This window comes from Triplophysa rosa, linkage group LG11 (assembly GCF_024868665.1).
Source record: "Triplophysa rosa linkage group LG11, Trosa_1v2, whole genome shotgun sequence".
Taxonomy (NCBI): domain Eukaryota; kingdom Metazoa; phylum Chordata; class Actinopteri; order Cypriniformes; family Nemacheilidae; genus Triplophysa; species Triplophysa rosa.
The window spans coordinates 8,889,680-8,949,032 of NC_079900.1; the positions used below are offsets into that span (position 1 = coordinate 8,889,680).

General features: G+C 38.8%; 4 protein-coding genes across 4 annotated transcripts in view; 1 reads left to right on the forward strand and 3 right to left on the reverse strand.

The window, feature by feature from the left end:
- gjc1 (gap junction protein gamma 1) overlaps window positions 1-12,967 on the reverse strand; it is a 44,258-nt gene extending 31,291 nt beyond the window's left edge. Inside the window, exon 1 of the mRNA XM_057347110.1 lies at window positions 12,023-12,967. The gene's annotated coding sequence lies outside the window, so the exon portion shown is untranslated. The remainder of the gene's footprint in view (window positions 1-12,022) is intronic.
- Window positions 12,968-15,702: 2,735 nt separating this feature from the next.
- On the reverse strand, window positions 15,703-26,890 carry eftud2 (elongation factor Tu GTP binding domain containing 2). The gene is made up of 28 exons (XM_057345669.1): window positions 26,765-26,890; window positions 26,160-26,262; window positions 25,853-26,018; window positions 25,680-25,758; window positions 25,441-25,516; window positions 24,634-24,699; window positions 24,475-24,510; window positions 24,296-24,386; window positions 24,029-24,111; window positions 23,440-23,606; window positions 23,217-23,341; window positions 23,061-23,124; window positions 22,874-22,964; window positions 22,660-22,795; window positions 22,382-22,509; window positions 22,105-22,298; window positions 21,888-21,999; window positions 21,395-21,535; window positions 19,078-19,179; window positions 18,923-19,005; window positions 18,701-18,787; window positions 18,340-18,466; window positions 17,821-17,908; window positions 17,383-17,501; window positions 17,067-17,161; window positions 16,751-16,904; window positions 16,235-16,342; window positions 15,703-16,140 (listed from the first exon to the last, which is right to left on the reverse strand). Exons 2-28 carry the CDS (start codon window positions 26,259-26,261, stop codon window positions 16,045-16,047), a joined length of 2,916 nt encoding a protein of 971 aa, XP_057201652.1. The 5' UTR covers window position 26,262; window positions 26,765-26,890; the 3' UTR covers window positions 15,703-16,044.
- A 6,586-nt stretch (window positions 26,891-33,476) lies between these two features.
- Window positions 33,477-44,515, forward strand: kcnj12b (potassium inwardly rectifying channel subfamily J member 12b). The gene is made up of 2 exons (XM_057346673.1): window positions 33,477-34,111; window positions 37,419-44,515. Exon 2 carries the CDS (start codon window positions 37,495-37,497, stop codon window positions 38,761-38,763), a length of 1,269 nt encoding a protein of 422 aa, XP_057202656.1. The 5' UTR covers window positions 33,477-34,111; window positions 37,419-37,494; the 3' UTR covers window positions 38,764-44,515.
- A 97-nt stretch (window positions 44,516-44,612) lies between these two features.
- Window positions 44,613-58,240, reverse strand: LOC130562107 (myosin phosphatase Rho-interacting protein). The gene is given in 24 exon segments (XM_057346944.1): window positions 44,613-45,016; window positions 46,887-46,948; window positions 47,045-47,150; window positions 47,270-47,356; window positions 47,443-47,550; window positions 47,804-47,963; window positions 48,163-48,268; window positions 48,389-48,536; window positions 48,621-51,011; window positions 51,094-51,589; window positions 51,710-51,733; window positions 51,910-52,019; window positions 52,112-52,201; window positions 52,307-52,375; window positions 52,465-52,521; window positions 52,689-52,790; window positions 52,960-53,065; window positions 53,451-53,826; window positions 54,611-55,028; window positions 56,828-56,909; window positions 57,360-57,511; window positions 57,580-57,645; window positions 57,747-57,824; window positions 57,910-58,240. Coding segments are annotated over 24 exon segments (5,589 nt in total). The 5' UTR covers window positions 58,033-58,240; the 3' UTR covers window positions 44,613-44,944.
- Between the last annotated feature and the right edge of the window lie 1,113 nt (window positions 58,241-59,353).

Consider the following 59,353-nt stretch of genomic DNA (forward strand, 5'->3'; position numbering starts at 1 on the left):
TCAATAAACACATCATGTCATACCTAAAACTGTATATATTCTATTGTTGGGTGGAAACGATCGATCGCATCACGCTGTCAATCACTCTCTCTTGAACTGTGTGAACCTTCTCTTCTCACAGCAACATACACTGAATCTGTCTATGACTCGCGCTACAGAAAGAGAACAGAAAAATGCAGATAAAAGAAATCTAATTAAATAATCCATGCTTTTATACGCTCATAAACGTATTTAAAATAACGTAATACAAACTCGCATTTGTACTGTATGTAAACAGGCAGCAGTGCTGTGCAGCGCTGTGTCGCTATGAAAGCACATGTGGGCGCGAGCTGCGCACGGGACGCTCCGTTCATCCTGTATATAACAGGCAAGAAATCATACTAAACAATTTGGCAGCGCGCATAACATCTAACAAATGTTTAAATAAATTCTTTTAGCCAAACTAAATGTTGTGGTGTAACGCATTATGACTATCAACGAATACTTAACAAACGAATTAAATAAAACGAAAGTGAAACTAAACATTAACTCGGACGCATCTACAGTGCCAACCTAAACGAGATTTAGAGCTTTAGTGCAAACTCTTTCTCAGCTTCACGTCCGCCCTCCGCTATACCCGTTTTCACTTCACATGTGAGCTGTGAATGGGTCTCACAAAGATATCTACAAAGAGAGGGGATGACGTCATCAACTAGAATTTATCGTTTATATCGCGGGAAGACTAATTCCTATCGTGTGGGGAATTTCTACCGGTATATCGCAAACGATATAATATCGCCCATCCCTAATGGCGGCTGACAAAGAACTAAGAAAAAAACTGAAACAGGAAGTGCCTCTGGTCCAGTGTTGTTTACGTCTTGGTTTATATGGTCTAAAATTAATTTTTAGTAAAACATGCAAATAGAAGAAGTTGAATAAAAAAGCAGCCATAAATATGAATAAGCAGGCATGCCACATATGCAACATTTTCAGCACTAAAGAGTATTTTTAATACATTTTATTGACAAATAAAACATTTCTACACTATAGCTGATTTCTTGTAATACTATTTTTAAAAGATGCAGAATAACTCCACTTGATCTACAAGCCCAGTAAAATGTTAACATTTGGCAAGTGTTAATATTGGACCCAGCTCACGTACGGGACTTACTCTTCATCATCCCTATCTCACGCAAGTTGTCCATGTTACTCTCATCCTCCTGTTACTGCTACAAACTGACCTCCATCCTGCCCGTGATTATTATTCAGTCACCATACTGAATACATACACTGTAGTCTTATCGACCAGAAGGAATCGTGCATTAATCAAAGTCCCTTTAGGCGAAGTCAGTTCACTTGGCGGCCATCTTCCTAACAGCCCTGGGCAGCTATTTTCTTTGTAGGAAATAGTCAGCTTCTACGTGAATGGATCTAGATGATTGAACAAACACTATAATCTCCAATACCGTTTGTGAATAATACATTTTATTAATGTTTAAGCAGTAAAGCAATCAGATAATCCTTATGTTTTTTTTCCCGTCTTTAGGTCAAATCATAAACGTAAAACAGGCTGGTCCATGTAACGCTTACGCACACTGATGTACTTCTGTTAATTTTTTCAAGTGAAAATTATCCTCCCCCAACTATAAAGAATGTATAAAGCACCCCACACACACTTACAGAGATCGTTGTATTGATTGGTGTCATTGTGGAGCTTGTGTATTTATTCGACTGCTGTTAAATTGATGGGAATCCGGGTAAAATCCAAATGTACAATTTTGAATATATTGGTATTTTTTTAATCCATCTCTAAATTAATGACTATTTGCTACAATAGTGTCCATGTATCTGTGTATATAGACTAAAACGGCCAGAATTGTCTACGTCATTAAGTTTAGTCTGCATATAACATAATGCCTCTAAATCACACATACAGACTGACACAAACAAACATTGTTTAAGTGATCCATAAAAAACACTTAAACTTTTGATTTGCAAGTAGCAGGAGGTTAGGAGGTTTATGAACTGCACTGTACAATAGCCACTGAACTAAAAAGCCCTTTCTCTGACCCTATGTATTTTAATAGCCACAATAATGCTTTTATATCATTACTTAGATCCCAAAATCCCAAAAAAGTTTTTTGTTGCTATTAAATAATGATGCAGGAAACACTTTTATGTCTACATACACACATACAAACTGAATCAACATACACAAAAACAATGAGGTTCACAATGCGTGAACTGTATTACCTCATTATCTCTCTCATTGTCCTCAGTCTTATGGTCTATCTGCCTTCTTGTTTTATTCAGCTGTCCTCCATATCACTTTTCTTTGTCTCTCAAACTCCATTTTTCCTAATTTCCCCATTCTGATCTACTAATCTGATTTATTTTTATCTGTTTCCATCTGGTATTGATATCCATTTGTGTGCAGAGAAGCTGGCCTTTCATTGTTGTCCTGGATGCATCAGGAGGACACATTAGCATGCACACAACAATGCAATGAGGTGGTCACAATCTGGTATATTTTTAAACCTTCAAGTCAAATGTGTGTGGAGCAATTAAAGCAGTTTACCTGTATTTGGTCCAACTGTGACCAGATCACCCAGAATAAATGTTAATACCATATTTAAACATACAACTGACAGAGAAACAAGGTCATTTACTATGTAATGCTGGCTGTGACACTACACCGTTAAACGGAGTTGGGTCGCAGAAGCCTTCACGCCAAGACAGAGCAAAAGTTTAGTGAACATCCACAATCAAGACTTTCTACCCAGCAGTCTTGTTGGAGGCAAAATCAACAAGATTTCACTGTCTAAAATGACAAATGAAAAAAAAATCAGAAAAACAATTCTCTGCAGGACCTTGACCATAAATGTAGCCAAAAATGTGATATTTCAAACATAATACTGGAAATATTTGGGCTTATATGTCAACATTAATATACACACACAACTTGGACCCAAAACATCTTTCACGTTGATTTAAACAGAAGAGCTACTCATGGCTGTTGCCTTCACCTCCAGCTGAAGTCATTGTTTAAAAACCCACAGCACTATTACTGATGACATCATCATCTAGTAGGTAACAGAGGAAAGCCCCGGATCAAACATATGAAACAATTCAGAGAGCTGTGAGAGCAGCACAATAATACTGCTAGTTTCCACCAACATTATGATTGCAAAAATCTGTATCAACAAGTCCTAAATCCCTCCAGTTCTAGGAAACTATTTGCTACACAGGCGTTTCTTACATTCTATTTTACACAATAAACAACAACAAAAAAGTCCTGTGAGAAATATGTGAACTCTGGTTGAATATTATTTTTAGTCACATCAAATACCAAATAAAAAAAAATCACAGATTCAGCACTTAGAGGGACAGTCCATCTAAAAATAAAATCTGCCATCATTAATTCACCCTCATGTCGTTCAAAACCTGAATATGACTTTCTTCTGTGGAACACACAAGAGGATATTTTGAGAAATGTCTCAGTGGTTTTGTGTCTATACAATGAATGTCACTCAGGGCCAAGTGTTGTTTGGTTACAAATGTTCTTCAAAATATATTTTGTGTTCTTGCAGAATAAGTCATAAGTCATACAGGTTTGCAATGACATGAGGTTACCGAAATAAAAAAGAAAGATTTTTCATTTTTGGATCTAACTTGGATCAATGTACAGTATATGGACTGTCACATCTATCCATAGCTGCTTCTGTCTTTATCTGCTGTTGTCTTAAAGATGATTTTCCTTCAATAATATTGGTTAATTATGATGCTAAAATATTTGCCACCCATGTTTACTGTTGTGTAATTTTAAGTTGTTATGCTATGCAAAAAAAAAGATTTTTAAAACCTGTTCTGATCTGGGTCTCCTCTTTAAAGGAGACATAGGGGACATACAAAAGAGCCATGAAGTAAGAAACAGCTTAGAGTGAGTATGGCGGAAATATTTTAGTCTCCATGGAAACGATGACTTACCATAGAGGGGATTTCTCCAAAATCTGAGCTTTAAGCCTTTGATCAAGGTATTTGCAATAATGAGTCTATGTTACATAAATAGAGCCATGCTTTCCACTGAAAACTCCATCCCATATCTCAACAGACAAGTTTGCATTATAAATGAAAACCATGTCCGCATGAAAATTGAGTTTATACTCGAACAATGGAACTCTATTTGCTTGGACACAATCGCTACCACAGGGAAACAATACAATCCCCTCACAGTTTAATGAGCATTCAATCATTGACCTGCAGAAAAGTATTTACAGAGATTTACATTTACAAAGTGATAGATACGTTCTCTTTCGCTCCTCTCTACCTCATTCTTACATGCTGTCAATGTATAAACATTTCCTCAGGCATAAATCATCAAAGTTTGTAAGTGGGAATAACATATCCCATCAAATGCCTCTCACCTCCTTTTCTATTTTTACAGGTTGAGTTAAGGCTTGTTTGTCAGGGGCACTGCTGCCTCTTCTTTCATACTACTTCTGTCCATCTGCCCTTTCCCCTCATTATTCATGTCTCCCTTGGGAAACAAAAAAACAAAAAAAACAAATGGGAAACCATTAGAGCTGTAGCTATCGATTATTTTAGTAATCGAGTATTCTACCAATTATTCCATCGATTAATCTAGTATTCGGATAATAAGTACTTTTTCTTTATTAAAAAGCAATACTAAATATACAAGAGACAATAGGACAGGTCTCATAAAATGAACAACTAATTTGTTTCCTTTTTAGAAAAATTTACATTTTTATTGCCGAAATTGCATAGATTAATATCTGTGAAAACTAAACCCATTTAGTACATTCCATTGCCATATTACATTCAAAATGCAATATAATACAAATATATAAATAAGAAACATAAATAAAAATAGAAAGAATCATTTCAAAGGTAAACAACTAACTTCAGCTTATGCATGATGCATTTAGTTTACCTAAATTAGTTCACATTTTTCAAAGATGCACCTGCCAAACTGTATCGCATGCGTGCTACACTTGTAAATACATTAAGGCCCAATCCCAATTCTACCCCTTACCCCTACACTTTCCCCTACCCCTCCGTTTGGCGCGTTCACGTGAAGGGGTAGGGGTGTCTCAATTCTCTTTTGGTTGGAGGGGTAGGCATAAGGGGAAGGGCCAGATAGCCCTTCAAATGAAGATTTTTCAGGAACTCACTTCAAACGAAGGGCTAAGAGAAATTTCCAACATGGCTGCTCACTCGAGCAAGCAGAACCAAATAAGTAATTTTTGCCATTAATAAGGATTTTTATGACAATTTTTCATTTTATGTATGTAACATTCAATCTTGTGTTTGTATTTACGGTGATGTTCTTTTAACGTTTGCAAAAAAATCGCTAAAGTTTGCTTGCGGACAGCACTGATTGCACGATATTAGAAAATATATTTTTATGTCATATACCCGGTGCATCGGCGCATATCATCTGACGTAACGTTAGGAGCTAGCAACGATGTATGATGACGTATACCAGTGTAGTAGTGGTGTCCCATTTCTTAGCGGAAAATTTGTAACGAGGCGAGGGGTAGGCGAAGGGGTAGAAAATGGAATTGGGATTGGGCCACTGCCGCACTGTACTAGGCGCGCATGTGTTTAAACAGCCACAAACACCGCTTTCAGCCTTTGGACATGATACGTACTGTAAATATTTTGGGATGCGCGCTAGTCAGACAGGATAAACTTTGCCGGCTGAAGTCCTAAAAGTTCGGTTTAAAGATTAGGAACGTACCAAGCACAATGTTCTCTCACCATTCTCACGCACACACACAGTGTTTGTCGCAGTCTCACGGTTGTCAGAGCAGAAATTAAAACCTCTGCCCTCTGTATATTTTTCTGTAATTTATTCTGCTGCCTCTTCTGTGTTTACATAACATGTCCAGAGTTTAGCGGGCTGTGCGTCAGTAATAATGGTCCGTGGCGAAACGCAGTGCTCTGTGTGTACTGTAGTTATATGCATTAAACGAAGCTTCGAGGCAAAAAATTTGCATCGATGATTTTTTGTATTCGAGTTACTCGAGGAATCCTTTCAGCCCTTGAAAACATTATAAATACATCAATCTATTTAAGACTAAGGAGAAATTTATGGCACAGATGGGACAAGGAAGAGATGTTGAATCGCCGTGCAAACGCAAAGATGCTGGGTTAGTGTTAGTGCGCTAGCATATGTGTCGCCGGCGGGCTTTTTCCTCGTCTGGAGCACATGGTGGCCCTGTGCTCTGATTGGCTCTGTCCTTGTGGCCATGGAAACCCAGCCATGGGTGAATGATACTCCCTCTCAACATGTCTTGGGGAAAAGACAGGAAACAAGGACAGCTCACAAACACACACTCAAATGTACACAGGCACACACATACGGTCTAATACTTTTTGACCTGTGTTGGAGGACTCATGTTTTGCGTTGGTGATGTAACCAAGAGGTCTGTCACTGTGCTCATGGCAGGATCACTGTGGGAGAGTTAGAGGTGAAAGGGAAGGAGAAACAAATCATAGGGAAAAGAAACAAAATGTGCAATAACAAACTATCTTCAAAGTCCTTTCTAACTAAACTTTGTTACTCCAGTAAATTAAAAGCACATCCCCCTCTAACGGCACAAAAAGTGTTTAGCTAAAAAGACATAAGAGAAAAGTTTTAAGATTACATCACTCTCTCTGTATCTTTATTTTGGAGGCAGTCCCGGTCCAAAGACGCTCAGACTGACACCACATGTGTACAAGCACACACAAAACTCTGCAGGGGAGAATTTTCTGTAAAAGGGAAGACTCCCTTGCAACAAGTACGTCCTAACTACATGCTACACAATACAATACTTAAAGGGACAGTTTACCCAAAAATTACTTGAATTCTTTCTTTAATTGACTCATTTCATACCAAACCTGACTTTCTTTTTTCTTCAGAACACAAAAGAAGATATTTGGAAGAACGTTGGTGACCAAACAGCATTGGATCCCCATTGACTTCCACTGAATGGGCATTTTACAAAATACCTTTTGTGTTCCACAGAAAAGTGTCAGATTTTTTGGGGTGAACTATCCCTTTGAATACTTTTTGTAATTTTCTTTAATATTAGTAACAGTAAAATGATGACAGAATTTGTAGTTTTGGGTGAACTATCCCTTTCATTTTTTTTGTAACTTTATTATAAGTAACAGAAGAGTGTGTTAAACAGTGTAGATTCTAGAGAAACAGGGGACACAAATTGTCAACACAACAAACAAAATTACAAAGAAAATGTATTTTCTGTTGTCCGCTCTAAGTAGAAATAAGATTTACTCTTCTGCGCTCACAACACTCGCTTTATAAAATCAGAGACTCTGACCTAATAGATTCTTCAAGTATATTATGCGCCTCTTTTTCTGTTTTTCTCTCTCTTTTCTCTATGACAGGACCCAGACTCGGCTGGGTGGATGGAGCCTATGCAGTTGTCTTTGACACAGGTTGAGTCACTATTGAGATTCGTGTGTGTGTGTGTGTGTGTGTGTGAGAAAGTTTTGAGAAAGATGATGCTGGACAGACCATGGGAAATAAAGCTTTAAATCAGGATGGCTTGTGTTTGTGAGAGTGTGTGTCTGGCCTCTGTTATCTCAGTGTGTCCTGTCTTTGCAGTCATCTCTGGCTGTCACATACCATTAATACTGATTGCAGATTTACTCACTCAGCCACAGAAGCTGAAAATGCACACTCGCATTGTGTGTGTGTGGGGGGGATGACAAAGGTTCACTTTGGTACTGAGCTGAGTGGAGAAAAGAATCACATTAGACTCCTTCCCACTGGGAATGTCAGTGAGGATCTGTAAGCACACACACAAACATTTCGCATGTGCGCTGTATGTGTGTGTTGCACAGAATGATGGAGTCATTGTGAGTCACAGTGATAAGAACAGCACTTCTTTTTACAAAACTCATATGTGAATACACAAACAAAAGCTCACATAAACACTGTAGGCTCTTTTCACAGAGTTTGTGTGTGTGTGTGAATAGAGTAAATGCACAGTAAGATCATATCAAGGAGAACTACAAACTCACTTTATGAACTAAAAAAGGCTTTTTAGATGGCACTTAATGTTTGTTGAGTACAACCATGGCTCTAAATGAGAAATAAAAAACAAAACTCCTTGCGGGGGTTATTGGGACATAACTGAACTAAGCACACAGCCTAATAACGGCCTATTATTAGTGCAATGTAACAAAGTATAAGCAAGCTAAAATGTCACATTTGTGAGTATATTTGTATACGATTCCATATAGCAGGTCATTTTTAAACATTTAGTTGCAGCTTCATTGCATCTTTAAGGGTAAAGGACTTAAGTGAAGTGATGAAATCAATATGTTGCCACAAGTCGATAGAAATGCATTTATCTTAGACTTAGACTGCCGAGGGTTGAGATACCACAGTATTAGTCACACAATTGTGCACAATGTGTCATTTTGAGTAGACTACCATCAAGTGTTCCAAATTGAAACGATGCACATTATTATGTTAAACAACAATGTGAGTGAGCATACAGAAATGTACACCGTTGGTACATATATCAGCTTCATCTGGTGAATACCTACATTAAAGATGAGTTTACATGCTATTTCATGCATTCTGACTTCTTTAGAAGAAGTTGCTGGCTTCTCATGCTTGACATGGTCAACTTGTTAAAAAACGAGTTGGACGTATGACGTAGTATTTCTGTGCTTGATACACTACCCCAGCACTCCAACTTGTTTCGGAAAGTTTTTTATAAGTCTGGATCCCTTTTTCGTAACAGGGATCCTATTTCTTTTATTGGGCAATTTTCCCGGAAAAGCACGCCCACGGCAAGGCGAAAGAAATAGCCCGCCCGCTCGTCTACCGACGAGCTATAGGAAGACCCGCTTACCATCAAGATAGGCTGCGCTGCGTCAAGATTGGCTGCGCTGTGGGCCTGCATCTGCAGCTCGTTACTCTTTTGATAGTGAGATAAATTGAACTGTTTGTGTTTGTTCACGGCATTTCAGTGATGGATGTTATATAAACGGTGGATATAACGCTGGATTTGGAGATCGTTTGACACTGATAGATGGAGCGTCCCCAGTGCTAAAAGATGCCGGACACGAACTGCACGCGGTTAGTCAAAATAAGTCATATGTTTGTGTTTTGTTGGCATTCGGCGTGTACGTGCATAATGTAAAAAACACGAAGGGATTAATGCAATCGATGATGTATTGTGTGCTCGTGCAATTGTAACGTCCCCCCTGCCTGCCTCCAGCACCTAACTTCCTGACGTATACTGCGTTACTTATCTATTATTTATATACCATGTTACTATAGTATGGTTCAAACTTCAAGGTGTTATTTTTATACTTAATTAAGTTCACCTAAACACTATTTTACATTGACACATTATATGAAAAGATGCCATGAAACTTTTCACTATTCTAAATATTAACAATCAGCATACAGCTTCTCCCCCATGCACCAGTTATTTGTATTAGAAAAATGCAATATTTGCCAAACGGTAATCTTCACCATTCATTGTGATCTCCATATGGTTTGATCTACTGACAGACTTTGTAACAGACTAAACGAGAGGCTTCAGAGCTTCTCCAATTATCTGATGTCTCCTCGAAATGGGTGGTCAAAACTGGCTTTGACCAACCAGAACAGAGCGGTCTGTGCCTTTTTGTGTGTGTATGCTTATGCTAGAAAGCTGTTCACAAGCCAGGTTTCTCAGTTTAGACCCCTGGACTGAGAGTGCAGGAGCGTGAGTGTAATTGCATGCCAGACAGAATGTGCTCCTCATTTTTCTTATACCCTGGCAACGCGCAATTTCAATCCCTATCTTTATAGTTTTTCTTTCTGCTGTTTATCTACATGTCCACTGTGTGTAATGAGTCACAGGGGAACAATTTTGTATCACACACAGATTCTCCATGTAGACCTTAGATGAAAATGTTCTAATAAAACAAACGATTTGTGTGGGGGAGAGGGTGTAAGGGCAAAACTGCCTTTTTCTGTAAACAGTTGCGGAGCAATGATAATTTAAATTGTCATAATGTACTTAATGTACCTCTAAACAAAAATATTGTAAAACTGTTAAAAGCAAATCCATTTTTTCACCATCTTTCAGGGCTGCACAATTAATTGAAAAACTAAACGGGATTACAATTACGGGTGAAGCAATTATGTAATCGCCGAAAGCCTCAATTACAGCTGTCCATTTGCGCTCATTTATTTGCATTTCGGCAGTGTGTTTGGGCACAGAATACGGTGGTGAATCAGAGAATTAATATGTTAACGTGTCGTTTAGTCAATTGTTTTGGATTTTTTTACTAAGAACATAACTCCCACAATTATTTGTTATTTACATTTTATTATTTAGTTTTGGATGTTTATATAAAGAATATGGCATGCAGCTGTTTCACAGAAAGTTCTAAAGCATTTCAAAGCTTCAAAGTAAAATCTATTAATCTATAATAATAATCGCAATTACAATTATGATTTTTTTCATAATCGTGCAGCCCTACCATCTTCTATAACACAGTGTATAATCAAATAATCGGCTGTATTCAGCAAGTGTGAACACATTTGTTGTGGTTTCCACAAGAAGTACTTTTGTGTATTGACAGGACAAGAAATTGAAAAATTTAATACATTTACATTTGCACATTCGGCAGATGCTTTTATCCAAAGGGACTTACATTGCATTATTCTTTAGATTTGTATCAGAGTATGTGCAATCCGGGTGATAGAACCCATGACCTTGGTGTTGCTAACGCCATGCTCTAACCATTTAACTACAAGAAAGAATCATAAAAAAATAAGAATTTATATATATATATAGAGAGAGAGAGAGAGAGCAGAATCACTGAAGCTGCAATCAATCTTGGAGTGAAATAATAGAAGAAACTGAAACGTGGCTGTTATAAAACAATAAACAACACTAAGAATATTTTGTTCTGTTATGCTCCATCACTCCACCCCTGCTAATGAAATAACTGCTCATGCTCTAATATGAGCTAATTACTTTAATCAGATGTTTTCGTGCATAACTGTGACAAAAACCCAAAAGGCTTGTTGCTGTAGAGCAATGAGCATAAAGATGGTATGGTATTGCAGTGTGTCCACTTAAGAAAAAAAATATGAACTCATATGAGCAGATAATAACCAGACCTAGACCAAGCACTTAATAACACTAGCTGGTCACAAACAGTATGACAGGGGAAAATACAATTAGATTTAAATGCCTTATGCATGGGGAAAAATACACTTTCTATGACGATGGTAACCACAATCCTCTCCAAAACAAAAATGTTTTTAACAGACATTAGTGAATAATCTGACAAAGCAACCGTGTTTATAGTGACCTCTAAACTTTAAAAAGCACCTTTGCTTCTTAAATCATAACTGTTATTCTGCCTTTTTTCTTCTTAATAATACTAAGGATAAGAATAAAATTACAATGAGAAGGAAAATAACAACATGATGTCTTAAGATATTTTTATGTAACTATTTAGAAATGGTAGCTATTATGCAAAATTACTTATTAAAACATAAAGGTAACATAAGATAAAGAGCAAAAAAGTTTCAAATGTATCATGTGCGTTTTACAGTTAACAGTTAATTCCTTTCTCAGAAACTTTCAAACTTTTTGTCAAACACCTTAGATCACTACAATAACCTTAACCATACGCGAACTAAGTCAAAAATCCTCATTTTCAGATTTGCAATGCTAAGGCCAGGCAAATGCATCCTAAGCAGAAAATGTCAAGTCTGTGTTGCGGCTATATTTCTGTCAGCACAAACCTACGTCTATGGACATGAAACGTGTAGTTTCTAGGTTTATATGATAACAACGTGTCGTGATTTACACAAAAGTTTATGTAATTTTCCTCCATAACAGATTTAAAGAAAAACTGATTGACACCCATCATCTTACCATGCTGTGGTAACGTAACGTGCCCAAGTCATTCACGCGCACATGCTGCTTCTGCACAGGAATATCTCATTACTTACGAATATAATATGACTAAAAATGACCCTTACCGCTTTGCGAGTCTGTGATGATTATTTTAAGGAGAAGGATGCTCTGGTCAAACGACGAAAGATCCCCGTATTTTAATCGCCGTTGGAGTCGCCAGCTGTCGGACTCGCCGCTGCCTCCGTCTTGTAAGCGCTTAAGACTTCACGAGACCTCGGAGCGTGCCTAATGTCCGATTTTAACATACTGTTCCGTAGCAAACGTTATTTCGAGCGTCGTTAATAGTCATTTGCGACGTTTTGTCGTTTTATTCATGAATCCCAGAAGATACATCAGTCATCGTGAAGAAATCAGCGCTGATCCTCGCTAACCGTGGAATTCATTTTCGCGCGTCTGGCGCGAGCTCGTCTCGTGTGCTATTGGCAAAACCTTCACGCGCACTTAAGGAAAGCCGCACGGGTCATACGCTTAGCTCGCTGTCGTTTTTTTTTTGTCGCGCGCCTGATATCACCCACTACAATGAACACGTGCTAACTATCCATTCAAACTGTGAACAAAAGATCTGAAGTTGTGTCCACGTCTGATCTCCGTCGACACTAGGAGCTTGGGAAGAATAGCTGTTTCCACGTTTCATCCACCCTTCAGTTTGATTGTTTTCATGATGACAGGCAAAAGTGCACGACCTTGTCTGAAGGATGCTAAAGCGTATTAACACTGACGGATGGTCGCACATTGACGAAAGGAATTTCACAAAAGGTGAAGGATGATGGAACTTGCGCGTGTGCGCGCACCCGTTCTTTCTTTCGCAATAATAAGCCTTTGTGTTCTACTCTGCCTCTTACTCAATTAAGCTATATATTAACAACACGGCATACTTTTAAGTCATATCAGGTATATGCTTTAAAAAAACTAATGCTGTTTTTCAATAATTATATGTACATTATGTCTGCGTCTTATCATCCATTTGATTCCAAGCTGGTAGCTATATTTGACATTTTTAACAGTTTAAATAATAGCCACTTTTGTTTAAACAAGGCTTTTCACATTTTTTTTCGTTTCAAAGCAGCTTTACACAAAATCTTGTACTTTTGTAACGTCTAAATGTGTATTTACAAATCCTGATCAATTACAATGACATAAATGCTAATGTTTCAAATATAAAATGAGCGATGATTTAAAACATGAAGCTAAATTATAAAGTTTATGGCATTATTGTATTCGTAAAAACAATGCATTTTAAAGGGGGTTAACAGACAACATCATTAAACCTGATGGCTTGATCCTCTCATTAAACTTAATTAACAAAGACATCTAATACCTGTCCCATACCCTGAATCAGTATTTGAGTTGATGGTTCTTACCCTGAAACCGTGTTCCATCAGTGTAAAGTCTGACCGAACCATTGCCACCTCTCCATCTGCTTTCAACTCTGACATTCAGACACTCTGGCAGGATGTTGACTGGTTCAGGTGCATTGGCTGACATCTCATACAGACAGTGACATTGGAAATGGGGTTTTATCCTCACCAGAGGCACATCTCTCGCTCTCGATCCTTTGTTTCCGTCTCTGTGTCTGTCTCTCGCTTTTCTTCTCATAATCTTGTCAGATTATGGCAAAGGGGCATGAAATAATAATTGTGTCTAGAAGGGCACAGATTGATCAAACTGTTCCCACAGTTCTGACAGATAGGGTGAAATCAGGCTAACGAAGTTTGGACATCCTTGGTTTTGATGTAGGCCTACGGCAGAGTTTTCGGCATATGATATGGAGCTCAAAAACAGCCTGAGATGACACGGAGTGATCCAACGCTTGTCTTCATCACATTATCCCTCGCTCAATGTGTCTGCTGGTGCCCTGCTTAACGTGAATGTCTCACTCCAAGTTTTGGGAGACGAGCGGAGGACTGCCACACTGAAACGTCGGTCAAGATGGTGATATTGTCACATCAAATCAGTCCATTAATTAGTCAGTCAATGGGATTGTACAGATGGCAACAGAGCCAAAACTCATTAGAAGAAACTTTCTGAAGTGCTTAAAATCAACATGCATGGGTTCTGATAATGGGATGGGGGAATTAAAAGGTCTAAACAATCTTTGGACATCTTTGGAGATTATTCAAACAAAAATATTTTTTGCTTCCTTGGAATGAATGGGACAGTTATGTTTGGGTGTCTGTGTGTATCATGAATGGCTTTTTGCTTAATGCATACAGTATGTTGACTGCAGGCCTATACTTCTGTGAAATTGCTCAAACGCTGCCCTCATGTGGTTTGGTGTTACAGTTCAAAATCATCAGCGCTGTAAGACTAACAAAAGCTACACATTAAAGCTACATACACATACAAATGTCAGTTTTTTTTACTCATTATGGGATTGTATGACATTTTTGTGACTGTGTGGCAGAATGTGTTTGTGCGCATGTGACCGGGTTAAGCCAAAGGCATCTGGTTTGATGACAGTGAATGTGAAGCATGCACTAACATACACACTGACACAACACAACCTCTGGAAATCACTGCTAAATATAGAAAGTAACACCAGTAAGCCAGGACTTTTACTCACAATATCATTTCATCATTCATTCTGTAAAAAAGTCAAGCTGGTATTCAATCCTTCCTCACTGTACTCATATTATCGTCCCTTTAGGGGCGAGTTAGATGAGGTAAAACCTCTTTATTGATCATTTCAATTATGTCTGACTGCCACGGAGATGTAATATTTAGGTTTTTTTGTGACAATATCTACCAATCTCTCTACCAGTCCCAGCCACAGACTCATGTACACAAACAGTCCATCCCTAAATTTAAATTATAATTCCCGTGACACACAGACACTTAACCTCGGCCAGACTTTGATGTGATTAGATGAATGTTGACCAAATATTGCTATTAAAGTGACAGTTCACCCTAAAACAAAAATGTCTTCACCCTCTTGTCATTGCAAACTTTCTTTCTTCAAAATATCATATTTTGTGTTCCGTGGAAGAAAGTCATACGGATTTGAAATGACAAGAGGGTGAGTAAATAATGACAGAATCTTCATTTTTGGATGTACTATCACTTCACAATATTGATAGAATCGTGTTTACTTATTTTACATTATTTCTTACATTTGGTTAAAGTTAGATGTAAAATATACTGTTAGGAGACCTGTTATATGGAAAACTAAAACTCAAAACGTTTTATGCTTTGATCTAAATTTTTGGTCAATTAAATCCATTTTGATTGAATATTTAATTTATCTGCCCCAAATTGACAGTATCAATTATTTGTATCATTTGTGTCACGCTATATATATATTCTCCTGTTCCTTATATTGGTAAAAAGTCATCAATTATCTGCCACGATTAAAATAGTCAACATGACTTCACCTAACATACATCTTTATTGAAAATAGCACCAAACCAGACAAGAAAAATCAATAAAATCACATAAATGTCAGACTTCCGTCTGTTCAATAGCTTCCACTCCTGTCAACCGTTACTACTACATACACTTTTACAGTATGAATTAATATGCATTACAATTATTTCTCTTGCCCTTGGTGTCTGTAGTCTATTCAACTAATGATCTCCAAGTTTCCCGGTGTTTAACATTCCCTTCCAAAGTTTGAACTTTTCATCATACTGAATATCAAAATCACCTTTCCCTTCACATCAAAGTGTCCTCAAGCCTTGCACCTTTAAACCACAATGGATATCACCATCTCAGAGAGAACACATACATAATGACTCAAACACACATCCACAGGTCAAATCCTTTTAATCCCACTTACACAAGTGTTGTAAGATTTCACAAAGATTTTTTTCAAGACATTCAAAAAGACTTGCCTTGACATCATATTCTACAAAAACATTTTATGAAATATAAAAAATAAACACGGACCAAAACTGCAAGGGAGACTCGGATGTATTCTGAAGTCAGACGTCAATTTACGGAGATCAGTATGGATGTTAAAAGATCCTTGGGTTTGTTTCTGCTCCATCACATAGGGTTGGATTTTAACCCTCCCATTCGAAGTAAGTGAAGGTCAAGTGAAGTTGGGGGGCGATGATTGGAATGATGGGGATTAAGTTCATTTGTCTCATCACATTGGGTAGTTGAGCACCACGTCCTGTTTGGCCAACTCCAACAACATAGGATCATCGAAGAACTTGCTGATACTGACATCCTCACTTAATCCCTGCAAGGAGAGGAGAGCGAGAGATATGATGATGATGTACAAAGATATTCAAATTAAAGCTGACTGACACTTCAAAACTGCAAACGTGTCTCACCTTGCGCCTGCGTGTTTTGATCATGAACTCTCGGGCTAGATGAGGAGCGGGCTGAGGTTCTAGAGGACGAATCACAATGCTCTTATCCAGAGGATCACCAGGAACGATCTAGAGGGATGGACAGAGACGGTAACATCTCAGGACAGTGCAAAAGCTTTAATACCATGTGACATAAGCATGCACAGAAACAGTCTTCTGCTGCTGACTCAAGCTTCTGCTACTCAACATCTAACACATCACAACGAATTAACTTACACAGTGCGACTCAGAGACACACACACACACACACACACACACACACACACGCACACGCACACGCACACGCACACGCACACGCACACACACAGTCTAACACATACAAATACACAACACAATACACAGAATATTTGCTTATATCTTAAATATGTCCTTTGTTTTCATATTTTCCAAACTATCAAGTGGTTCCAGACATTCAGACTGTATTGTGTGTATAGGTAACAAAATCCTGTTTGTTCAAGCGTGTGAATGTATTTGTACCTGCCAGTGGTGGAACACGCTGAGCGCGAACGCCTGACCCTGTGTGTGTGTGCGAAGATCAGTCTCAAAGCCAAACGAATCAATAGCAGGAATAAAAGCCTTGATGGTGTAGAGCGGAGAGCCAGGGATTGGGGCGTCCTGTGTCACATGACCTCTACAGGGCACAAAGACATGTTCCAAAAAGAGATTGCCTTTATTAAGAGAGCCGCTGCCTTTTGCTGCCTTAAGCAACAATCAGATTAATGTGTGTTTGTGTCTACGTATACACAGACAAGAGTCAGCAATTTTCTCATTCTGTGTTTGTGTTGAGTGTTACCTCCTGCGTGCCAACACCGTGTACACGGCAGAAACACAGTCAGCGGGGGCCTGAACCTCTACAAAGTAATAGGGCTCCATCAGCCTAGGCGTGGCCTGCAGAAAACATCCAATCGCAAATGAGACAGGAAAGAGCTAGTAAGAGACCGTTTACGAGAATCACATCAATCTATTGAATAGAATTAATGAATCAAGTAATTGAATGAAACAGACCAATAAGACTAATGGAAACAATGATTAGGCAGAGAAGGAAACGGAGGAGGGGAAAGAGAAAGAGAGAGGGGGCGGCTGTATAGATCTGTAGGAAGATAAATTACCATAAGGAAGGCAGAGTAGACGACTCTGCGAGATGTTGGGATCACCTGCCCTCCTCCTCTGTGCAACGGTTCTTGTGCGATCACAGCGTCCAGAATCTTAAACTTCACGTTACGGATCGCTGAACGAAGGGAATGACGACAGAGTTTTCAATAGAAAGCAAACTGCAGTGTTGAATGGCATGAAAGCTATACACCATGTGAGAGATGATACATCATATATAAACCTAGACATACTCATGAATACTAACGTGGTTACATATGCGGAACAGAATGTAGAGACGATCCATTTACATTAGATTAGGTTATACGTCTGAAAGTCATCGTTTTACTATGAGACTGTATAATGATTTCTCTTGTTCTCTCAGTGCGTGATAAATCATACAATGTCAGATGTGCAGAATGCTAATGCAGATATAGAGATGTTCTGTAATGTCTTACGTTCATCACATAAAGGACCCTCCCGTGTCCCCCACTGGAAACCCTGCACGATGCTGTCCTTCACTGAGCCGAGGAGAGCTTTATCTACCTACAGTCCAAGAGAACAAAAATATTTAGTCCAGAACACATCTACATTGACGAGCTTTTCTCAGTTTAGTCAATTGTAGAGAGGTGACTAGCAAAATCAATTACAACTGGAACTGGAATCTAAGTGCATTTGACGTCAAAACACAAAAGATGATATTTTGGAGAACGTTGGAAACCTAACAGCGGCAGCACCCATTCACTTCTATTGTATGGACACAAAACCAATGCAGGTGAATGGGTGCCAGTTAACAACGTTCTTCAAAATATCTTCTTTTCTGTTCTATGGAAGAAAGAAAGGTTTGAAATGACAAGAGGGTGAGTAAATGATGACAGAATTTCCATGTTAGGGTGAACGATCCCTTTAATTCTGTAAAAATAATGGAGGAAGTTAGCATGTCAAATAAGCATAAGCAGTAACAAAACCTGAATTACCTCAGAGGGCAAAGTGTCATCGACTAAGATGTTGGGCCCAGTTGTATCGGGTCCAAAAGCCCAAATGGAACGAGCAGCTAGCAAATCCCAGTCATATTTAGTCTGGAAGAATTCTCCCAACTTTTTTCTACAGACAGACAGAATGAGAAAGAGATTACTTGACAGAGAGAAATGGCACGTAAAGCGTATTTGCTACCCTCATGGCAGAACACATGCACATACACACAGTGATGAAAATAAAGCTGTAAAACATTGAAATGTTGTTTTGTTTATTGTGTCTTAATAAATAAAGCACTTCAAATACGCCTACGTGTAATACTTAACAATAAAAAAAACGTGAAATTCGGAGATGCTGCTCTACCTGTTCCACGTGATTTGCACCACCTCGTTCTCGATGTCTTCTGCAAGCCCCTTCTCCAGCGGTTCTGCAATCATGGTGATCTTATTCCTGCCGATCACACACAGACACAATTACAGCTCATTTTTCAGCCCAACCAACCATCATTTAGACGCTGATGGCAACATGCTGTGAAGCTGTCAGGACACACCACTGCAGTTCAGAGATTAAGTTTGTTTTTCATACTTTTTATTGGGCGTTTCAGCGAAACACTTCAGGGAGGACGTCTCCACCACAGTCTCACAGAAGGTCACCACAGGATCGGCTACCTATGGAAAAAACCTAAAGTTCAGACAATCTCTTCAGAGAAAAGAGTAAATATCTGAGAGCAAAAAAAGTACCTTGATGTCAATCTCAGAGTACATCTTCCGCAGGTCGTGCATGACACAGTCCAGGTACAGCTCACCTGTGCCAAGAATCACATGTTCTCCTGACTCCTCTACCTAAACAGACAAAACACCATACAAATGTCCGTGTTAAAGAGAAATTCCACTTAGATCTGTGATGATAGGCATTGTTGTATTGTGTTAGTGATGCACCAAATGTTCAGCACCTGAAAATATTCAGCCGAAAATAGCAAAAAAATGACATATATGATCAAGCAGCAACCAGCGCAGAGAGAGAGAAAGAGAGACTTTTTTGACTTTTAAGAGTCCATTTATTACAAAAAATACATTAACCAAAAAATAAATAAATAAATAAATACTTTTTTATAAATAATATAAAAAACGCACTTAACAACTACACCCGTTTCATACTGCACGCTCACGGAGCAAGCAGCAGCGCAGCGATCTTTTCGGCACAGAGTCTGTTTTTGCTGCGCTGCTAATGCTCAATTAAAGCGACAGTGCATTCTTTACGGACGAAATCCACACGGATTGACAGGAAAAAAGTAACACTTTTACCTTTAAAGCATGCAAGTGGTGTCTAATGTGTTTTTAACAGTCGCCATGAGTTTCAAAAAGACATTTGCCAGGAGTTTTTTAGCCATAACCACAACAGCACATTTAAAGGATTTATAATACAAGTATATCTTAAATGTTATGCTTATATTGCATATGAAGGAGTGGAACACGATCACATTACGCTGTCAGTTTACTGTCTGAAACCCACTGTCATCATAACCTTCTGAAAAAACAGATTAAACTACATAGACATCATGTTATATGCTTACTGTATGTTGCATATGTGTGAGAGAAAAGCGATCGCATCACAAGCCAGTCACTCTCTCCTATGGTGAGTTAACCCTTAAGTAACTTCATCTCCTTCAAAGCACGATGGCTTTTATTTATAACTTGTACTACGTAGATCTAAAAGAGCATGAAACAGGCGGACACAACAAATCATAGTTATGCAATCTACTTAAAAGTGCTTTGATGAAGTTCTGGAAGATATTTTGCTCATGGATGTATGTAAATAACGCAATGAGAAATTGCATTGTTGTACTGTGGTACCCAGGCAGCGGTGCACACACTGCAGGTGTGAAAGGACAATGGGCACGTGCTGCTAACGCTCTCCCTACGCGCTGCCCACACGCGCAGTATGAAACGGGTGCTGGACATAAATTTCCAAAATGCCATTATAATTCACATCACCAAAACACCGGTTTACAGCCCATTTATATTTAAACATTTCCATGGCATTGACCAGTAAACTCTATTTTAATACGAGATTTTAGTAAGCCCTTTAAAATAGACACAATATTAGTTGACCCAGCATCATTCAAATGATTTTTCCTTGACAGCCATATAGCCAACTTTGCCTGCCCAAAAAGAAAATTAACTAACAGATGCGCTTCCCTCCTACTTCTGCAATACTTTGGCCCATAAATAAAAATAGCTGGCGTAAAAACTTCTCATGTATGACACCACTCTTCTTATGTGCAAAACAATGGAGAGAGAGAGAGTTGCGCGTACTTTATTAATGCAGCAAACGTGTCGGTAGTGCGTGGAGCAGACACAGCATGGAACTTGCTCCGCAGAAGTAAATATCTGAATGAAAGCGTCTTCACGGGTCGGTAACTTGTGTACTTCAGACGGGTGCGGGCGGTCTGACTGTAGCCCCGCCGCTCGCGACATCCTTTGACATCATACAGTGGTCGCGATGTCGCGTGCACACAGTTCCCTGTACTAAACAACTTGTCAAAGTATATTCTGTGCATCCCGGCCACGAGTGCACCTTTTGAGAGAACAGTTCGGAGGAGAGACTTGAACTGAAATGGTTGTCAGTCAGAATTGCTAGCATGGAAAATGATTTCTTTAAATCATTTTGCAGTGTAGACTATAATAATCCAACAGTTTTCGTTTAAAAACTACAAACTAATGACACAACTGCATTTGATATCAGCAGTGTGTGCTCACCCCTTCAGCTGCATCTATAAAAAGCATGATGCCGTCAAAGAGAGTCTGACCGCCGATGTCACTCAATTTTATTTTAAGTTATATTGTATTATTTTGAAAAGCAAGAAAAATATAGAAAGCACATTTTGACCATTCGATTTATGCAATAGTGAAAAAATTGGCTAAATAAATACAAGAAATACTAAAACCCATGTTCGGTGTTCGATATTCAGCCTTCGGCCAAGAGTTTCACTTTTATTCAGCTTTGGCCAAGAATTTTCATTTCAGTGCATCCCTAGTTAGTTAGTTAGGGTGTTACCTTAGTAGTAAGCGAAGGATAACTCTTGTTGACTTTTCTGAGTCCGTCCAACATCTTGGGCAGTTCAGAGGGATTGACTGGCTCCACGGCTATCTTTATCACAGACGCTGTGTTGAACTTCAATGGCCTGAAGATCTGAGCCTGCACACAAACACAATACCCGCTTTACTTTCAATGCCTCAAATTGACAATGATTTTTGATTTATCACAGAATACAGAAAATTCTGTCATTGTTTACTCATTCTCTTGTCATTTCAAACCTGAATGACTTTCTTCTGCAGAACACAAAATATTTTGAACAATGTTGTTAACCGAACAATGGCGGTACCCGTTCATAAACCAAGTCAATGGGTACCGCCATTGTTCGATTACCAGAATTCTTCAAAATATCTTCTTTGGTGTTCAGCAGGAAGTCAAACACGTTTGAAATGACAAGAGGGTGAGTATATAATGAGCTATCCCTTTAATAACTTGGTTTCTCTAGCGCTCTCACCTCTTCATTTCCACGAGGCTCGGTGATCGTGGCTGTTTTAACAATAGGTTGGTCGCATCCCTCTATCAGCACCCAGTTACCAGCCGGGACACGGTTCACTTCAATCTGATATCTAGCATGAACACATTAAACTGAAATGTTTGTCTACAAGCTGAATTCATTTAATGTCAGTTGATTGACCAATCAGAATGATCGCCCTGCCGAATGTGATTGTTACCTGGCGACAGAGATCCACAGGCGTCCGATGGTGCAGATCTGCGAGTCCTCCTCATCCTCCAGGGTGTAGTTCTCACCCAGCACCTTCACCGGCTGACCAGCCAGCAGTGTTCCGCTCAAGACTCGACCGAACGCGTGGAACTGAACGCCATCATCCGTGCTGAACATCTTAGTGGTGTGACACATCAGTGGACCCTAAGCGAGAAAACATTTTCATTCATTTTCATTTACTTGAAAACATTGCAGATTAAAATGTAGTGTGTGTAACACACACTTACATCAGGGTCACATTCAGTCATTGTCTCTGCGAGGTCCGAGTCCAGACCACCAGTGTAGGTATGCTCGATCTTTGCTTTGGCGCCCCCTTCAGGAGACGGTATGTGTTGCACACACATATCCACAAAGCCTGTTGATTCAACACATTTACATTGTGCATTACCCCAATGCGCACATGTTGCAATGTTTACACAACAACACGATACAACAGTAAATGTTTATTACTAAAATATTGACATTTAGTAGAACTTTTATGCATAATGCAACTATAAACACCAACCTGTAAACTCCCCAAAGAATCGGTTACAGACGAGGCGCAGCAGGGGTTTGATGTTGAGCTTTAACTCCTCTTTGGTCAGATGAATGCCGAGCTCATCCAAGACACGAGGCAAAGATGTATCCACATCTCCAACCACCTAAAGATACACATTAAGAGAGTGTTAACTATTTATACTCGTGCCACTGGCCTAAATGAAACTGTGCGTGAGGCTCACCTGCGAAAGAATCTTGTACAGAGGCTCCAACACGAACTCCACAAAGCTGCGCTGAGAATTGCTGTTGGGGGCTTTCTTTGTGAATTTCCTCCTGATGGACACAAAACCATTTACATTAGAAGAAGAGCTCCATGAACAAAACATGCAAGTCACTTTATAAACAAAACAAATAATCACCAAGACTCACGTTTTGGGGTTGAAGTAAATGTCTCCCCAGAGTCTCTTAGAAAACTCTGTGTACATAATATCACCTGCAATAAAACAAGAACGATAAAACAAGCCTTTCAGCCAAGAGTTTTGAGAATTTTTGTGAATTATGCTTGTGCGTGTATGTGCGTCTCACCATAAGTGTCGGCATAGATTTTAGCAAAGGAGCCAAGAGTGAAGCAGATGCTGTACTGTGAAGAGGCGAAACACACGTTCCCCAGTAAAGGAGAAACAACAAGCGATTCATCTGTGGAGTACGTGCTGCCAGATGATAAACACACAGAGACAAACACATCATCAGTCTCTGGAAGCTTAAAAGGAAACTCAATCAGGTCTAAGATGCCATTTTCCACGAGTACCTTAGCAATCCATTGACCTCGTCCACAATGTGGCGCAGTTTGTAGTAGGCATCAGTGGGGGGCAGCTTTAGCTCGACGATTAGACGATCCACTTTATTAATACAGATAGTGACGGCCAATTTCTCCTGTACTGCGTGTTTGATCAGTCGCTCGGTGTTCAGCATCACCTACACACAAAGCATGACATTGTATGAAACGGACAGCACACCAAAAAAAACAGTTTTTGGTAAAAATAGTAGGAAAAATTACAGTGGTAGTCAAAAGTGCCCCAGAACTGTTTGCTTTCCTACATTCTACAAAATATTTTTGTGTTCAACAGAATAAAGAAATTTAAAAAGCTATTTTTCCTTCTATGGTAGTCAATGGTGGCCAATAACTGTTTGGTTACAAGCTTTCTTCTAAATATCTTTCTCTGTGTTCATCCGAACAAAGAAATTTATACAGATTTTGAACAACTTGAGGTTGAGTAAATAAAGACAGAATTTTCATTTTTGGGTGAACTGTTCCTTTAAGTAAAAGGAAGAGGTGCATTTTAGCAACAAACTAATGACACGAGTGCATTTGATATCAGCAGTATGTGTGTGCTCACCCCTTCAGCTGCATCTATAAAAAGCACGATGCCGTCAGAGAGTCTGACCGCCGATGTCACTTCATCAGAGAAATTTACATGTCCTGAAACAAGCATGCATGAAATAGGAAATTCACATCAGCAAATTGCACTGGGTCTTGGTATTTCATGATGATGATACATTCTTCAGTCAAACAAATATGTTTTTGTTATTCTATTCATTTTTTGGAAATTTTATGTCCACTGTGTCATATATTCAGGGCATGTGCATAAGAAAGAGATAGGCACCTGGTGTGTCCATGATGTTAAAAAGGTAGGATTTTCCCCTCGAGTCAGGGAGTACCATGGTAACAGGAGCACTCTTGATGCCAACTCCCCTCTGTTAAAGACACACATACATGAACATGTTTGGAACCATCACTGAACATACCTGCCTGTGTGTGATCTTAACGGCGGTCACTTCTTACCTCTTGCTCTGTGAAAAGGATATCGGTGTAGCGTAACTGCAAAAAGAGAAAAAGACCAACAGTTTAGCATACACTGTATATAAAACATTTGTGAGGGTGTAAGGCAGATTTATGGTATAACTGACCTATTAGATGGATACGCAAACTCTATATACTTACATCAGCGTCGTCTCTCTTGCGGATTTCAGGATGAGTCTGTTCAATAAGGCAGTCCACAAAGCATGTCTGTGGGGGGACACAAAGACATCTGCATTATGTCCTTAAAATCTATTAAAACAAACTTGTTAAATAGGGCTGGAATATATCGATATATCGTTTTTTATTTATTATGCGGTCGATTCGATATCGATTCTGAAAAGCTGCAAATCGATTTTTTCCCATTGATTTTTATGCAAGCAATGAACATTCATTAACGTGAATGTTATTGCTACTACTTTCCACTAGATGTCACTTTTCTTTTTACAATGGGTGGATGTTTCAACAGGGAGCATTTCATTCATTTATTGCTTAATTAACATGGCGGATGCAGGTGTGTTGTCGAATTTAGAACATCACCTTTACATAAAAGGCAGCGGTTCACATGATCGCAGCCTCTCTTTACAGCTAATTTTGCGAAATGTTGTTGTTATACTGTATCTTAAATGTAAAATAACCTGATCCTGTTTGATCAAGGTATGCAACTGTTCCTTTTCAATATACCCAAGTGTGTTTAATATACAGGTTTGTGGCTCTTTATTTCATTTTTTAACTCACCATTGTAATCTGATGTTTACTGATCTATTTTAGATATATGTATAGGATTTGACTCAACTCGAATCGAGAGCTTGTGAATCGCAATGGAATGGAATCGGAACATCAGAATCGATATCCAGCCCTATTGTTAAACCAATTCTTTTACTTCTGCATATGACAAATATATTTTCATTTAATAGACATAATTGAAAAACAGTGTGATGTTTGTCACACCTTGCCATGATGTAAGTGTCCACATAAAGTGACATTTCTGATCAGCTCTGGGCTGTCCATCAAATCAGCAAGAAACCTGCAGTTAAACTTAACATAATAAGAGTACAGTCTAAGTAAACAGACATGCAGAAATAGACAGGAAAGTCGTACTCAGGGAATACACAAACTAATAGAACGCATTGCTTGGTTTCGGATACATGTGTCTGCCAAATGTATAAAAATAGAAGAATATTACTCACTCCATTTCATAGACTGTAACTGGAAGCTCCTGCTCCATCAGTGTGAAGCGCTTTGATTTCACAGGTTTAATGATGGGCTCTGAAAGTGGAAAGAGAAAAACATTTGACATTGCACTACATTTTCTTATGTTGCATAGCCGAGTACTCCAACAGTGTGTACAGGTGCGTTTTACCTGTAAGTGGTTGTGTGTCTTCCTCTTGGACAATGGTCTCCACCTCTGGACCATAAACCTCCTCGGCCGTCGGATAGTACTTTTTATCCTCATGCAGAACCACTTCCATACCACCACCAACCTCATCACCTTCAGCCTGGTCTTCATCATCATCCTCCTCATCAGCCTACAGATAAAAGACACCACATTATGAGACTTCAACACTTTCAATTCACACCACATACACTAATATTGCTTATATCTACAATAGCCACCAGTTGCACATAAAAAATTCATTCTAAAGGGCTGGAGGGGCTCTCAGACTGACCTCTTCAGCATCCCGGTCCTCTGCTTCTATTTCATCATCTTCATCAGAGTCCAGCTCCGGTCCAATGTAGTTACCAAACTCATCATAAAGCTCTGTCTCCATGCTGAGTATTACATAGCAACACAAACATCATGGGTTTGATCCCAAGGAAAAACGAAAAACAATCAGAGTCTATAAACTGAATGCACGTATTGGAATCTTGGACGGCATGGGAAAACAACATTTAAAGCAAAGAACCATATCATGTTCATACGTAACATAGCAAATCAGGCTGAAAGTAAGTTACAGCCCAGTAAATGTCCATATTGATCAAACGCGTCTATCATGCCTAAAATGTTGTCTATGCAGGCAGTTTCCTAAGTTTAGAAACACAGTAGGAGCCAAACAAACGAATTTGATTTGAAATATGCACAACAAGTTTGTGTAAAATTAAGCTATTAAAATAATTTTGCCAAAACGAAAATGTCAGAGTTTAAAGTGGTTGCCGCTTCTGAACGTGCAATTTACGTACAACACTGTGTATGAATGAATGGCTCCGTTACATTCCGCTTTCATTTCTACTTTACCTATCGCTTATATATGCATTGTGTATAACAATGTTATACCTGTATGCTTATAGCAAACTTGTTTTGCTTTCTTCTGCCCGGGACCCCGACTTTAATGTTGTTTTCAAGTATTTTTCCTCCTGTTTTCAAACCATGCACCGCGAGGTCTTCACGCAGCTCAACGTATGTCGCACATTGTTGACGTCATTGTTTGTCGACTTGCGTATTTGCCTGTTCAAAAACAAAAACAGGATCGCAAAGAGCACTGGTTTTAAAACCGCGTTGTTTTACGTATTACATGCAACTCTGTTAGAGCAGCATTGGTGTGAGCCACACAATTACACATATGTTTTTGATAACATATAAAGGAGATGAACATTTGTAAATATACAGAAGATGGCGCCATCGCAGTTTTGAGGATTTGTTAACCTCAAGTCGTTTTGGGTTTCATCATTCAATCATCTTCATTGTTAAAGTTTACAATGTCCCATTGTTGCTCAGGCTCCATACACCGGTACAGATACAGGGGTCTCATATGTCATTTAAACATTGGCTGATGTCCAAATAAATACAACTTAAAATAGTTACAGTGTTTTGAGTTCAGTGTTTAAAAGACATATTATTTATTAATAATTTTATTGGACAAGCGAGGTCATCCTCTAGATGGGAGGAGGAAAGTTTAGTTAGAATTAGCAACATTTAGTTTAACAGAACTAAAGACAATTCATTTTCCCTGAACCCTTAAGAAAATCTTTTGGCATGTTTAGACTTTACTATTCATTTTGCCTACAATGTAGGAAAAACATACACATCTAGCTATACATGTGCATATTCACCTAAAGCTTGCATAATACACACAGGGTTGCCTTGAAAATTTGCGCATAATATAATATAATAATTATGTATTTTTGTCTATGTATATAGGTCTTTGGCTGTTCTTACATTTAACTGTATATATTTTATTTCTTATAACTTTATAATTGTGTTTTTATAATTGTTCACCTGTCATCCAGAAGAGCTGCTAAACTGTATTTCATTGTTCCTTAAACAATGACAATAAAGTTCTATTCTATTCTATTAGACATTAATCTGTGGGAACTCAAAAATGTTCATTAACGTGATGTGAAAAGAGCAAAAACATTATATCAACCAAATTAGTTAATATGAATTAGGAAGAGGAATACTAAAAAAGCAGTTATTCATTTTCTTTCAACTTTGTTTCTTTAACTGTCAGAATATAAAATGCTACTGTAAAGTCTAATTTGTAGGCTATTTTGATTGAAGGTAAACTAGGCTTATATGGTATATTAGATTCAATATAGGACATGCAATTATTTACAGTGAAAAACAGTAATAAATATGATTCTGTGGAGTTAACACTAATAACCATATAACATACAATGGAAATTATCATTTTATTTTTCAAGACAATAAATCTTATTTACTGTAAAACATTAAATAAAATATATATTACAATAAAATATAAACATAAAATAATCCAATACTTTTTAGTAACAAACATTTCAACTATCGCAAAAGAAAGTGAACGCTATGTGATGGCAAGTCTCAGTAAAGGGCATTGTCAAAATGCATTAAAAACTATTTAATCATGAACTTTTCAAGCATTATCAACACAAAAACTGTTGACAGCTATTGTTACGTAATGGCATCGTCCATGTAATGTAATATTGTGCGAGTATGTTTGCATGTGAACTTTCGTATGCGGTAGAGCCCTGAAAGCAAATCATTCTAAGCATCATCATGGATGGAATAACAGATGCCGGTGTCCACCATCCTGTTTGTTTGCCCAAATGTTTTGTAACGAGAGAGAGTTAGAAAGTGAGCACCATTGCTTATTTGCTGCAGGGCTTATGTGTACCTTATAAAATTCATGTGTATGTATCTGAAGAAGTCTGAGAGGATCTCAAGACCTCTTGGTGCGAAGGATCGATTTTCTAAGGGCCCAGTGCCAAATGTCACAAATGCAAACAAGACGGTGGCAAACTCACAAAGCGGTAATGTATCACGTGCATAAATACATGATACATTATCCTAAAATTAACCTTAGCAAGAAATCTAGAATTGTGATTCTGCCCTTTCCCACAAGGTTGTGGCTTTCTGTTGTTAATCAATTGACTTAATCAAACTTAATATTTTTTATTTTCATAACCAACTGAGCAATTTGCATTATTGACAGACTCTCCCACAGAAAATAAAACACAGTACATTAGTGTTGAAAGTTAAGGAAACATGTAACTTTTTTCCACAAACAATTTAATGGTTCTTTTTTTGTGTTCTGTGTTTGCATGTAAGCATGAAATGTACTGTATGTGTATAAATAAGCATGTGTTTGCTGTCTCTGAGGTGCTGCTCTAATAATTCTCTCATTACTCATTTTGATCAGCACACCTGTGCAGAGGCGAAAATAAAGGACACACTTTTCCCATGTGTGCATCCCCCTCTTCTGTTTTTAATCCATTTCTAATGTCTTTTCCATTACAGCTGCATGTCCAGTATCGGTTACTTCTGTCTGTGCCATTTGCCAAAACCTGTGTGATCAGTAAATATTTCCGTTTCTGTATGTCTATTATTGCTGTCTATCATCTGTGATCCATACAGTATGTACTCTCCAAGTAACTAACGCACTAAAACACACACATTGTGTCTTCATGGATTATGGGGATTTAATCACTTTAATACTGTATGAACTCAATATTCTATTACCTAAACCTAAAACACACAAACATACTGTTTTTATGTTTGATATATTTTTAGTTTTTTTAAGTTATATATGGTGCATAAAAACTTGTATCACTGTCTTGTAGGGACATTTAGTGTACACACACACACACACACGCACGCGCAGACACACACACCTGTTAATCAGCAGTTGGTCCTTGTGCTGTAGTTGATGAGACTCTTGATTGTTGGTTGCAGCCAGGGGAGGAAAAAATAGCAGAAGAGCTCCTCAATTTCATTTACATAATGAAAACATAACAAGAGGCTTAATTAATGCTTGTTATTTAATTATTTTGTGAAACCAATGCATTTCTTAAATGAGTCATCCAAAGAGGATCATCTATTTATTATAATGATTTTATGAGTACCACACGACTTCTAATTGGAAGCATATAGTATAAGTATCAGCAATCTAAGTAAATAACAGTGATTTGTTTCTCTTACTATTCACAGATGACAATTAATAATTTATAATTTGTGACGAAAAGCAGTTATTTACACGCGATATATATACGCAATTGCATTTGCAATTCCATTTGGTGCTAGTGATGCAGAAGTGGCACATTTCACCTTTAAACCCTGTATGGTGTTTATGTTTTTGTTACTCAGGCGAAGATCGCAGGTCTAGTGGACCCACATAAAACTGTATGTAAAATGCCATACAACTTTATGTAAAAATCAGTGTTGGGTAAGTTACTCTGAAAAGTAATTAATTACTAGTTACTAATTACATATTCAATAATGTAATTAGATTACTGTACAAATTACTCTCTCCAAAGAGTATTTAATTACTTATTACTAATTACTTTCTATATCCTATATCAACCTTGATTTGTTAAGTGATTCAAGGATAGACATGAAACGGCTCTTTTAATTAATTCAAATAAATAATATAAAACTACATAAAGTGGTATTATTAACTGATCAAAGTATTACAAATGTGAGAATTATACATTAAAGCACTGATTTTAACGTTAGACTTTGAATTTTGATGTCAATTCCGCTATTGCAAACACATATATTACACAAAGTATTTAGTTTAATTACATCAGAAGTAACTATAATTAAATTACAGAAAAAATTTGAGTAATCCCTTACTTTACTTTTTCAAGGGAAATGTAATTAAATTACAGTAACTAATTACTTAGTAACTAGTTACACCCAACACTTGTAAAAATACATGTCCAATTACAAGCAACATCAACATTGTGTATGATAATTAATTTCTGTAATTCACCTCTGTTAAATTTACGAAAAAGTTGCTATTACTCTAATTTTTTGAAAAAATACTAAAAAGAAAAATCTGTGACATGGGTGAAAAAAGTTTATCTTGAATAAACATAAATGTTGAAAAAAATAATGAATCACATGATTTTATTAGTAAACGGACCCAAACACCACACAAGGGTTAAATTATAAAGATCAAAATGGTTCAGCCGACATGCCCACAATATCAGAGACAGCAAAACAAGGCAACCAAAACAAAAACAACAGTGGCTTTGAAACAATGACCTTTGCTCAAGACACAAAGAAACAATTATGAAGTCATGTATTTTATCTTCAGTGTGTTTATGTTGCACGATTTTCGTTGGTATTTCTGCAGGTGTAATAATTTATTTTTGATTAAGCAGGATGAATGAGATGGAGGGAAAGATGAATGGCAAACATGGTGAGAAACTAGTTTACAGGAAGGTGCAGAAACAGCACAACAGATTGAGGTCACATACTTCTCTGCTCTAACTAGATCGCACTCACTGAACTTGCATGTGCGTGTGTATGTAATATTTATCAAATTCGCAATGTATAAATGAGTCTATGCTTTTTAAAATTGGTATCAATCCCTTTGTGACACTACTCTATTTTTCTTCTAAAATAAATGTTTCATACGCTGAAACACACTGGGTTTGTGTAAGTGTGGAGAGATGTGGGTGAGTCTGTGGCCTAAATTCCAACCATGACAAATATTGTGCTCTTATGTTATGTTGTGCCTGTGTGGAACCATGTGGGGTAAAAATATATGTTTCATAAAATGTTTTAGAAACACACCGTGAATCATTTACGCTGTTGTTCGGTTACCAAAATTCTTCAAAATATCTTATTTTGTGTTCTGCAGAAGAAAGAAAGTCAAACAGGTTTGAAATGACAAGAGGGTGAGTAATGACGACACAAATGTCATTTTTGTGTGAACTATCCCTTTAAGTCATACAGTTATAAACAAAGCGACTTACAAATGAGGAACATCACCAACTACCTTTCACGCAGTTTATCAAAAGCCAACAGTACTGGTTGTAGTTTCCAGAGAAAAGCTGAGTATCATATAAGATAGAGCTGATGTATAAAAGCAAAGAAAAAAGAATAACAAAAGTTAAAGATCAAGAAGAATTGTTTTTAAAAATGGTTGATATTCCAACATTCTCTGGATTTCATTTTGGATAGTTTTTTGTAAAATGCAGTAACTTCCGTAGGCTTACATTACACCAAAAGCTTGTCTAATAATTTGTCACATGGCAACAGTTGATTTGATTGTACATTTATGAGGAGGGGCTTAGAGATAGGTCACTTATAGAATTTACTTGAACTCACAGCTATGTGACACTCATCTTGTTTTCATGCTCCATATGTCATAAAGTTGGAAAAAGAGACACACACAGACACGCACGCGCACACACACTTCACTGTTAAAAGAGGGCAACATATGTGAACACAACGTCCTCTATATCTGCGGAGAGCCAAGATTATCCTCACAGAGGCTTTATTTTACCATCACTTCATTGATAAAGGAGGACACATTGACATAATCGAGTCTCTACAGTAATAATTAAACTCTACTCCATATGGAGCCCTGAATTTCCACAACAGACATCCATTCCTCTGCCTCGAGGCCAACGCGCATACATATTTCCTGATTAATATTAAAACAAAATCCCAAACACTTGACACAATTACAAAATTGGCTTCTTAACTTCTTTAGATTGAATTAGCAGTTGAATTAGGTATTCAGCAATCTTCAGGCTATTTGCCTTTATACAGTACCCTTTTTGTCTGAATGTGACTGAAGATGAGCAGGTGTTTTCACTCTCTATAGGAATTATAATACCTGGAGAAAGCCATCTATTCGTCCATCTCAAAAGCTTTTGATTGGTAGCAGTGCAAACAGGTTTATAACTTTTCTTTGAAAAATGAATGTCAAAACTAATACATGAAGTTTCTACATTTAAGCTTTCTGTAGTCCAGTGTGTATTATTTGAAGTGACAGTAATTTAAGTAATTATTCCCTAAATGTTCGTATCATTGACTAGGACACTTGAAAAAATTTGGTATCCAAATGAGTTCAACAGTATATTTCACTATTTGTAGTTCCAGTAAAAATCAAAATGTATATACAGTATGTGAATGTTGCCTATGGGTCTTGCCATTTCTTTACATGCCATTTGAAGGGTTCTCAGGGTTCACCTAGACTATGTCTGTTGTTTACTGTAAACTTTTCAGACCTTCCTTCAATAACAGATCAATAACAGAACTGTTCCAAACATAGCAAGCAACGCACCTCATGAAACACTATCAGGACATGCCACTGGTGCAACCTAAGCTGACATCACAGTAAATGTGCGTTAGACGGAATGCGGCAATGTGGCATGTTTACCACAAGAGCTTCTTCAGACCACAAACACAAAAAGTTGATTCTCTTCTTTCTTACTATCTACCTGAAACAAACAGGAACACATACAACGGCAAATACACACAACCAAAAGCAGGCGTCGGATTAATTTGGTAGTGTGACCAAGCATGACCGATGAGACTATACATGTGTTTGTGTGTATTTGTAGAGCCAAATGTCCTCGTTCTGTCACCATCTTTACCATGTGCGCACCCCAACCCAAAGAGCAAACCTCTTCAAAATGATTCATCTGAGAACATGTTCTTACATGCACACCATGCAAACCCTATGCAAATCACTTTGCCCAAATCCACTCTTCAACTGTAAAAAACATGATTTTTAACAGACTGCAAGTCCATCTGGTATGTATTCAGTCAATCTAGAGGGCAGTAAAAATGATCTATTTATTTTGGTTTTAGCATGCACAAGAGGCAGCTTTCAAGAGCTCTGTGATCGAGGTAGCATCGGTAACCGTCTAGTCCTCAGAAATGCCAACTTCACAGACAGAGAGAGCAACCGAGAGAGAGGGTGTGAAAAATTGCAGCAAAGATCAGATAGCAGACAAGGGTAAGAGAGAGAGAGCCGTGTTTTAAACGTTCAAAGAGAGCCACCGGTGAGGTGCTGGTGAGAGATTAGAGACACTCTGAACATCCGAAAACCAGAGGGATGACCACAGCCTTGCTAAAGATTACTGGAACATCACTGGATCAACACTAGGGACCATTAATGAAACATTTTGATGTTGTTAGCAAAGGAATCTAATCTGCAGCCTGTAGAGAGGAAGCCTCCTTCTAATACATGCATACGGTACACGTGTGACGTTAAAGATGAGGACCTCGCTGGACAGTCAGGATGCTTTTCGTTTTCGAGGAAGGGATCACTCTCCTTCAGAGGAACCTTAAAGAAACTCAGCGGAATCATGCTTTAGTTCAACTTGAGATCTAGCGAGAACCCAGTTCGCTTTCTCACGTTTTAATTACGTGCACACGTCAACGCAGGGGAGAGTAAAGGTAAGACAAATGTGTTTGCTCTAGACACCTAAAGTGCCTGTTGACATAAGAAACTTTAATTAGTACAAAATCTTTGTTTCCTCATAAGTATACAAGGATTTTATGCAACCTGTAGGTGTTTTTGAAATCTTGTGCCGCATAACGCAGGTGGGGCATAGCCACATTGCATGTACTTAACACCGTGTGTGTCCTCGAATCAACGAGGGGGCTGTCAAAATGCATAAAGCATTCCCACGGTGACGGATTTCTTCATAACTGTTCAAAAACAATAAAAGTGAAATTAGTATCACCAAACAAATAAAAAATGATAAATGTTCCAATTTTCTAACCTTCTTCTGGCTAAAAAGTCACTAGGTGCAACTCTACGGATCCATTTTGGCACTGCGCATATGGTGAGGTTGATACGAGTCTACATTCATAAAGTTTATTAGGAGAGACTGATGCCGCTCTGCGGGGGCCGTGGAAATGCTTGGAGGGAGGAGTCATGTGAAATAATTCCTGAAGTCTGTCAATTAGCTGTCAAAATCAGTCACCACTTTGAATTACTCATCATTTTTTCCATTTTAAGCCTGGAGGTAATGTTAGAATGTTTGTCATGTTAAAGAATTCAAATGACAGCTGACAGCTTTGATTTTGTTTCTTTAAGACAACAAACGTAATAAAATGAAACGGAACATTCTGTTCAGCTAAAAGATGCTTAGACCACCACCACCAAAGGTGGTCTTGTTTACATTACACCACATCCAAAACTGAGATTATCTCTGGAACGCTTCTGGATTTCAGAATACACCTGTTCCACCATTTTAACCCTTAAAGCAAGAATTCTGTTTCCGAATTTCACTAGTCTTAGAAACGTACATCCTCACATTTATTTATGGTTCTTATACTGCCCCAATACAAAGTAACCTATAGAAGAATGACATATATGTAAAGATCCGTTTTTAATTTTGATTGAGACCATAGGAATAGGAGATCATTTAAAATTCAAATATGATTTCAATGTGTATATATATTGTCATCATGGAATTATAAGGTCATTTTTGTCAAAATTAAGTTATTCACATATTCCTATTCTGTTTACCCTTTGTGATGTTTTCTTTACGTTGTGTGCATTTTGGTACTTTTTTAGAAAACAAAATGTTTCTATCTACATAGTTAAATGGAATGCAAAACCTTTAAAGCCTAGTGACTCAAAACTGCTCAGAATGTAGAACATAAAAGTTCCAAAATGGCTGTATGTGCATATAAAAAAATCATGTGTACAAAAAAACAAACAAATACAGTGGCTCTCAAAAAATCTGCTTTATCTAAAATAAGCAAAGACAGAAAATCAAAAGAGAAAACTATTGTGGATGTTAATGACAAAATGTTCTAGTTTAATTTTCAGTTTTCACAGTATCAGAATGTAGTTGATACATAATCATCATAGGAACAATATCACACCACTTAAACATGAGCTGACATTTAGAATGGAATTAGCTGGCATCACATCAGGAAGTAGTAAGATGCCTAGCAAACTATTTCCCTACAACAAAATCTTCAGTTATTAAGAAAGTTACAAGCCCTCATCTCTCTCCTCTCAGTCTTGTTTGAGTGATTGGCCACCTGGATGATGACTAAAATACCACCACACAAAGCCAACAGTCACCCCTCAAACAAACACACACCTACACTCACACAACATTTCTACCAGACAGGTTTCCATGGAAACCTCTATATCCCTCTAGTTTTTCATGTGATCCTTTTCTTTTTTTAGAATTGTAAGGACGACACAGCGTTTCTGCGTGTCTGTGTTTGTGGGTGCCCTGAAGTAAATTATGTTTTTCTCATTATCACTCTGATCGAATCTGAGGCTTCTTAGTTATTCACACTTACCAAAATAGCAGCACCTGACACTACCCAGCCCCAGTGTGCGTGTGTGTGCGTTTTGATGGTTCTCTGTCAGTACAGTATGTCTTGGAGCACAGATTCTTGGGTGTGCGTGTGCAGTAGTTTCACGGAGACAAGCATCTATTATTAGAAAGACAGATCACTTGACTCAGGCAGTGGCTAGACGCCTAAATCTGGACCCCACCGGCAGCTCCCGGCTCAGCTCTCTGTCAAAAAAAAAAACGGCAGTAAGAAAAAATATGAATAATGACGATGACGATAACAATAATGACTGCAACGCAGTTTCTCTCAGGCTATAGGTGAGCACCTCAGCACTTCACTGGAAAGAAAAGGTGCAGAGATTCGCAGGAAAAGTGTGAAATTACTTTAATTAGCTACATCTGCTGTGAAAAAGCCACACACAGTCTGGCGACAGATGTGCGCAGATACACGTTCTCTCACTCAGAGTAGCACTGTTGCACGCACTCGCGGATTGGAGTAACACACTTGTTAGCTGCATTTAGGATGCATAAGACTTTATTTTCGGAATATATTTTGGGACTAAAGCTTATTTTGGGAATGCAGTTTTATCCTGCTAAATTTAGGTTTTCACCTCACCTTTCTGCACTCTTAAAAAGATAAAACTCATGTGGAGATTTGTAATACTATAAACTTATCAAGAACAATGTGGTCCCCAGAGGTTTCCAACCAAAGGTCTGTAAAGATCCTGCAGTGTTCTGTGGAGATGAAGAATACACATACAATTATTATACCATTTTATGACATTTCTATCTACTTTAAATTGACAATGATATAGACCACTTTGGAAGCCGTAAACAACGTTGGTCCGGAAGAACTTCCTGTTTCAGTTTTTTTTACACTGCACAAACAATTAAACAGAATACAACCAACAGAACATTTATAACCAAATCAGGATTTAAAGATATGAAAGTGCTGCCAGACCAGTGTTTACATCTTACAAAGAGGTCTATAGTGCTTATCACAGGAATAGTTCCTGTATAGTTCATATATATTTTTCTTTAGCTGGACACAATGTGAGTAATATGAAAATCTCATCTTAGCTTTGTAATGTAATTGAACGCGTGCCACGATTTTAAAGCTCCAAAAAGCACATCTATTCTTCAGTCCATAAGACTCCAATAGGTTAATAAATTCCAAAGCGAAACATTAATATTTCAACATTTTTAAGCTTTAAACATTGGCTTCCAGACCTCTGACCTCACACATGAAGTAACTGTTTACATTTAATTCTTTAATGCACCTGTTTTTAATGAGTCTTTATACAGTATTACTACGAAGCTTTTTTATATCATGATTTACAGTGTCAACTGAAAGTGCGTTTGTGTTTACCTTTGTAAAGGTTGAAAACCCCTGTGTAAGACCACAGGTCTGATCTGACCTTTTGCTTTCTCTTTAGGCATCCTGAACAGCGATTGATCCACTGCTACCTTGGTCCTCTCTCCCACTTACTGATTCTAGCAGGGCAGAGTGGCATGAGCGTGGGCAGGCCCCACCGTTACAACATTGTGTCATCGTCCGAGGAAGACGTGTATCGCCACGGCAACATGCCCGCCCTTGGCAATGGCTTTGGCAACGGCAAGATCCAGACACGGCGGAAGGCGCGATGCCGCTTCGTCAACAAGACGGGCCAGTGCAATATCAGTTTTGTGCATATGGACGAGCAATCCCAGCGTTACCTCGCTGACATTTTTACCACGTTTGTGGACAGTCGCTGGCGCTGGATGTTCCTCCTTTTCTCACTTGCATTTGTCCTGTCCTGGCTCGCGTTTGGTTTCGCCTTCTGGGTCATTGCTCTTGTCCACGGTGACCTAGACCGACCCTCTGGAGAAGACTTCACACCATGTGTCATGCAGGTCAACAGCTTTGTGGCAGCATTCCTGTTCTCGGTTGAGACGCAAACCACGATCGGATATGGATTTCGCTGTGTGACCGAAGAGTGTCCGCTAGCCGTGTTCATGGTCGTCTTTCAGTCCATCTTAGGCTGCATCATTGATGCTTTTATGATCGGCGCCATCATGGCCAAAATGGCACGGCCTAAGAAACGCGCAGAGACGATACTGTTCTCGCAAAATGCCGTCATTTCTATGCGTGATGGGAAGCTGTGCCTAATGTGGCGGGTTGGAAACTTGAGGAAAAGTCACATTGTGGAGGCCCACGTGCGGGCGCAACTCATCAAGCCCCGAATTACAGAGGAGGGCGAGTACATCCCCTTCGATCAGATCGATATTAATGTGGGATATGACCTGGGTCTCGACCGCATCTTCCTAGTTGCTCCCCTAACTATCATTCATGAAATAAATGAGGACAGCCCGCTGTTTGGAATCAGCAAGCAGGACCTGGAAACTTCTGATTTCGAGATTGTGGTGATACTAGAAGGGATGGTTGAAGCTACTGCGATGACGGCTCAGGTACGCAGCTCCTACCTGGCCAGCGAGATCTTATGGGGCCATCGTTTTGAGCCGGTGGTGTTTGAGGAACGGAACCAATATAAAGTAGACTACTCGCACTTTCATAAGACCTACGAGGTGCCCTCAACGCCACGCTGCAGTCCCAAAGACATGGATGAAAACAAATCGCTGGAGTCTGGTGGCAACTTCTGTTACGAGAACGAGCTGGCCTTCATCAGCAGGGATGAAGAGGAGCAGGAAGTGGAGAGTGGTGAGAGGGGGACTGAGCTAGAGACCCTGTCTGCCAATATGAACTCTGATCAAAGGTCATACCACAAAGAATCTGAAATATGACCTTTCGTCTCCGTGACCCCTTTGATGACTTTGCTTTATTGTAGAACTCCTACTCTTTTTGTGTCGGTTGTCATGGGTAGATACAGAGAAATGCAAGTGCCATATTAAAACCTTGACCCACTGTCCTAGAGCCATGCTGTAGTGAAGGGCAGGTCAGGAAAAGAAAGTGCTTTTTGTTGTTGTTGGAAATGCGAGGCCTTCCTGTAGGAAAACTTGAAAAATAGACTATCTGTTTAATAATGTAGTTTCAAGTTATAGCTTTAAGTAGTATCATTATGCAATACAAAGCTAGCCTGGGTGCCATATTGACTAAATCAACATTTGCACAAACTAGACCTCTAGAGTGTTTGCTTGTATGTTAAGTAGAACATGATAAACTATGTTTTGTGTGACTTACAGCAATAAAATGACTTACATTCATCCATTCATGTTCTTTCTATTCACTGTCTGGCTAAAATTGATTTCTATTACACCAGGGTAAAGACAAGTGATATTTCTTTTCATCACGGACTGCTGTGTGCAACTAATGCCAAAACAGATGCTGATTTACTGCTAAAGGACAATGAGCAAGATGGCTCCCAGGCTAGCAACTAGCAAAGAAACAAAGTTATTTATTCAGTATTAGAAAGTTAGTAGATATAGATATATATTTACATTTAAATTTATGCATTTGGCAGGTGCTTTTATTTAAAGCGACTCACATTGCATTGTACTATACATTTGTTTCTGACTATGCGCAATCCCTTGGGATCGAACCCATGACCTTGGCGTTGCTAGCGCCATGCTCTAACCACTGAGCCACAAGAAAGATATATATGTGAGTTATTGAGTACAAGAGAAAGAAATACATTTGTATTTAAAATATAAGGAAGATTGTAGCTTTTTCCCACAACATACAACCATTCATGTTCATACCCAGGACAAACAGTCACATTATATGTTTAAGACGGCATAAACAAACAATAGCACCAAAAACACACAAAAAAGTGTTATGTTGCTTTAAAGACATTAAACCCAAGAGTGCTCATCTTTTAAGTGTTTTTAAGTTGATTTTCACAAATGCCAAAGCTCTGATGGCATTTCGGTAGTGTGTTTGTCTTTTGACACTAGAAGCTACATATGTGGTAGTCAGATGCCAAAGATTTGAGCAATTAGGTAATGCCATACTATTGCTTTTTTATTTAAATCACAACCGTGAACGTGATTTGTTGATCAGAAGTATGTGGCATTTGATTGGACAAAACGAGAGTGAGTGCAAGATGAGACATCAATATTTTTGGTCTATTTTCAAGTTACATTAAAGCTTACAGACATGTACTATAAAAGTCACACAACCCCGTTTTCATTTTTAGAAATTTGGTGTAATACGACAAGTCTGCTTAATTGTAGATTTCCACTCACAAGCTAAACAAATTTCAACAAGAAACTAACAAAAGCCGAACGCTAACCGCCCACCTCAGATATCTTGCACAGTAATTAGTGACTGTGGCTCTCCTCTGGATATCTCCCTCCTTTAAAATCAGAGCAATGAGAAATAAGAAATAGAGCCAGAGACAAAGGAGGAACAAAAGGAAGAGAGTGTTCACCCACACTCACCTCATCCATCACTTTGGTCTGTGGGAGAAAATAAGTGTGCCTGATTAAATAAAGAAGGCATTATATAAGATAATTTAAATAAATTAAACGTTTCATCAAGGTAAATTATAGCCAAAGTCGTCCTCTCATGGATAAGAGAAAAAAGCAAGACAATCCAGTTGCCAAAAATAATTAAATCAATATACGCCATCATGCTACATAACTCACAGCAGTGTAGTTTATTGTTTTTATGTTGATCGATCATTATTTGGACACATTACTCAAAATATTTCATGTTTTTAGGTCATGTCCTTATAACCTTATCAGCTGGGTCTCTGGAACTGATTTACCTTCCCCTACTTGTGACTTCAGCTTAAAGATGGGGTAACATGCTATTTCATGCATTCTGACTTCTTTACACTGTTAAACGTGCTGGCTTCTCATGCTTAACATGGTCAACTTGTTAAAAAAACGAGTTGGACATATGATGTAGTATTTCTGTGCTTGCTCCCCCAGCACTCCAACTTGTTTCAGAGAGTTTTTTATAAGTCTGGATCCTGTTTGGTAACAGGGATCCTATTCTTTTTATTGGGAAATTCTTTCGGAAAAGCACGCCCACTGCAAGGCAAAAGAAGTAGCCCGCATTACGCGCAAACCGACGAGTGAAGACCCCTTATCAAGATTGGCTGCGCTGTGGGCCTGCAGCTGCAGCTCGTTACTCTTGTTATAGTGAGAGAAGTTTAGGTGTGTTTGTTTGTTCATGGCATTTCAGTGATGGATGTTATATAAACGGTGGATATAAAGCTGGATTTGGAGATCGTTTGAAATTGATATACTGTATAGTGCGGTCCCAAGGCTAAAAGATGCTGGACATGAACTGCACGCGGTAAGTCAAACTAAGTCATATGTCTGTGTTTTGTTGGCAATCGGCGCATACGTGCATAATGTAAACAACACGAACGGATAATGCGATGATGTATCGTGTGCTCGTGCTGTAGGTCAGTCTCCCCTGCCTGCCTCCAGCAGCTCGTCTTTTTCCAGAGATAATCGTACAGCATTACCATGTATCGCTCTTTTATAAATTTGATCTAAATACTTTTCGAAGATACAACGTATGCAATACTACTGTATAGGTACTCAAGATTAATATGAGATTGGCAGAAACTGCGTGTGTTACCCCATCTTTAATACAATGTAAAGGAGCCATGATCTAAAGCAGTGTGGAAACACTTGGAAAAAAGAGGATTGCCGGTAAAAACATACTGTAGGTCGTACAAGCTGGTTTTTAAAACAAGATGGTTTGTTGTTGGTCAATGGTGGTCTACAAGCTTAGGTTAACCAAGATGCTCCACCACGCGAAAAAACCACATCAATTAAAAGGTAGACAATCCAGATCAGCTTGGACCAACTAAGGACCATAAATGTTAAATGTTAAACCAACAAGGAAATCCTTGTAATGCAATTCAACCTATTCTTTAAAAGCTTCTTTCAAATATTGATTTTTTTTAAGATCTAGACAACAGGAATATCAAAACAAAGCAAGAATGTCATGTCACCATAAACTGTATTCCCACATTTCATTACAACTATTGTAAATCTTTCTCATACTTAACAAAAGTGTTTCGAACATAATATGAGAGACAAGTCTGTCTAAAAAACCTCAAGGCATCACGCTGTCTGTCAATGGAAGAAAATCCAGATATAACCATGGTGACAAATGTTACCACGGCAACGGTATATCTATAATTATTGAAAGTATACTGATTTTTCTTTTTGTACTTTAACACCTGACCACCAACAATTCCAATACAAACAATTAAAAAACAACACGTTTTAAAATTATTGTTTAAATCTACCACTCAACCTAAAAAAAATGTGTAAAGCCTATCACATAACATAAAATACATGGCACTACACATTAAAATATTGACAAAGTGTGATAGCTTAAGAAAAACAGCAAAATAATTATGTAATTACTGTAAATAAACATACAGTCCTCTTATTTTACCATTGTTTATAGAAAGGACAAAAAGTCCACATGCCCCATTGTCACTACTCAACTTGTGCTTTACGTCATACCCCAAGGAATGTCTCTATTGGTGGCTTTCTTTTTGTACATTATTACTATGGGAACCAAAAGGCTTTAAGAACACGAGTCACATACAAAGGTCAAAGAGATCATGTACATTTGCCTTCTGAGAAGGCTGATAATTAACACCAGATATAGCCATAAAACCAAAAACAGAACACAGAAGCATGGATTCAGCACTTACACATGTCACCTAAAGCACTCCTTACATAATTCAGTACAGTGGCAGCAATACTGGGTCTCCGTGTGTAGGGCTATAGCTACGGGGATAAATAAGAATGAACATAGCAGCCTACACATTTCTACATTTATTTTTGGTAAAGGGCCCAAAATTTAAAAAACATTTTAAAGCACTCCTTGCATAATCCAAATCAGTGCCAGCAATATTGGGTCTCAGTGTGTAGGGCCATAGCTCTGGGTGTTGGGGTAAATAAGAATGAACATAGCAGCCTACACATTTCTACATTTATTTTTGGTAAAGGGCCCACAGCAAAATATAGTCAAGAAGTGCAAATATGGTGTAACATTTATATGGTGTAAAATTTCTGATTTCAGTTTGGATAAATCTATTTTAATATTGATATTAGGAAAAACATTTTACAGCAAACCATGCCTTACAACACTGTTTTCCTGAAATGTAGATTTCTTTTTAAATACATGCATAAGTGTGTATTTATGCATCAGAACTACCCGGACAAACACAGGACTGTAAAATTAAAAAGTAGTAAACCGAGCAGTGATGTGTTGCTTTGTGTAGTTGCACATGTAAAACAGATTTGAGAATGAGGAAATCTACACCAACAGATTCCAGGAAAACCAGTGCATTTTACAACCATTAACATCTGTATCAAATCTCACATTCGGCTGCCTGAAGTATTAAATTATGTGATTCCAAATCCATAAATATACTTTCTAGTAGCCAGACATAGAACAAACGTAGTTTACTTACACTTCCAACCGCACTATGCTGGGAAACTGCCAAACACATTTAGACCTCATTTTCTCTTTGTGGTTGGAAATTTTATAGCCTAGAAGTTAAAAGACTCAAAGAAAAAGACAAAGAAAAAGACTCCCTTATGCTATATTAACTTCCAGTATATTAAATAATTGAATTTAAATGTGTTCATATAAATATATATATATAATGCATTGCGTCTACAATATTGAATAATACATAAGGACTTGCCACTTTACCTATATTTAAAATAAGGTATTGAATAATGTCCTATTTATTATATTGTATTCATTATATTTCTAGTATATTCCATGTTTCGTGCATAATAAAACAGGTGGAGGTGCTGATGCGTACAAAGTTGTACATGCAAGATGTAAAATGCGTTTCTAAGGTAACACAAATGTGCTAAATCTGCAGTGAATAGGATGGGCAAAACTTTGGCCGGAGAGAGGGGGATTGTCATGTTTTAAATTAATCAGTGTTGTGAAAATGCGCCATTATGAAGAGAACATCGTTTCAAAAGCGACATGCATTATTCATGATTACTGACAAAGAAGCCGTTAGAAATTTAATTAGAGCGCGCGCACACCTGCCGTTCCTCCTCTCTGGGACATAAACGGACCCCAGACATGAAAACACAGCTTTCACCGAGACTAAAACACAAGCAACACATTTTAAGAGCCACAAATGGCGCGCAACCAAGTTGAGCAAATATCAGATTGGGGAAATTAAGCTATGGTTTCGTGTTCAGATGTTATCGGCTAATTAGTTCGCTTCTGGACAAATCACTGTTGGTGCTAATGCGTACACAGTGCAGCTCTTCAATTAAAGTCCACTTTCAAACATAGGCTCGCTCTTTATTTTTTTGAAATCTCTAAAAATAACAGGAGATCAAACATTACCCTGAGCAGAAAGACGTCTGCGAGATCCAGTTGGAACTTTGTGTAGTTGCTAAAGAAACGATGCGCAGTTTAGAATCAAAGTACGATCTCTAGTGGCTGATATGAGGTACTACAAAGAGCTGTGTGAAATGTGCTGAACCTGAGTGTAAACATGACTGTATGTCTATTTCGAGATTCCATGGGGAAAAAAAATCAACAGGTACAACATAAAAGGGAAAGAAAAGATTAAGTGTGCACCAAAGCAGGATACAAGATACCCAAGCTGTCCAAAATAAGTCAGCCAACCTTGAGTTTTATGATAGAAAAAGCTTGACTTTTAAGATAGAAAAAGATTGACTTTATTCATAATCAAAGATGAAGCAAATCAAACTGGTGCCCAGTTATAAACTGAGGCGAAAACATATAAATATAAAACAAACAGTTTAAGATTTTAGAGAGACAACCTCAAAAATCTGTTCTATTTGGGACATTTTGGGTCTAATGTAGTAACATACTAGAACAATTAAAATGACTGAGACATACAAACACACACACACCTGTGACTATAGGTATAATTAGAATTCAGTGTGTTAATTATATACATTTAAATAATTCAACCCACATTAAACACTAAAATTACAGCTCTCTTTCATATACACAGGCACGCACGCACGCACACACTCAAGTCTTTTGCATGCCAGTTAATTCAAAGAGCTTCATCCTCTCCAGAACAGTAAGTCCATCCTTAAGACTCTTAAAAAAAAAAAAAGAGAATTAGAGAGTCAATAATGTTTAAGATTAAGGGAACATCAGTACTTTATCTGATGTAGCTGCACATATACAGTGAGGGAAATAATTATTTGATCCCCTGCTGATTTTGTAAGTTTGCCTGCTTACAAAGAAATGAAGGGTCTATAATTTTTATGGTAGGCTTATTTTAACTGATAGAAACCGAATATCAACCAAAAATCAGGGGAAAAAATGTTATATAAAGGTTATAAATTGATTTGCATTTCAGTCAGTGAAATAAGTATTTGATCCCCTACCAACCAGCAAGAATTCTGGCTCCACAGATTGGTTATGTGCCTATGGACCACAGATTAGTCCTGTCACTTTAAGAAAGTACTCCTAAATCAGCTTGTTATGTATATAAAAGATGCCTGCCAACAGAATCTGTATCTTCCATTTCAACCTCTCCATCACCATGTTCCAGACCAAATAGGTTTCAAAGGATGTCAGGGACAAGATTGTAGACCTGCACAAACCTTGATTAGGCTACAGACAGAAGCTTGGTGAGAAGGAAACAACTGTTGGTGCGATTATTTGGAAATAGAAGAAATACTAAATAACTATCAATTGCCCTTGGTCTGGAGCTCCCTGCCAGATTTCCCCAATGGGGTAAAGATGATCATGAGAAAGGTTAAAGATCAGCCCAGAACTACACGGAAGAAGCTTGTTAATGATTTCAAGACAGTTGGGACCACAGTTAGCAAGCAAACCATTGGTAACACGCTATGCCACAATAGATTGAAATCCTGAAGCACCCGCAAGGTCCTCTTGCCCAAGAAGGCCCGCCTGGCTCGTCTGAAGTTTGACAATGAACATCAAGATGATTCAGAAAAGGTTTGGAGAACGTGATGTGAGACCAAAATTGACTCCTGTTTTTGGAGGGAGAGAAATGTTGACTATGACCCCAAGAACACCATCCCTACAGAGAAGCACAGTGTTGTAAACATTCTGCTTTAGGGCTTTTTCTCTGCTACGGGTACAGGATGACTTCACCGCATTGAGGGGCTGAGGGACAGGCCCATGTACCGTAAAATCTTGGACGAGAACCTCATCCCCTTAACTAGATCACTGAAGATGAGTCATGGATGTGCCTTTAACATGACAAAGACCCAAAACATATTGCCAAGACAACCAAAGAGTGGCTTAAGGAGAAGCACATTAGGGGCCGGTTTCACAGACAAGGCTTAGCCTAAGCCAGGACTATGCCTTAGTTAATTTAGGTTATTTAAGTCGCTTTTGTTAAAATGCCTTAAAAAACCATTACTGTTGTGCATCTTGAGACAAAACAATGACACCGACATATTTTTATATATGCCAGGGCAGGTTATTTTCAGTTAAGACAGCTCAAAATTCATTTTAGTCTGGGACTAGTCTTAAGCCTTGTCTGTGAAACCGGGGCTAAATGTCCTAGCCAGTCTCTAGACCCTAGTCCTATAGAAAATCTGTGAAGGAGGCTAAAACTCCAATTTGCTGAGCGACAGCCAAGAAACTTTAAAGATTTACAGAGGAGTGGACTAAATGTATCCTGACACATGTGCATACCTGGTGACCAACTATCAGAAATATTTTACCTCTGTGCTTGCCAACAAGGGTTTCTCCACCAAGTACAAAGTTATGTTTTGCTCGGGGATCAAATACTTATTTCACTGACTGAAATGCAAATCAATTTATAACCTTTATATAACATTTTTCCCCAGATTTTTTAAAATAGTTTGTCTCTATCAGTTAAATTAAACCTACCATAAAAATTATAGACCCTTCTTTTCTTTGTAAGCAGGCAAACTTACAAAATCAGCAGGGGATCAATTAATTATTTCCCTCACTGTAATCCAACCTTGGATCCAATGGCTTGCGAGAGTGTAGAACAGTCAGGGTTACTCCTGGATTTCATCAGATCTGTAACACACAGTTGCACACTGTTAGTTTATGCATCTGCAAGCATTTTCTTTTTTCTTTAAGAGGAACGTCTTGAAGTCAATTCCAGTTACTTACCATATTTTAAACTCTGCTTTCTAGCTGGCTCCATCCTCAATTTAGTGAAGTCACTTTGAGTTTTGACTCCTAAAGCACTCAGCTCTAACTGTAACTCTTTAAAATGCTTAAGAAATTATTTAAAAACAAAACGAAAACATGTTAGTATGGTCACACAACCAGTTTTGTTATTCGATCAATCCCTTATGCACACTTCACATTATATTTCATTTTAACATTTGTTACCATATTTGCTGCCTGTAGCTCCAATTTAAGTGAGGTGATCTCTTGTTTCAAACATTTAATCTCTGATTCCTTCACTCTCAGATTCACCTAGAATGACATACAGAATTTGCTAGGCTTAGTACTACCAAAATGAAGTCAAGAAACTCATGGGTGTCTAGGATGTTGAGTTTTACCTCCAGCTGATAAACGTCTTTCTCCTGAGAGGACTGAGTGTGCTTCACCTCCCCATTCATGCGTGAATGCATCAGAGATAACTCGGCAGCCAAACACTCATTTAACTCCTTAAAATATACATTTTATGTGAAATAAAGGGAAAATGTTATTGGGGGGTTATTCATACCTTGTGTGCAAAACATACAAACAAAATGTGCTTATCGTCAAATGTCCCACATCACTTCTTGCTACCCATCGACGAATTGGCACACCACCCCCAGCTAAACTGACTACCCCGTGACAGTCATTATGTAATTCACACATTTTGTCTCACAATTCATACATCCCATCTGTAGGTGTGTACAGTACGTGGCTGTGTACCCTGTTGTGAGCGCGAAGCTCCTGGTTCTCTCTCTGCGTGATGCCTAATGCCTCCCTTTCAGCCTCCATAGTTTGGTTTAAATGAGTGCTCTCCAGACATTTCTGAGAATACTGCTCCGACAATACCTCCAGTTCTCTATGCAGTGATTCAAGCTCCTCACTGTAGAAAACACACAAAGACACATCTTAGTGGAAAGAAAATGGCAATCCCTCCCCTGCAGTAACTGAAAATATGGTAAGTCAATAATGAAATAAAGAGCCACAGCATTACTACCGTATTTACTGTTTAACCACCAACTGACTTGGTGTATCTGACTCAGAGAAATAACCTTCGTAAATCAGAGCACTATGACACTCACTTGTATTGTGCATGAAGCTGGCGGATGTCCACATTGGCTCCATTCTGCATGGCCTTATGAGTCTTGTCCATTTCTTCCTTATGGGCTTTCCTCATGGCTTCAATGGCTAAACAGGACAAAATGAAATCCGTTAAGAAAGAACAATTGCTGTCTGAGCCCTCTGTGTATTTCTAGTTTCTTCATTTGGCAAATGCTTTTATCCAGAGGTAGAAGTCGTAAGAAGCACCTGCAATAGTGGCATTAGTTTCTTCCTGCAGCACTCGCTCTCTTTCTTCGGTCAGTCTTTCCACTTCTCTTTGATGTTGCCTTTGCATCTCCTCAATCACCCGCTGGTGGCTCTCCTCCATAATGCTAAAAGCATGCTCATACGTGGCCTAATACACACAAACAAGTGTCTTGTTTTTTTCAATTTGCTTCTTGTTAATCATATGATGTAATGAGAATGTGTGGTTGCTTACCTTGACACTTTCTAGGTCTAGCTGGAAGGCATCCTGCTTGCCAAGCTCCTGCTTCAAGCATGTGATTTCACTCTGGAGTTCTCTGATTCTACCTTGGAGAGCAGTGACGGACACTTGCTCCAACTCTCCATTGTCTTCTTGTAAGGAGAGCGGTGGAGCTGTTGGCATGTTCTGAATGTAGTAATTATGGAGGCGACTCATCTCCTCCTCATGTATTTTCTGGAGCTCCTGGAGTTTCTCCTCAAACTCCGCCTGCAGTCTTTCTGCCTCATCCACCCTCAAATGGGCATTAACCTCAGCAGAGACACGCCCCTGCTCCGCCTTCTCTACAACAACACGCCCCTCATGTAACTTCTCCTCGTAGAGTTCAGTCTGTTCCTGGAGCAGAACCTCCATGCTGCGACACACCGCACGAGCCTCGTACTCCGCCTGCTCTCGTTGTTTGCGTAGAGCGCTCATCTCCTGCTGCATGGCCGAACGTAGTCTACAAGCCATGTACGCCAGAGCGGCCTGACACATAGCAACCTTCAAGACACTTGCAGGAAGTTCACAGGTCATGTCAGTTTCTTTAAGATTGGACTGTAGATGTGTAGAGAGGTCCTGCAGTGATTGGGCCTGAGCACGAAGCTCTGTCGCTAGGTTCTTTCTGCAGGCCAGCTGTATTTCGGAGTCCTCAAGGAGAAGATTGGCTGCAAGTTCTTCCATCTGCTCACTGTAGGGGGCAAGCTCCGGTGGGCTAATATCAGCAAGCTTGGATCCCTGCTTGTGCTCATTTTCCTTTTTGGAGCTAGATGGAGAACTATCCAAAACTGGCCAAGGCAACACGTTAAATGGCCCAGAACCCTGCTGCTCCTGTGATGAATGCATATGGAGTGTGTGTATGAGGTATGCCATTTCTGCTCTCACACATAATCTTTGGATCTCATTTTCATTCAATGAACTGTTTGTGTGATCTTGTTCTTGAGGGTACAGGAAGATCTGGGAGTAACTAGATTCCACAGCCCCACAATCACTCCCTCCTTGAGACATCCTAAGGACATGGACACGTAGATCTGACAGTCTACTAAGGAGCTCAGTGCTGGGATGCTCAAGCGCAGAGGCCATCCTTTGGATGACCAGTGCCTCCAACAACAACACTCTGCTGGTCATGTTCAGAGTTTGACTACTTCCTGGATTCTCACCAAGTACAGCTTTACCTTGCAGGCTATTCAAAGCACCAGTACAACTCTGAAGAGCATTTACAAAGAGTCGGCCATCCAGATTCTGGATGGAAGTGTGTGCACAACAGGAATCATTGAGTGTGTGTGGCCCTGTGTTGAGTTGCTGTTGTTGAAGGTGCATGGTAAGCTCCCGGAGTCGATCTTCAGTGTCTCACAATTTGAGCTCCAGCGCCTGGATCACGGAGATCACCCGTTCAGACTCTTCTCCTGGGGTAAAGGGTTGTGTTTCTGAGCCATTCTTCCCTTTCATTTTCTGCCTGATGTTTGAGACCTTAAACATACGTTGTGGCTCAGTCAATGTGTCAAAGGAAGCATTCGCTTCTGGAGGACTAGTTTGAGCTTCCTTGAGCCTACGTTCCGTCTCCTCAAGACTACTCCCAAGAACAGCCATCTTGACAAGCACTTCTTGTAGTTCTCGCTCCTTCCTGTCTAGCTCCTGTTGTTTGCGCTCCAGCTGGGTTTGGAAACGCTCCTCGCAAACTCTCTCACAGTCCTGCAGGGCACCTCGCAAGCCCTGTATCTCTTCGCAAGCTCGTTCATAATCGTGTTCCATGTCGTAATAAAGAGTCTCTTCAGTGTGAAGGCGTCCCTGCAGGCGTCCGACCTCACCGTCAGACTCTTCAAGCTGGTTTTGCAGCTCCTGGCACCTTTGTACAAGCTCATCAGTTACTTCGCCTGTTGGCCTTTTACGCAGCTCAGCTTCTTTCAGCCTCAGGTGCTCCTCTAATTCCTTTAAACGCTGCTCTGATTGGTCAAGGCTGTCACTGAAGCTCCTCCTTTCCCTTTCCTGGCTCTCTTGCAGAAGACGCAGGTGCCTCTGCAGCTGAACCTCTTTCAGGGCTTGTGCCTCCTCTGTTGTCTTGAGACAGCCCGTTACCTCCTCCAATCTTCCCTGCAGATCTTCCAGCACCTCCTCGCGCTCCTTCAGTAGAGTTTCTGCCTCTTGAATTCTTAATTCTGCCTTTCGAAGGCAGTCTTGGGTATTGTTGAGCTCGGCTTGGAGTCTGGACTCACAAAGTTTAGACTCACTCTGTTTTGTTTGACTCCTTTCGTGCTCAGCTTTCAGCTCTCTACGAAGGCTCTGAAGCTCCAACTCCCACTGCCATTCTGTCTGGACTGAGGATGAAGAGAAGTTGACTAGCATAGGAGAAGTGGGCCGATCAACCTGTAACTAAAGAATACATACAATTTGAGGAGATACTTTGCAAGATTGCTTGGCGAAAAGAACAACACATAGTGATCAAGAATTATACCTTCTTTTCCTTTTTAGGTCTATTCACCAGCCGATCCCCAGGGCTGTCACAGTAAACACGTACCGAAGCTGCATCAACCTCCAAGCTGTCCGGGCTTATTGATCCTGGGGAGGTATGATTGGACACTACCATCGTTGAGTGTGATGGTACATTAGTGGACATGTTGTTTAGCCTTTGATAAAGTCTTGTCTTCTGAGGACATTCCTTCTCTAAAGCCTCAGATTGAAAACATACAACTGGCCCTTCAGGGGATGATGCAGGTGCAGGTGGGACCCGGTGCTCACAATTATGGTTCCATTCCCTTCTTGACAGGTCACTGGACAACTCCTCTTTGTTCTGTTTACAACTCAATTCTGCCCAGTCGAAGGTTTTGTAACGACCCTCTTTACGACGATCACTGATGCGACTCTTTTTATCCTCCTCCTGGGGAAGCGTATTGTATTGAGAGGAGGAGCCTGTATGAGTATGCGCACCAATCGCCTTTTGAGGAACAGAACTGTGGAGGAAACGCAGAAGTACACTACGATCTGGTAAATAAAATTACAATTTTGTCTGCTTGTGTGTACAATAATAAAGTATCCAGTACATTTTAGTTACAATAAAAATGCATTCAAACCTGGATTTTACAGTGGATTGTTTCCTTGTGTAGCATAAAGGAAATAGAAAAAGTATTTAAGCATTAAGATGCTAACATGTAACTGTTGCTTTGTCAGCAAACTGGCATACTAATTCATCTTATGGCTTTTTATCACTATTTAAAGATATATTTGTTGACTGTATTCATATCATATTCTTGGTAAGTTGTTGATGCTGTACCATGTGACATCAGGGGCAACGGTGGGTCGAATATTTTTCATAACAGCCTGGACCCAGTTCCGCCGTATCCCATAAGTCATGGCACAAAGTGTGAAGACCCCATCTTTTGTCTAAAAAAAAAATGTAAAAATAATTCAATTGCACACACAGAATCCTCCAATCTACATAATCTAACATTCTAATACAATTAATATACACTCACGTGAATCTGAAACCCATAGTTTCTCTGTACAGGGTAATCTGTAACATCATAACAGGTTGACAGGTTGATCTCACCATCCACATCTGCTGCCTATGACACAAAACATAGACAGCATTCAACTTTCTGTAACGTATTTTCTATTAGAGCAAACTGCATTGAAAATCTGCTTGAACCTAAAGCCAACAAGATCATTACCTCTTCGGCTACAGAGTCATGGTAAAAGCGCAATGTTTGGTCAGTAAGAACGAACCAATGTTTCCGCCACTGGGAACAGAGAAAAACGTGTTTTCCATGTTAAAAAAACATTCATACCAAAAGCAATGAGGTATGCATTCACACATCTTACAAATCACCTTTCCATCTTCTCCCAGTCTAGACATCCATCCCTTCTTGAAATTGAGGAGGTCAGGCTTGGAGGAAAAAAGGAATGTCATCAATTTATTTAATACACAGTAGACATATTGATTTAATTTATTGATTAAAATGTGTTAAATAAACTATTCATTTTGTTCTTTAAATTAATCTAGAACAATAATGAAGTCCGATCTATAGAGTACAACATGCTAGTAGTATTTACAGTGGGGGTGTGATCAAGTCTCCGTTCCAGTGATTTGGAGCGAAAACTGCATGAGGTGGAAGGTCGAGGTAGATCAGGAATGTCATAATTTGGAGACAAAACCTATAAAGAGGTGTAAAAGAATAATCAACTTTCAAATTAAAAGTAATAATATTAGTAAAGACATAGTAACTGTACCTGTATGTTTACAATCAACATAACTGTATGTTTATAATAATACACATTTCTGCGTAAACACATCTCTTTTAAACAATGTAGCACATGTTTTCACCTGAGGTGTACTGACAGCTGTCTTGTCATTTTGTTCAGTGGAGGTTGAGGGCTCAGCATCCAGAGTGAGACATGAATTCTCCTGCTGCTCAGAGACCTGAGATCTTCTACAAACAAACATGAACACAAAACATCAAAATGACACGTTTTGCATTACCCAAAGTAAACTATTATGCAAAGTAGCATTTATTAATGATGGTAATAAAGGAGTGAAAAGAATAGGGATGGATAAACAGATAAAGTCTTCTTTGGCTGTAACTAATGTGAAATGTGTCATGAATGGATGGCAAATGAGAGTTCCGTGTGAATCTGATGGATGGGGACAGGATGAATTCTCCTGAAAAACAAACAGAGGAGTGCAATAACTGTAAAGCACTTCTGAAGTAATGGTTATACAATAACACACACTAAAGGAAAGGCTACAAATGTTTTACATAAAGAATAAATCTGTATGTGTAATGAAGGATTCAAGCGTGAAATGACTAGTCTTACCTGTGTTGATTTCCAAACAGCCGATGTGCTTTTCTTCCCGAGCTGCGTGCTTGATGTTCATTATGCCTGAATGTGTGTGTTCTTGATGTGTGTGTCATGGATGAGTGTCTCTCTTCAATGGACTCCAAACCCTTTCTATCCCAGGAGCTACAAACCACATCCTCAGGATCACCACTAAACTGTGTACTAGTTGGTAAAGGAAAGGCAGAGGAGCAAGAAGATTTGGAGGTAGGAAACATAAAGGGCTGTGAGGCAGGTGAACAGACAGAGGCAAAGTCACACCTGGAGTCAGTGTGTGATTGTTTATCACCAACTAGAGGACTAGTCTTCTCCAGAGAGGAATAGCCACTTTCAATTCCTAGACGATTCTTAGTGCCTGAAAAAGCAAGTCAAAATGCAGTTCTTCAGAGACAAATGTGGTGTGCATTTCCTGTTCTTGGCCAAATTGCTGATGTTAATGTTTTAAAAAAATAAAAAGGTAAAAGTTAAAAGTTAAATTAACAGAAGAGCTACAGCAACTAAAGTGAAATGGATAGTTCATCCAAAAATGAAAGTTCTGTCATCATTTATTCACCCTCTTGTCATTTCAAACCTGTATGACTTTCTTTCTTCCGCAGAACACAAAAGAATATATTTTGAAGAAAGTTGGTAACTGAACAGCACTGGCCCCCATTGACTTCTATTGTACACAAAACCAATGCGAGTGAATGGGGACCAATTAACATCTTTCTTCGGTTTGAAATGACAAGAGGGTGAGTGTATGATGACATATTTTTTTGGGGGGTGAACTATCGCTTTAAAGGAATAGTTTAATCCAAAAGGTAAATTCTGTCATAATTTCTTTGCAAACCTGTATGATTACACAATCTTTTGATATGATATAAAGGGAGACTCAAAGATACTTTGAATCTTGAATCTTATATACAAACAACTACAAACAAAGCCATACGAGTTTAGAATGACATGTCAACGGCGTATGTAATGACAGAACTGTTCAAAAATGTCCTTAAAGAAACCATTCAGCACAACATCAACAAAAGAACATTAAGTTTTATCTACCTACCTTTATAGCAAGCAGGAAAATCAGTAACAACTAAAGGCAAAACACACATCCAAACAAGCAAACACAACCCCGCATTAAGGCCACTTCGAGCTCGTACCGTCTGTGCCGGAGCAGCCTGAGAACTGATCGAGTGATGGAGAGAGTGATGATCCCAGCACGCTGTCGAGTGATGAAGCATCACTGCTGGACGAGACTGTGACTTCACCATTGGGTGACTCCTCCTCCAGCTTCTTTACTGAAGAAATCAAAGAGACCCCCTCCACCGCGCTCACCAGGCTGCCTGCTCGGCCTTTTTCACCGGTCCCTATTGTACCGCTGCCCTTGACCCTGCAACCACTAACTGTGCTGCCCTTACTGGTGCTTAATGCATCGCTTACGGCCTGGGACGCTCTGCCACCACTGATATTGCTAGAATTAAGACTTCCTCTTCTGATAATACTGCTGTTAAAACTACTACCACTGCTGCTGCTACTTCTAACAGTACTGCTGCTGGAGGTTTGTAGTTCGTCTGTCTGCTGAGAGAGAGAGAGAGAGAGAGAGAGAGAGAGAGAGAGAGAGAGAGAGGAACATACAGGTGAGTTAATCAGAGTTTGGCAGGCTGCACACAAGAGCTCGGCCAGTGAAATCCGATTGGCAGGGTTGGTAAAGGGAAAGCCTCTCTTGGCCTTGCAAACATGCTGGCCAGGTATGTTCCCCTTTTGTCAGACAGGAAGACACACACATGCGCACGCACACATCACATTCCGTCAACAGCCTGCTCACTTCCCACACAACAACCTCTTTACCCTCCCCAGGCAATGCTCAATAATCCTGATCAGATCACTTAAGTTAATGCTATTAATGTTCCATCGGACTAACACTTTAACACAGTGCAGGACCACTTCATGCACATACTGATAATTGTTGCAGCACAGCGGAAAGACACTACACACAGACACTCTCGCATGCTAGATCAATTTGCTCTGTTGTCAGCAAAAAGAATACTCTGGAGGTAGAAAAAGAGAGATTAGTAAATCAAACGGACAGAAAGACAGGCACAGCACTTAGAAATGTAATTAAACTAAAGAATGGGGGTGGTGGTGGGCATTTAAAGGAGCAGGACTCGAAAACAGCATCTTTCCTTTCAAATGACAAGCAGATAGTTAAAGGTATAGTTCACCCATAAATGAAAATTCTGTCATCATTTACTCACCCTTATGTAATTTCATACCTGTATAAATTACGTTGGTCCAATGAACACAGAGAAAGATATTTGGAAGAATGTTAGTAATTTTCAGTTCCGGGACATCATCGACTACCATAGCAGGAAGAATTAAATGGTAGTCAAAGGTGTCCGAGGACTCTTTGATTTCCTACATTCTTCAAAATATCTCATTATGTGTTCAACAGAACAAAAAAAAATGTATATATATTTTAAAAATAAATTTGCTAACATCCTTCTAAATATCTTTCTCTGTGTTCATTGGAACAAAGAAATTTATACAGGTTTAAAACAACCTGAGGGTGAGTAAATAATGACATTTTTTCATTTTTGGACGAACCATCCCTTTAACAAAGAAACTAAAACATTTATATCACCCTCATGTCATTGTATAGATGACTCTTTTTTGTAGAACACTAAAGAAGATATTCTGAGAAATCATCATTCTTTAAAATATCTTTTGTGTTCTGTAGAAGATAGAAAGTCATTTAGGTTTGAAATTACATGAGGATAAGTAAACAATGAGAGAATTTTCATTTTTGGATGAGTTATCCTTAATGTCAGTTGCATGTACTGTACAAAGAAAAACAGTAAGCCTAGTTGGAACCTAAATTATAAAAAATGCACATCAAGTTAACTTCTTTAGAGGCTTAAGTCAAAGAGCTCATCTAGTATGTGAGTAAAACAAAAAATCCTATACATATACTTATAAAAGGGCATTTTAAATTGCTCTTGAACTTTCCATCAGGCCATCAAAACATATCAAATTTAAAAGCAATTTCATCTTGAACAGATGCATGCAGATTATATTCTCTAAAACTGATAGCAGCGACAATGTGCCAAACTGGAATTTAGTCAAATCCATTGCATCGGTAAGCAACAGTGAAACAAAATCACCCTCAGCACTCAGGCACTGTGCCAGCTTTATCCTGTAAATACACCTGGGGTAAACTGAAAATCAGCGAAAAAAATTAAAATACAATTGCTTTTCTTGTTTTTCATATAATACAAAAAAATTTGCAAAAAGGTTAAGTACACATAGAACTAGAGATATTGCCAAATTTATCACATTTATGCATGGGAGGTGGGGCATTTAATGTGAACAAGACTCACCTGTAGAAGATCAATATCTTTCCTCTTTTTCCTTTGATTTGATTTAGCAGCTTTGGGGTAAACGACCAGATTTTCCTGCCACCTACGAGGAAACACATACTCTTAGTTCAAATACAGGTCAGACATAGGATCCAAAGTCAAATGACCCAGGCAGGCAGCCACACAGAAAAACAAAATTCACATACAAAAATCTCTTACTTTTGCTTTTTGGACATCACTTTTTCTAGGCTAAAACGTCTGATTCCAAAAAAGGTAATGAAATAGCACAAGACAACAGCCTGAATGATTTTAGAAACAACAGTTCTAAAGCTGGTACACGTACATACTAATCCAAGACTCCGTTGACACCTTCTATTACACTCTTAAAGGATTATATCAGCCTTGCTGAGATTTACTGATTTATAACAAGTTAAGTAGAAACAGAGGGATGAGACATAAAAAAGAAAGATTTGAGATTTATCTGTTTAATCAAACTGAGCATGAGGCTTGAAAAACAAGAATATTAACCCAACCACTTTAGTGTGCGCTTTACCTGCTGATGCTGACTGTGTTTTCTGTTTTAATGTAGAAGTCTCGTTCCGTGAAGCACAACCTCAAACAGTTCTGGAATCCGGTTTGAGATGAAGCATCGTGAACCTCACAACACTGAGTCATATTTACACTTCCTTGGGCCAACGTACCTGCCTAAAGTAAAAACACTCAACCAATGCACAAGCAGTCATGACAAGAACACATCAGCATGATGACCTCACCATCTCATCCAAAGAGTAGCGTAGAAGCCCGTGCTCATACAACACAAAATATCTCCTCTGCCATTTCTATAAAATAAAAGATGGTGAAGAAAGATCATAGGTGTTGGTAAAAGAACAAGATGACATCACAGGTGTGTATCTGCTGAAAATAATCTCAGTGTCATCACCCGTTTCCTGTTGCCCGGATTGCTGAAGTCAGTGCCCTCAGGGGCCAAAAGAAGCCAGCCCACCTGAACAGGCATGCTCTGTGATAGAAACAGAGGAATATCTACTGAAAAGACGAGAAAAGTGTCGGCCAAACATTTAAAAGGTAAAAACCGCTTTCTTTACCTGATGTAGGTCTGCCTCGCTGAGTTTGTGCGAATCCACGGTTTTGAAGCAGTTTTTACATTTACTTTTGTTAAAGATGTTGGCCTGGAAGCGGCGGCATCGATTTTCTCTTGTGGAAAACATTGTTTGGGGATTTGCAGGTGTTAATAAACCACAGAACAAAAAATAACAATTTTAACGTGCTGGGTTCACGTTCTCTATTGTTTTCCGTGCCGCTCATCAACGATATGTTTCATTTAGCTGCCACGCGCTGTTTAAATGCATCCAGTTTTTGTAGCCTACTGATAAAACTCGATTTTTTTAGGGATTGAGTGGACGGATTGGATTATCGACTGAATATCAGCGATACCAGCGTTACGGCTTGTAAAGAAGTCCGTTGTTAAGCACGACTACAGAATCGAAGCAAATTCACGGTGAATTGGTGAAATGAGGCGTTGATGACGTCACGTAGACACATCATGATCAGCTGTCCCAACTTGCACCTTCAGTGTGAACAAAACACCGAATTTGACTGCAATGTTCAGAAAGAAAGTATTGTTTGCTGCACACTGTTAAGTATATATATGATGGATTGTGCTTGCCTTTATTCTACGCGTTATTTAAAAAAAATAGTACGTTAGAAAGTAGGGCTGTGCAAAAATATCGATACATGTAACTATTGCAATATTTTTTTTCAATAGTGTATCGATAGTGATACCTCTACCTCATGTCGTATACATACGGCCAAAAGTAAGTGGAAAAATATAAGAACGCTTGGAGCAGAGCTGGTGTGTGGGTGTGCTTTGGTTTTCAAAATAAGTCATGGAGTAATAAAATAATGCTGTTTGTAGGCTTCGCAAGTCATGACACAATTAAGGCTACTGCAGTGCATTAGACAAAAAGTTTATTAAGAAAAGTAACAATGACATTTATAGCACGGATGAAGCAGGGGTTTTATACTGCCCATGTTCATTGTTTTAACTGAAATGCAAGTGACTTGCGTGAGCCACCTTATGCCCGTGTGCTACCCACTTGAGGGGCGCAAGCCACAGTTTGAGAACCCAAACCTCTGATCTAAAGGTCCATGCATCGCACATCATGGCCACTCTGCTGAGGTAAGGGATGTTTTTACACTTATCCTTACAGAAAACCCCTGGTGTTGTACAGCATGTTGTATTTCTAGCTCTATTTTTTACATTTTCTATTTAAAGTATTGCAATATGTCGCAAATGTGTATCGTATCGAAATACATAGAAATATATTGTATCGTGACCCAATCGTGATGTATCGTATCGGGAGGCACTTGCCAATACAGCCCTATTAGAAAGTATGGCTACAACCAGTAGCACGTGACCCCTTTATGTAGCACGTTAATTCTTATTTTTTATACGTTTTTTTTACATTTTTAAATAAATGCTTAGGTAAACAATTATACTAACAATGTCATAAAATATGATATTGAAAT

What these genes read in the sequence shown, in the direction of transcription:
- eftud2 (XM_057345669.1), bottom strand. Translation starts at nt 26,261, where the DNA reads ATGGAGACAGAGCTTTATGATGAGTTTGGTAACTACATTGGACCGGAG. An exon ending in TCCTTTTCACAGAGCAAGAG is followed by an intron (nt 24,387 to 24,474) that starts GTAAGAAGTGAC and finishes TGTCTTTAACAG; the next exon opens with AGGGGAGTTGGCATCAAGAG. An exon ending in GTGCAAATCACGTGGAACAG is followed by an intron (nt 18,467 to 18,700) that starts GTAGAGCAGCAT and finishes GTCTGTCTGTAG; the next exon opens with AAAAAAGTTGGGAGAATTCT.
- kcnj12b (XM_057346673.1), top strand. Translation starts at nt 37,495, where the DNA reads ATGAGCGTGGGCAGGCCCCACCGTTACAACATTGTGTCATCGTCCGAG.